This window comes from Leptonychotes weddellii, chromosome 5 (assembly GCF_054177405.1).
Source record: "Leptonychotes weddellii isolate Sample4059 chromosome 5, ASM5417740v2, whole genome shotgun sequence".
NCBI classification, from domain to species: domain Eukaryota; kingdom Metazoa; phylum Chordata; class Mammalia; order Carnivora; family Phocidae; genus Leptonychotes; species Leptonychotes weddellii.
Genome location: NC_138373.1, coordinates 105,717,216 through 105,787,766, shown reverse-complemented (window position 1 = coordinate 105,787,766; position 70,551 = coordinate 105,717,216). Strand labels below are relative to the sequence as shown.

The 70,551-nt window shown below is 45.2% G+C and overlaps 3 protein-coding genes across 5 annotated transcripts in view; 1 reads left to right on the top strand and 2 right to left on the bottom strand.

The window, feature by feature from the left end:
* The window catches only part of PDE1B (phosphodiesterase 1B), a 26,572-nt gene extending 16,426 nt beyond the window's left edge, over positions 1 to 10,146 (bottom strand). Inside the window, exons 1-2 of the mRNA XM_006728717.3 lie at positions 10,000 to 10,146; positions 9,789 to 9,911 (exon numbers count right to left, since the gene is read on the bottom strand). Of these exons, the coding sequence (XP_006728780.1) occupies positions 9,789 to 9,898 (110 nt within the window). The 5' untranslated portion in view covers positions 9,899 to 9,911; positions 10,000 to 10,146. The remainder of the gene's footprint in view (positions 1 to 9,788; positions 9,912 to 9,999) is intronic.
* Positions 10,147 to 16,653: 6,507 nt separating this feature from the next.
* On the bottom strand, positions 16,654 to 57,763 carry NCKAP1L (NCK associated protein 1 like). Of its 3 annotated transcripts, XM_006728716.3 has the most exons (31): positions 57,599 to 57,762; positions 56,433 to 56,543; positions 55,409 to 55,501; positions 48,345 to 48,401; positions 47,630 to 47,772; positions 46,603 to 46,693; positions 46,375 to 46,512; positions 45,511 to 45,559; positions 45,256 to 45,412; positions 42,329 to 42,385; positions 41,752 to 41,848; positions 41,103 to 41,212; positions 40,809 to 40,941; positions 40,322 to 40,403; positions 40,090 to 40,148; positions 39,530 to 39,675; positions 38,263 to 38,395; positions 37,854 to 37,973; positions 35,645 to 35,790; positions 35,215 to 35,346; positions 33,667 to 33,885; positions 31,812 to 31,942; positions 29,040 to 29,137; positions 28,816 to 28,909; positions 28,578 to 28,660; positions 28,208 to 28,288; positions 24,921 to 25,014; positions 23,705 to 23,821; positions 23,227 to 23,336; positions 20,717 to 20,806; positions 16,654 to 17,021 (listed from the first exon to the last, which is right to left on the bottom strand). In XM_006728716.3, exons 1-31 carry the CDS (start codon positions 57,698 to 57,700, stop codon positions 16,890 to 16,892), a joined length of 3,405 nt encoding a protein of 1,134 aa, XP_006728779.2. In that variant the 5' UTR covers positions 57,701 to 57,762; the 3' UTR covers positions 16,654 to 16,889. The 3 variants fall into 3 exon arrangements, 2 of the variants coding, with proteins under 2 accessions (XP_006728779.2, XP_081677896.1); XM_081821770.1 differs by lacking the exon at positions 20,717 to 20,806 and having other exon boundaries at positions 57,599 to 57,763; XR_014145716.1 differs by lacking the exons at positions 16,654 to 17,021; positions 24,921 to 25,014 and having other exon boundaries at positions 20,715 to 20,806; positions 57,599 to 57,763.
* Positions 57,764 to 62,968: 5,205 nt separating this feature from the next.
* LOC102738240 (gametocyte-specific factor 1-like) lies at positions 62,969 to 63,959 on the top strand. Its single transcript, XM_081819154.1, has 2 exons — positions 62,969 to 63,315; positions 63,580 to 63,959. Exons 1-2 carry the CDS (start codon positions 63,175 to 63,177, stop codon positions 63,730 to 63,732), a joined length of 294 nt encoding a protein of 97 aa, XP_081675280.1. The 5' UTR covers positions 62,969 to 63,174; the 3' UTR covers positions 63,733 to 63,959.
* Positions 63,960 to 70,551: the final 6,592 nt, after the last annotated feature.

The window sequence follows — 70,551 nt, the reverse complement described above, 5'->3', positions numbered from 1 at the left end:
AGTCCTGGTAGCCATGAAGCCGGGCTGCTGCAGATTTTGAAAGAAAGGAAACCCTCCCTCTCTGTGTCCATCTCATTCTCTCTGTGCTCCCAACACACACACACACACACACACACACACACACACACACATATGCTGGTTGGTGTTTTTAGAGAAGAAGCATTACAGCCCGAATCTGAGACCCAGAACTGACACCCAGGGGATGAGGGACAAGTCATTGCCTGTTTTGTGACCATGCCTGCTTGGAGGGACAAGGATAGGGTAGGAGTGGAGGAAGGTGGTAGCCGGCTGCATACAGCCTGAAACACCAACAAACACCAAGCCAGGGCAGCTCTCCTCCCTCCCCTGACTCCAGGCCCTCACTCCAGGCCCTGCCACCTCAAGCAGGCACTTACCTCAACCCTCCTACCAAAAGGTGGAGATTTCTTAGACTAGAAAAGCTTTGGAGAGGATATTTTGTCTATCCCTCTGCCCTCTTGCCCAATAGAACCAAAAGCTGGTTGGACAAATGACTGCTTACCACCTCACCACACATACATACCTGCTGCATTGTCCCAGCATGCATTCCATACATGCTCATCCCAGTCTATTATTATTATTAGCTGTTCCTATTAAGAAAGGATATTAGCCAACCACCAGCCCTTCCTGGGGAAAACAATTTCACACATATCCCCTCACCCATGCATATACACACACACAACATCTCTATCCAAGCTAGGGAGACTGCCCTGGGTGGGAGGCAGGGCATAGCTATGATGACCCCAGCAGAGTCCAGCATGGATTTTCCTTTAGTCTTTAAATTTAGTTTAAAAATAGCAAGGAGCACAACCATAATCCTCCCTCCCTGGCCCATTCCCAGCATTCCCCACCTGCCCTGAAGAATAGGAGTTGGGATAGGGGATGAACAAAGGATAGAAAACCCTGCCTCTGGTCAGAGAAGAGAGGGGGTGGGGACGGCGGAGTAGGTGGGAGTGGGGGGTGGAGGTGTGGGGTGTTGAGGAAGGGATTAGCCAGCTGATCTCAAGGCTCCAAAATCTCAGAAATTGAAAGAACCAAAGAAGTCACCTAAATCCAATGGAAAGAAGACATGAATTAAAATCAGGAGACTTTTGCCTAGACTTTATCACTATATGTGACCTTGGGCAGGACACTCTGAGGCCATTTCCTTGTCTATAAAATGGGTAAGCAATATGTGCTTCACAGAATTCACACAAGGATCAAATGAGATCACATGGGAGCACCTTGGGGACTATAAAGTGATGCATGAATGCAACAGATTATTCCTTCGCCCAACCCTTTATTTAGTTTGCTCAGCAAATGTTTGTTAAGAGTCCTCCATGAACAAAGTCTCCTACGCCCACCCTTGGACCCAGGCCCTCTGGTGCGGAAAAGCCCTAGCCACCCTGCCGCCGCCACTCCAGATGTCCAGGGCTTCACCCCGGCTCCTTATTCCACAGGGGCCATGAGGCCGTGGAAGAAGAAACTGGGGAATGTGCACAGCATGGAGCTCCAGAAACCAAGAACAACCAGCTCTCCACCTTACCCAAGCCCTGCGCTCCCCTCACTCCCCTGGCTTCCCATTGCTACACAAGCAGCCTTGATTCTGGCAGCTGGCTGGGCTCGGTGGCGGGGGTGGCTCTGGAGATAAAAATAGCCCCCCTGGTGGCAGAGCTGGGGTGCCATCCTAGGAGGCGGCAGGCCTCGGGTTGACATGGCAGCAGTTGTAAGAGATCTCTAGGCACTGGACCGAGGAGCTGGGTGGAGGGAGGGTGGTGGAGGATGGGGGTAGTGTGGGAAGAACAGAAACCAAGAGAGCAGCGGGAGGGGAAGGGGCAGGAGGTACTCGGGGGTAGGGAGGGAGAGAAGGGAGATTTGAACGATGCTGAAGGCTGAAGAAGGTCTGGGAAGCACAGCAGCAGGGGTGGAGGACTTGGCTCCCACCCATGCTGTGTCTGAAAGCGGCGCCCCCTCTGCCTCCTGTCCAGAAGCTGTTTCTAACAGGTGTTCCTAGCAACCGCCCAGCACAGCTCACATCGGATGAGGCAGAGGGTAACCTAAACAGCTTGAGCCTTAGCCCAGACTAAAAAGACCCCAGATATCCCGGTTCCTAGCCCAGCATGCAACTGAGTCACCTCTCCCTCAGCCTCGGACTTCAGCCCTGAAGAGAAGGAGGAACTGGGAGGGGTGGGCAGGAAAGTCCAAGGAAAGCTAAGGAGAGAGGAGGCTCCCAGGACCCAAGCCAGAAGAATTCTCTCTCTGGTTCGCTTGCCCACCTCTCTTCTCCCCCCACCCCCACACTGTTTAATTCTGCTCATTAACCACCTCCACATGGACCACCCCACCAGCCCTGCAAACCACATCCCAGCAGATGTTCCAGCAGATGCCCTGTGTCCAGGGGGCCTAGCAGATGTCGAAGGCGGCCTGGGATGAGAAAGGGAGTTGGAAGCTTGGCAAGGGACTGACTGCAGGTGTGATGAGTGTGGACCAGCGCGAGTGGGGTCTGGTCCCAGCCCTGCCCCCAAACCTTACCAACTACCTCTGGGCATCACTCTCCTCCTCTGTTACATTTTACGGTTCTCAGATTCAGTGCCTGGGTTGGAGGCACTAGGGAAATAGGATGCCTGGGTCTCAATTCCCTGGTTCAAGTTCATCCTTTCTGACTAGCTCACTGCTTCCCCAACTCATCCCTAACCTGATGCTAAAAGGAGGAGGGTGGCTTTCTTCTTTATCACAGGAAGGTCACATTCTAACCTCCAGGAACTTTCCAGGAAGTTCTCCCACATACCTATCTTTATTCCACCTGCTGCAAACAAGACAACAGCAAATTTTCTTGGCATTTCAAAAAGAACAGAAAGGAGGAGAACAAGCAGGACAAAGAAGTCTTTCGGGTGAATCTGGTGCGATCTGATTTATGGTATTTCGTTAAGACTGGAATTTCTAAAGCCCCTGCCTAGTAGAGATACAGTCGGGGGTTTAGGGAGCTTGGCAACACTGTTGGCATGTGTGCTCATTCAGCCCAGGCCCCAAGAAGTTTCCAAACATGGTGGGCATCAAGAACGGTGCCACATTAGATATGCAAGAGCTGACAAACAGGGGAGCGGGGAAGCCAAGGAATAGCAAGGGAAGGAGAAGCTTCTCTAGCCCCCAGGTCTTGCCTGCCAAAAAATCACAAAGCCCCCTGGAAGCCACGCTCCCTTCCCAAAACTAAATGGTGCCAACACCAGCTGGCAGCCTAATCATGCCACTGCAGCCACAGTAATTATTTGCAAATCTGACTTCTCTTTGCAGCTGCGGAATCCACTGACCCAGGAACCTGGTGGTATCCAACAGCACCACCTGAAGCACCCCGCTTCTAGCTCTTCTCCCAGCCCCACACCCCCAGGCCTCTCCCTGGGTCTCCCCTGCCCTTTCCCCAAGCCTGCTTCTCTACCACAACCCCATCACAGCTCCCTCAGTGGACTCCTGCCAGGTCTGGGAGGCTGAAGTAGAATCCTAACCTGATGTTTGCTTCCCCCGACCCACATGGATGCAGCAGGAGCTGAGAGGAGAGGAGCAGCTGCAGGATGGGCGGGGGAGGGGCAAGGGCATTAGGGACCTCCCCGCACTGAATGGGCAACTCGCTCTCCTCCTTTTCCCTTCTCAGGAGCCCTCCTTCCCCCTCAGTTCCCAACTTTGCCCCACTCAATAGCCCCAGGATGCTCTCCCAATTCCCGAGGACCATTAAGTCTTCCTCCCTTAGGGCACAATCTCATTATCTAACAACTTCCAGACTCTAGGGGCGGGGGGCCTCACCTGCACCCCACTTGCTGCCCTGGTTTTGTCCCTTTTTCTCTGCTGTTGTCCTGAAGAGAGTTGGAAAATAGCCACTCAATTTCCGTACCTGAGAAAATCAGCCCCCTGAGAGCCAAAGGCAATTACCTGGCTTCCTCCCCAGGGGAGCTGGGAGGATGAGGTCACTGAGAAGGCAAAAGAAAGGCCTTGCAGAATACAGCAGTTGAGGCTGGACTCCTCAGGCTGTCCGGAAGGGTGCCTGCAGCCGACTCACCCTGCACCACCAACCCCCCGCCCCCAACACCAGGGGACGGAGGAGGGAGGCCCCAGGGATTTCCTGGCTCCCGGCCAAGGTGAGAAAGGGGTAGGGGCATTGAAGGCCAGAGAAGCCTAGTGGAAAGGAATAGGGAGAGGAAGTGGGACAAGAGAGAAGAGCAAAATGCAGCCCAGCAGAGAGAGATGGGAACAAAGGAGGAAAGGGACAGAGGGAAAGGATGTGAGAGGAATCAAAGAAGAGGAAAGCAGAGGGAGCAGAGAAGTTGGAAACAAACCCTCGATGACTTCTTTAAAGACTCCAAAGAGAGGGAAAGATGTGTTTCAAGGTTCCCTGCTCCTCCACCCCAGTCAGAAGAGGGTGGCCAAAAAAAGAGGGGAAGATAGGGAACAACCACTCATTTCTTTGCCTTCAAGAGCTCCCTAGACAGCGGGCAGGTGGAAAGGGGTCCGGACAAGTCCAGGCCCCTCTCCTCCTGGGTCTCTCACCTGGCCTTCCAGGACCAGTGCGTCCCCAACCTACCTCACCCTCTTCCTGGCAAAAGTAACAAACGCAACCTTCCACTGTAGAATTTCCTCTCTCGGTCTTTCTAACTGGCCTCCTGGGGCTTCTGGGCAAGCAAAGTGATATTTGGGTTCTAAGGGACGTTAGAGATTCTCTAAAATAAGATGTGGCATACCTGATCACATCACCCCCAAGGCCCAGAAATGCAGGATAAACGCCAGAGGAGAGTTTCTCCAGTGCTCACAGAACTCACCAACGGCAGTCCCTGGGGCTCGCCACACCCACCAGCGTCTTAGAGCTACAATTGCTCTATCCACTGGGAAAAGAGATGATAGGAGTAAGTCCTTCTCTTTTCTTTTGACCTCAGTGGCCTACATCCTTTGTAAGACAGCCCCACTCAGCCTGCTAGTCTCTAAGCTCAGACACCTGTCTCACCCCCTCCAGGCAACCATTCATCAACAAGACTATTCTGAATCACATCCCAGACGCCAGGACTTAAACCTATTATAATTCACATTCCCGCCTCTTGAATCTTTATTGTTCTCCCCATCCAAGCCAATGGTCCCCCATTCATTCCCATTCCCCCCACCTCTTCACACAGCAAGCTCTCCAATGCTGAAAGAACTCCAGACTGTATCATTTCAAAACCACTTTCAGATGCATGATATCCAATGAGGAACTGAGATTCAGGGAGACTACATGACTGTCAAGATCACGCAGCTGGTAATTGGCAGCACGGGAACGTGACCTCAAACTCGAGTCTCCCACCATCCCCTCTGCTCTTCCCCTCTCACCACCCTGCCACTCTCATCCCCTCCAGCCACCTCTTCTGACCAGAGGCCTGTGAAATTCTTCCTTTGGTCTAAATTGATGTCCCCTCTCTCTGCAGCTCCCTTTTTTACCCTCTATCATCCAGAGATGCCCCATTCAAGGCACAGCTGATGAAAGAAATGTAAAGACGGAAGGGAATGATGGGAGAGGGGGGATATAAAACCCAGGGAGGAGACATTCCCTTTGCCACGGTTGGAAATGAAAGAGGAAGGGCTGCTCCGTGGAGGGAGGCACAAAAAGTCATCCTTGCCAAGCAAGGCCTGAGAGAAATGGTGCTCCTTTTTCTCCAGAGATCCAGGGAACCACAGTTTATCTTGCCATCTTCACAGCAGCTCCACAAACATATGCAGGAAAAGGGGGAACCGCTGCACAGCTTTCAAAACCAGTGAGAGCAGAAGATCACTCCGTGGGGCATATACAAAATGAGGACAAAAGGTGGGATAAATCAGCCAGTGAGGCACCCAGTCCAGTCCCTCAGCTTCTTCCTCCTGCCCATTTGATCTCCCCAGGATTATTTAAAAAAACGTTGGTGTGTCACAAACACATAGGCAAGATCACATATTATCCCATTACCTAGACACACACACACACACACACACACACTCACATACATCATCTCATTCATACACAGAGCAATCTCAGGTATTCGGGTAAGTGCAAACCTTCCCAACATATTTATTATCACACATGCCATTTATAAACCTGAAAACAAAGAGACATCATCACAGAGCTCTGACTCCACGAGCTGTCCCCCACCCGCACGCCAACCTTTACCCAGACACATATGTATACATGTCAGGCATTCACGATTTCATCCGGATACGTCTCATTCACACGTCCAAATAACGTTTCCATATCCTCTCTGTAACTCCTTCAGTTCTGGGCTCTGTCCTGAGGTCTTCAAATCCCGCACCTTTTAAACATCTCCCTCTCAAAAAACAACACCACCTCCTTTTCTTCCACCTCCATTTCCTGCTACCCCCCCCGCCCCCGCCCACGTACAGGAGCACACACACCACAGAATCAGAGACAGAACTGGGCTCCGTGACATATACGCGGATACTCATTAATTCATTTGTTCATTCCTTTATTTAACAGCATTTCTTGAGTGCCTATTAACTTCCAGGTACCACACTAGACTCCGATGAAACAAAGATGAGCAAAAAGAACGCCCAGCGGGGTCCTTGCTCCAGCTCAGCTGTAATGACCTTGAACCGCAGCTTAGGACAAAGAGCCTAGACCTTGGGAGTCCTGAGTCCCATGTGAAGAAAGAAGAAGAGAAAGGGATTGTGTTTATACTATCCCAAAGGAAAAGGGAGGTTCTGTCTGTAAAGTTCCAGGAGAAACTGGGGCAGAGGGAAGAAAGTGATGCTTGTACTATCCTGGGAGAAAGAGAAAGAATTCATACCTATGCTTTTCTTGGGTGTGTAGGCCCCCCCCACCAAAGGAAAAGATTAGGCAGAAACCAAAGTGGTACAGTTTTACCACTTGGATGGGTGTAGCGAAATGAGAAACAGGATGCCTTACCCACTCTCTACTCCACTTGATGGATTTGAACCAGATTATCAAATCCAGAGGAGCAGGGACTGTGTCTACTTTGTCCACCACCATACCCCAGCCTCCAGCACATCACCTGACCCTCACGAGGCACTCAGTTAATAGTTGTTGAATGAATGAATGAGCTAAGGATGGCAAACGAATCTCCTCCGTTCACAGATTTTCTTGACTCACAAAAGACACAGAACACCCCTTGCCCCTGAGCCTCCCCTACACTCCTCAAGGCCCTCTGGTCTCAGAGAAGGGTAGACAATCCAGTCAAATCTTTCATCTTAGGGTCAGAAATGCTCATTCTGCTCAACCCATCATCTCCAGATTCCCTATTCCAGCCTCTCTCATGCCTCCACTTCTGAGTCTGCTTAGTTAGGAAAATTTTCCTGCTAGGTAGAGGTGAAATCCCATAGCCAGAGACTCTTCAGCTTATATGCTCCAGATTCTGAATTAATCTTTGGCAGAGTCCTACTGTGGGAAACAGGATTCCTGGATGCCCCTCCCAAGAAGAAATTGCCCTGCAAAATTATATTAGTATGGGCTTTTTAACCGGAGGCAAAAACACCAGACCCCGGCTCCCTGAAGACAATCTAGATGTCCTAGATTAGAAATTAAAAGGATAGTTGGGGGGCGGGGGGGATAGAATATGTTGTGTGGGGGAATCAAGCCCTTTATATATATGTCTTCATTTTTATTCAGTACACAGCCATGAGATAATTGTGCCCATCCCCCTATTCCCATACTAGAGCCTCCCCAATATTCAACAGGGCCAAATCCAGTAAGTCATCCACTGGGGATCTACCTTTATATCAACATCTTTCTCTGCTTTGAGAAAGTGAGGTTGAGAATCTATTCCTGGTGATTAATAATATGGAAATGGGCCTTTTCTGGTTAAGTTATTACATGCAGCTAGCACTCTTAAGGACCAGACTGCTGAAGTAAGTGAAGACTGGAATAATTTAATCAATAAGATTAGTGATCCTTGTCCACCCTGATCTCCTGTAAGGACATCTCAGCTAATGCACTATGTAGGGTCAGCTGCCTCTACTCCCTTCTTTCCCTGGGTTTCAATGCCTCCTCTGGGGGTCCTCTTCTCTCACCACTGAGCACTTCTCATACTAAAGGAAGAAATAGCAATTTGCTTCCAGGAAAGACTTTTGGTTAGAAAGGTATGGGAGACAGTGAAACAGGTACCTGGAATGGAGGAAGGAAGGTATATGATGGGGAGAAGCCATCCTGGGACACCTTGAATTCTCTCATTTATATACCCTGAGCCCCCTTCTTTGCCTTTCCACCACTTCCTTACCTGCCACCCCCCCTTAGCTTAGTTACCATTAACAGAGCATCGTTTTCTATCAAGAATCACTCAGTGCTCCTCCCAACAAAAATCAATTCAATCCGGTTTTCCATTTCTTCATCCCAGAACTCATTCCAAGGCTGCGCTTCAGAGAGCCCGGCAAATTGCAATGGCTAGAGGCAGCAAAGGACAGGAACTGAGAAGCACATTTGGATGCCAAGCCTGGTTGCCCACTGGGCCTCAGTTCTCCCTAAGGCCTCGCTAAGCAGCTAGAGTATAAATCAGACCCACCCACCCCATATCAAGGCATCATCTTACTACCACAGGTGAAGTATTTTAAAAACAAAACAATCATTAGCATCTATCCATCTCCTACCACCATCTCTCCCTCCACCAGAACCCAGAAATGGAAAGCTTCAGCGCTCACTATTGAAGATAATGGGGAGGAACTGGGTTTGGGAGCTATGGTTCCTGCATTGCCTCACTGAACATCTACAGCCTCTTTTCCTGGGACCACTGGGGGTCATATCAGGGAGAGGGGCACCTTCCCTCATTCTCTGATTAAGAGTCAACAGACTGCAGAGGTTACCGGATGGCAGCTGACTGGGAGAAAAATGTGCTGCATGGTTTGTCTTTGACCCACTCCTCTCCTTCTCTGAGGAACAGAAAGAAAAGTTGCTTCCTTCCCCTGGGACTGGAGTATGGGACACCTGAGTCCCTCGTTTCCCTATTTATCCAGCACCGCCGCCCCCCCCCCCCATACCCTCCTCCTACTACAAGAAAAGATGCCTCAATGTACTTGGAGATCCTTGGGAGATCCTACAGCAACAAAAAGGTTTTGACAGTTGCCTTGCCCCTGTCAATCAACCTTTCTTCACCACCACCACCACCACCCCAGCTCCCAGGGAGGGGCTCCACCCCAACTCTTCCAGATCCCAGCCAGGACCCCCAACATTACTGTGCACAGTGGGTTTCCTGGCCCCAAGAGTGATGAGCAGCTCAGGTATGGGGCGCCCCCCATCCCTACCCCCTGAAAGATGCAGGAGGCAGAAACCACCAATCCCGACAGAGATACATATGACCCACAGGTTGGCACAAGTATCCCCATGCACTAGATCTGCAGCTGTGTGCAATCACTCTACATACACCTGTGTGTCCCACGGACACTCATGCACACACATGTGATGTGTGTCTCACATCTGCACAACCCTGCACACGGATACGTGTGAGTCAGCCTGGCACCTCCTGAATGCTGCCCGTCTGCAGCCCTGCCACACCGCACATAATGTGCCGCCTCTCCGCGCTGCGTGTGTCACCCGGGGGGTCCACAGGCACAGGCACATCGTTAGCTTTGCAACTCCTAAACCCGCTCCAACCAGCCGGCTTGCTCCGCACATGCCTTGCACATGTGGCCTGGCCCTGCGTGTCAGGGCAGCTTATTTCCTCGCACCTGCCAACATGAGTGCGGGAGAGAATCCACGAGCCCGGCTCCGACTACCCACCACCCCCCCCCCCCCGAGACTCCCTGAGATCCCTTCCCCCCACTCCCGGCCGGGGACTCACAGAGACCGAAGCTTAATCCACATCTTCTTGCTGGGGGCTGACTTCAGCTCCAGCGGTGACGGGCAATCCGACTCCAGCATCTCGGGAGGGCTGCGGGGGGACAGCTCCATGCTCAGCCTCTGTCTGTGGAACGGAGGGAGGAGACGGCACCGCGGCTCAGCCTCAGCCCGGAGCCGGGAGCCGCTCCCCGCCCACCCCAGCCCCTTCCCACCTGCGGCGGGCGCGGACCAGCCAGGCCGGGGTCTCCGGGCTCGGCCCAAGCTGGCAGAGCTGCAGGTCCTGCGGCTCCTGCTCTCGCGCTGTCCAGCCGAGCTCTGGCTCCCAGTCCGAGCTCTCCGCGCCGCCGCCGCCGCCGCCGCCGCCGCGCTGCCGGGGCCGCCTCCTCTGCTCTCTCCTCCTCCCCCGGCCGGCCCCCCTCCCTGCGCTCCCTCCTTTCTCGGCCTGCCGGCGCGTCTCTCACTCCTCGCGGCCCCTCCTGCCCCTCCCAGCCGAGCGCCGGGGGAGCCGGGCGCACACGCAGACAGCGGCGCCGAGGGCGAGCGCACGCACCCGGGCGCCCGGGCCGAGCTGCGGCGTGTGCCCCGCGCGGGGGCTGCGAGTGCGCGTTTACAGACTGCCTGCCGCGCAGGCGGCCGGGTGCGTCCCCTGGTCTGTGTTTCGAGTTTCTGTGTATGTGCGTGTGGCTTCGTGTATCCCCGAGTGCCTGGCCGCCTGTGCGCCCCATGTTGTGAGGGAGGGGTAGGGGATGAGTCCCCCTCTCCGCCTGGGGGACCTGGGCACTGGCTGAGGGAAGCCATCGGCCGTCGGAACCCCGCCCCAGACCGGACCCTCCCACCTTGCGCTCCTGCCTTTGGGGGGAAAAGTTCAAGGTCCGCTCTGAGTTGCCGTGGGATCCCATTCCTCTCCTCAGTTCCCTTAACTTGATGGTCCTGATATGTCTCCATCGCTGTGGCCTTCCCCCCGTGCCTCTATCCATCCCCCTGGCCAGTGGGAGTCTCTTCCAAGCTTAAAGCTTTCCAGACGGAATCCACTAGAGCCGGCGGGACCGCATCATCTCCGTACAGAACTCCGTAAGAACCAGGAAACCAGCCCCTCCTGTAGCGGGTCCTTTTTATTTCCTCTTATTCTGTCTTCAGTAAAAGAAATCTAATGGCTAAGGGCCCAGCACAATACAGCCTAGCTGCTTAAAACATTTGTAGAATGAGGGGCGCCTGGGTGGCTCAGTCGGTTGGGCACCTGCCTTCGGCTCAGGTCATGGTCCCACGGTCCTGGGATGGAGCCCGCAGTCCTGGGATCCAGCCCAGCCTTGTCAGGCTCCCTGCTGGGCAGGGAGTCTGCTTCTCCCTCTCCCCCTCCCCTTGCTTGTGTGTTCTCTCTCTCAAATAAATAAAATCTTTAAAAAAAAAAAAAATTTTTTTTTTGTAGAATTAATGAACTGAAATTTGAATTCAAGACTTTGTAACAGGGCAAGCCTCTCCCACCCGGCTGAATCCTACCTAGGATTCTGGCAGGAACCACCTTAGGATCCCTTAGAATTGTTCTCCTCCTTAATAACCACCTACCTTAGAGTTGTGGGGAAATCCCATGTAAACAGAAAGTGGAGATGTATTCACTAACTGCTGGATCCCAAAGAGGCCACTAATCCAGAATCCCAGAACGTGAGTTTTCATTTCAAGAACTCTGGAGGTTGGAGGGAGGGATGGTCAGGAGAAGGTATTTTACTCCATTCTAAATATCGGGGTGAGGCTACTCCCCTTCCCAGGCAATGGAGGAGAAAAGAGCAGAAGTGAAGTGGCAGGGCAAAGACTTCCAGCATAAAAGAATTGCCCTTTAGGTAATTAGGTTAGGTCAGGCCTTCAGACCTGGCAGGGCAGAGAGGTATCAGCAGAACCAGCTCCCAGCAAGTACCCGGGCAGAAGGAGATGGCAGGGTCAGAGATGGAGAAAAAGCGGAAAGAGTGTGGGACTTCCCTGTCTCTGTCCATCTAGCTTCTGCGTCCATCCCCCTTTCCCCTCCGTGCCTGAGGAAGAGCCCCAGCCAAGACAAAGCTGCAGCTGAGACCCCAGTCAGACTCCTACACAATCCACTTCTCAAACTTGAGAGCAATCACCTTCCTTAACAACTGAAAAAGAATGGGCTGGAAACGACAAAAGAATTGCAAATTAGGATCAGAGCTAAGGAGCTGCCCAAATTAGGCAGGTATTTAAACAAAAAGAGGTGGAAAAGAGGCGGGAGATGTACTTCCAGAGGGATCTCGACAGGTCTCATCAACACAGTGGCATATCCCACCCTGATCTCCCAGGCCCCCAACTCCTAACCCATTTTAAGAAAGGAAAATTCACCGAAACAAAACAAAACAAAAAGTTATTCACCAAAGATACTTTCGAGTCCATCTAGTCTGACCCCCTCCATTTAACGAGTGGGAAAACTAAGCCCAGAAAAATGACGTGGTCCCCACAGAGAGTAAGCAACAAAGCCAGAGCCAAGCCTCCTAACCTTTTTCTTGTGCTTTTCCATCCTGTGGCTCTCTTTCTCCTTCTTTAGTCACCAGTCCTGGTGTTTAACCTCAACCTCATCCTTCTTGCGGCAATTTAATCCCATGTCTGCCTTACCCTACCTCTACACGGATAAAAACCAGATATGTCTGCTCCATCCATAGGCTCAAAAGACCACGATTTTTCCCTCCCTGTCCCCTTGCCCTAACCCCCCTCTTTTCCAGGCTGCTTCTGCCAGCCTCCTTCCTCTCCTTTTTGCCTTCCAAACTGCCCCTGCCCCTTGGAGACCCTGCCTCCTCACTCCCCTAACCCCACAATTCCTCCCAACAAGCTTTGAGTTTGATAGAGACCAAAAATGATGCTTTGGCAGCAGTGACGGATGGATATGATGTGCCTCCTACGGGAATGCTATTTAAAGGGGCGGCCTCACAATCCTCGCCTTCCAAAGTGACAAGAGAAAAAGCCTGCTCCTCAATCTCTCCAGAGCTGCAAACCCAGCTCAAGTTAACTTCTGACTTCCTCAACCTGCAACCTGGCCTGCGCTCCTATTCAGGTGGGAGGGAAAGCACTTGACAACTCACTGAGGTGTGGGGGCTGAGGGGGGATTCATCTTTGTCTCTTTTGATGACAGGTACTTAGGAAGAGCAGGAGGTCCTGTGGGGGGGAGAGCTGGAAGAACACTCTTCCCCCAACCTCGTGAGTGCATTTCAGCCACGTGCCAGCTTCTTCTCAGAGTCAAACTTTGTTGGAGAAGAACTGAGAGAGGCACAAGGACCTACGGTAGGGAAGTCTTAGCCCTAGCTGGTATCTCCTTCCCTCCTGGGCCTCGGGCTCAGATCGAAGCCGTTCTAGGCCTCCCAGGCAAAAGGGCCACCAGGTAAGATCCCCTCGGCCAGGCCCCAGCCCCGCCTGCCCACCGAACTGAACACCCCTGTAGGGAAGCAGTGTTCAGACAGCCGGAAGGAAAGGGAGCTCCTCTGCAAGCATCTCACCCCAGGCCTGGTGGGAGGGATAATTCCATGTCATTGTGCAAACAAGTTAATGGAGATTTTAATGAAAACACTGCACTAATGAAAAAGCTGAGGCTGGAACCTACTCTCTGCCTGCGAGACAAAACAATTGGAGTCAGAATTTCTCCCTGATAGTCATTCCTCACTTCCTTTTAAGGCCTGAATAAAACAAGCTGGGGATCAGCGGTTGTGTCCCCAGCTGTCAGGGGTCAGAGATCCTCCTGGTCAAGGAAGCATACTGCTGAAAATGTTGATGGGTCCCGTCACCGCACCTGTCCCTTCTCCTCTAGACATTCTCCTTTTGTTTCAGGTGGTAATGAAGTGGGAGAACGAGGTTCTCGTCTCACAGAGTTGAAGAATGAATCTTGCCCTGACCAAGGACAGTGAGTAAAGTGATAGAGTTTTATTGAGTGAGGATACAGAGAGAGCTCTCAGGAGTGAGAGGGGTCCCGACAGGGTTGCCACTGAGGGCTTTTAGGGTTGGTCTTTCATTGAAGGCTAACCAGGGAACTTAAATCCTTTGAACGTTTCTACTGATAGCACCATTGAGTAAGGACTAGTGATACCTTCAATGGCTTGCTTCCTTCTTAGGGTCTGGTAATTCTTTGTTGGTCACAAGTAGCTGTTATAACAAGACCCCCACCTCTGACACCTAGGACGGGATGGTCTGGTGTTGTTCCTTTATCTCTGGTTTCCTTACACCTCCACATTTTGGGGATTTTTGTAAGCCTGATCCCATAGCCCCCTACCTATCTCTCGCTACCTAGCCCCACCTGTCCCTCACTCAGTAAGGCCACCATGTCCTCACCTTCTCCTATTTACTCATTCTAGAGTCTCTGGATTCTAACGAACAAGGCTTCCCAGATGAAGAGGCAGTCTGGTCAGGTAGAAAATGTCTAGGATTGATAGCAGACTTGGGTCCCAGTTCTACATGTACTGCTAAACATGTGACCTTCATTAAATCATTGAGCATCTCTGAATCTGTTTACTGGCCTAAAATACGGAAGTCTTCCCTGGCTACCTTGCAGAATTGTCATAAGGAATGCGAGAGCACTTTGAAAAAGTATACATAATAGAGAAATGTGTGATTACATGTTTGTAAAAAGATATTATGTCCAATGACAACATTTTAGAAAAGGAGAACAGATTTCTATTGCCAAGGGGAAGGGGATGAGGTTGTAAAAAAGCAACATGAGGGATCCTTGTGGATCTTGACCATGGTGGTGGCGGATGTACAAACCTACACGTGAAAAAGCTGTAGAGGGGCGCCGGTGTGGCTCAGTTGGTTAAGCGTCTGCCTTCGGCTCAGTTTATGATCTCAGGGTCCTGGGATGGAGTCCCATGATCGAGCCCCGCACTCAGCAGGGAGTCTCTTCTCCCTCTCCCTCTCCCCCTCTGCCCACTCGTGCTCTCTCTCTCACTCATTTTCTCTCAAATAAATAAAATCTTAAAAAAAAGAAAAAAGAAAAAGCTGTATAGAACTAAATACATACACACAGAGGAATGAGTGTAAGTAAAACTGGGAAAATCTGGATTAGATCATGAATTGTATCAAAGTCAATATCCTGGTTATGATAGTATACTATAGTTATGCAAGGTGTTACCTATGGGAGAAACTGGTAAAGGTACTTAAGATCTCTCTGTGTGTTTGTTTGTTTGTTTGTTTTTAGTTGAAGTATGGTTGACACACAATGTCTCTGTGTTATTTCTTACAAGTGCATGTGGGTTAACCATCTCAATAAAAAAAAAAAAATTTTAAGTAAGCTTTCTACCCGATGTGGGGCTTGAACTCACAACCTTGAGATCAAGAGTCACATGCTCTACTGACTGAGCAAGGCAGGCACCCCTCTCTCGATAAAAATTTTAATTAAAAAAAAGAAGTATCATGCCTACCCCCTATTCCCCTGGAGCAACTTATCTTACCATCCTCTGGGGGGCTCCTCTCAAGTAGGTCTACATGTGCATGGAACAGAGGTCTCCATCTCCTCAAGAACAAGATCCCAGCAGAGAGATGAGGGTCTAGGAGTAGTTGTTCAGATGCTTCTGAGCTTTCCCTTCCTCATCAACTTTGCCCTCAGTCTCAAAAGGCCTGACCCTGAATCACTCCTTTAGAACATAATGTCTTTTCCATAGCAAGGAAGGACAACCAGCTGATGCATGAAGCTTGACGCTCTGTTGCTTCTATCCTAAAGAGCAGACAATTGTTGCTAAGAAAAACTTGCGTAACGATTATGAGTACCAAGTTTAGAAAGTATTGACTGAGCCTGGGTCTTGAGAAATAAAGATCAAACATGCATACAAAGTCCCAAAACAGCTATCAAATAGCTTTAATGAACCCCGGATGGTTTTGTTGAAAACCAACAATTGCTTCCTTTTTATCATGGAAATATGGACATGACCCTAATTAATCAACTAGTTAATTATATTTGCCCACTTCCACCCTTCTCAACCTGTGACACAGGATCTGTTGCTCCAGTCCTCCCTGGCCATGGGTGAGGTGCACAGAAATGATGGATGGGGCCACTGTTTCCTGCCATGGAGTTAACTAAATCTAGTTTAGTGCTATCTTGAACGCCCCAGGCATTGTGACACTTGAAATTCTAATTAGTGCAGAAAAGGGCTACGTTGAAACAGCTTGTACTCCCTCAAGTGTACCCACTCTCAGCGCCCTATAATCTAATGAGGTCTATGAAATTTAAGATCTAGGAGAGAAATCCCTGCCTGGAGCAACAGCTGTACCCAGGATGACAAGGGGATTTGGGTTAAATTAGTGGCTCCAGATAGGAGGGAGAGTACCCCCAAATGATCTGGGAGGGAGACCCACATGACTCTGATCCAATTAGTTGTCACATGACCTAGAATTAGCTAGACTGACCCTCTGCTCTGGGTTGTAGTGATGTCAAAGAAAAAGCAGGAGGGGTTACAGCTAAACAGATGGAAGAACTTACTGGTTCCCCACAAGGTGTGCTAGAGCAGGTGAGGGGGGCTGGGGCCCGTGAAAATCTCTCAAGAGCACTCCCTCATTGCCCACGTAGGCAGGAGAGCTGGGGGTAGAGGAAGAGACCCATGACTCTTGAGAGAGCCCCCACAAAGGAAAAAGGGAGTTCCTTTGCTACTACTTTGCAGTAGGAGCAAGCCGAATGTTTGCTGAACACATTTGGAAAAGGAAGAGAGGAGATAATCGTCCTAATGAATGTGCAGGAGACAATAGCAGCTCCAGTGGGAGGATTATAAGCTCATTATGGTTTAATATGATGATTGATCATCTCTGCCCGCCAGCATTATCCTAGAATAGTGATGAAGGTCGAGAGACCCATGCCAGTCAGAGCTCAAGCGCTAGTCACCACAAGAGAGAAAACGTACTTGTATGTCACTCGTGTTTTTCATTGTAAAAATTCACACACGTGGCCCCAATTCCCTCACTTTTCCCAAAAACTGTCCCCCAACCCCACCCCCAGCCAGCCTGCCCCATTTCTGTATGATTTCTCAGCCCCGGACTGTTCCTCCGTATGTCTGTTCATCAACTCTGGCTCCTGAGCACATCCCTTGAGAAAACGGCTATAGCTTCATGGGCTTAGGTAGGTCCAAAGGGCCCTTCAGTGGGTACTGGCTGCCACTCGGTTCAGGTGGAAGGCCCGGGATACCTCCCGGTAGGCATTTCGAAGCAGGACATAAGGGAAACAGGACTCCAACATGTCCAGGGTCAGGAAGGAGGACTCCTCCACCACCTGGAAGGGAACAGGTCAAGAGATGAGAACCTCAGGCAGAGTGTAACTCTGTGATACCCTGCTCCTTCACTCAGTTCCCTGGGCCCTCTGAGGCCCTTAGGGTTATGAGTGAACAACGTTCCAGATCATAACCTCCCTCCTTCCCACACTTGGTTTAGCTTTAGGAAAGCAAAGTGACCTCTTCGGCTTCATTATAATGGCCCCTGGGCCCCTTATCAGGGTTATATGAAGGACTCAGAAGCAGAAGGCAGGAAAGAATCACTTCTCTGGTGGCAGAAAGACTCCCATTCTCCCCCATTCTGGATGCTAAACCAAATGTGGGTGGGCAGCACAGAAGCAGGTAAGGTTGGATAAAAGTGCTAATGACAAAGCTTTATGGAGAAGGAGACAATCACCACAGCAGGCCAAGAAAGAAAGGCCTGGAATCCACATGGGTCCTCTTGTGCTGGGTCTCAGTATCCTCCCTCCCTCAGTACAGTGCTTGGGGAGCAGTAAGGCTGTTGCATAAAGGAGCAGGCATGATTAATTAGTTTAATTAGAAGCCCGTGTGCTGTGGTAATCCCAGCAGCCCCCAGAAGCCAAGCAGAAAGATAGCTCAAGATGCCTGGATAAGACTGAGGGTAGCGGTGGAGGGCAAGAGACGGAGCGGGGGGCATATTAGCGAAGAGCCCCATAACCTAGTGTTGGGCTGGAGGGTCCCCATCCCTGAGGAAGGAACAGGGTGTGTTTCCTTCAGTGCCCTCCTCATCCATGCAGTTGTGGGACTAAAAAACACACCCCGGAGAGAAGTGTCCCATATCCTCTGGCAATTCACAGAGATGGGCCCTCCCCAATATGTCTGGTGTTTCAAATCCTGAAAATTCACTCAGGAAAGAGAATTTACCATATCAACTCTTAACATGGTTCTCTCTCTGAAGTCCTTTCAAGTTTTAAAATGTGGAAGATCCCACTATTCTCAAATACGGGCACACACAACACACACGACAGCCTCAGAGCAACAGACACTGCAGGCTGAAGGAAAAGAAGTCTCCCAGTTACGGTAGCTCGGATCTTAGGCTGGATAACAGAAGGAATTTCTTGCCAGGCAAGACTTCCAAAACTTAAGCCAGGAGAGAGATAAGGTCTCTTTTCTAGGATATGACCCTCAGGTACAGGGAAATGAGTGATGGCTTCAAGAAGGATCCACTGGCCCAAGACTTCCTGTTGTTTGCTTCATGAAGCACAGAAGACCACAAGGCTCCTAACTGGAGGAAATTCATGGCCGCGGAAACAGCCTTACAGCGAAGGCCGAGAAACTTGGGTTCTCATCCCACATCCGCCCATATATTTTGGGGGAGACCTTGAATGTCGTCTTTCCTTCCCTCTTCTTAGTTCCTTCACCTATCAATTGTAAGGACCGGACTAACGGCCAGGATCTGGTCTGATCCTGACATCTAGGATTCCATGATTCTCTGAGAGTCATCTCCCCCCGCCCGCCCCCCCCCCCCCGAAACCCATGCCAGGATGCAGCTGGCAGTCCTGGGCGTGGGCACTGCCCAGGCTTGACAGCCAAGACAGAGAGACCCCAGGGAGAGAAGTGCCTGGCCAGGAGCTGGGGCTACATGAGTAGCCTCTTAACTCAGAATACAGTTCCTTCCCCTGTGTTTCTGTGTGGAAACATTTGCATTTAAATTGCTTTGCAGCCGCTGGTCCCTGGGTCTCTCCCTCTAACAAAAAGCACCTGCCTGGTCCTAGCTGTGTCCCAGCTACTCTGCAGCCTCACTGTGATGCCACCAGGGGCAGACACCCTCCCACACTTGAGGGGGGAGGAGAGCGGCAAAGCAGAAGGAGGCAGGCCTGAGGGGCAACACAGAATCACCTCTACCAACCTTACAGAGGCGAAAACCACCCAAGGAAATGAAGGAGCACGACTAAATCATCCAGAAACTAAAATGAGCAGCAGAGAGAAGGACTAACATTTGTTGAGCATCTATTAGGTACTAGGAACTTTCACATATATTTTCTTTTTTTTTTTTTTTAAAGATTTTATTTATTTATTCATAAGAGACAGAGAGAGAGAGAGAGGCAGGCTCCCCGCTGAGCAGGGAGCCCGATGCGGGGCTCGATCCCAGGACCCTGGGATCATGACCTGAGCCGAAGGCAGATGCTTAACCATCTGAGCCACCCAGGCACCCTCACATATATTTTCTTATGAATCCTAACCACTCTGTCACAAGGATTATTGCCCACTTTTAAGGATAAAGAATCAGAGTCTCAGAAGGTTAATTAACTTGCCCAAGGTCACGCTGCTCCAAAGACTGTGCCACATCTAGCATACTCCTGGCGTTTGCCCTCATCTGCCTCCTCTGCCCTCTCACCCCACACCACATACCCCCACCCACGCACACCGTCACGTCCATTCTCTTGTCGCCATCATAATCCTTAATCAGCCCAATCGAGGCCTTTCTCTAGCTGTGTCTAGCTGAGTCACAGATCCCACTCCACGCCTGTGTATTTACGGGAGACCCAGAGGGAGTCCCAGGCATGCCTGCGCCTAACATCCGTGGGCCTGGCTGAGAGTGCAAATGGAAGCCTACATAGCATGTGACTAAATAAATCAAACAAACTGGCTTGTTCTGTCTTTTTGACCTTCACAATCTCCCTTTATAATTTCATGAAAGGCCAGGTTTGAATTCAGAATTCTTAGACTCCTCAGACTTCTGCATCAGAACAGGCTGGAGCGGACCAGCCCAGTTTGCGGGATTTTGCAGACACCCATGGAATTCCCATCTGCACATCTAAACTCCAGCCAGCGATCCCTTGGCACTAGAGGTATACACACCAGCAGCACAGTCTGCCTCAGTTGGACGGACCTGGGGAAGAAGCTCAGCACAAGCTCTGCATAAGCGCTACAGTGGAGAATTCTGAGGTCCCAGAAATCTTTAGTGTGGACTCCCGGGTGGAGCGCCGGCTCCAGATGGGCGTATCCTCTCCCCGCAGGCCAGAGGAAGGCCTCTATGCGACCATATCTCAGTGCGGCATTACCCCGGATAATCAGACTTTTAGAGCGAAAGAGTGAGTAAGCGTGTTGAAGAGGAAAACAGGGTCATGAGGAAAAGATTTTTTTAAGTTAACTGAGTCAGAGTTCCCAGAACTTTCCGCCCAAGCAGCGAAAAGCCCACAGCTTGGGAAGAAAGAGATAGCAGGAGCTGCCTGATTCATGGTCCACCTGGCTCTCTGTCTTACAGCTCTTCATTGAAAATTCCTTTCCTCCTCTGAGCCCCCATCTCCCCTCCCCCAGTTCAGCTCTGTGTTATTCAGCACCCTCTCCACAGTACTTCTTAAGGACAAGACATGCAGCAGTAGGAAGTGGTCAAGTAAAATCAAACATGAACTGGACAGGCAGTCATGGATGAGGGACACAGCTGCCCCACCAGGTCAGACCTGAGAATATTGCAGGTGAAAGGGCCCAGTCAGCCAGGGGCCAGAAAGGCTCTGTACTGCAGAGAAGGAATTGAAGACTCTACCTTGGGATTACAGGACAAGTCTGCAATGTTAACTAGAATGTGAGGCCTAGACCCAGAGGGTCAGGCAGAATTCAGTTTTGAGTTCATGCTTTTGAGTGATGAAAATGGCAGGGACCCAGAAGCCCTCAAGAAGGGTCCCTCTGGCCTTTGCTCTCTCTGTTCCCAGACCAACTTAAACCAGATACGTACCAAGCGCATGAGCAGAGAAATGGATTCCCGATTTCTGGTTTTAAGCTTGTCAGTCTCCTGGCCCAGCTGCAAGAGGCTGACAGAGGCCACCTGTAGGGGAAGAGTTTGTAAGAAAGCAGATTTTTATGGAGGTCAGAGTAGGACAGCCTCAGGCTACAGGAAGTTAAGAAAAGATCAAGGAGGAGAGTTAAGAAGTGCTGGGATGTTCCTGGGGACTCCGGGTGGAAAAGTAGCAAATCCCCTAGGCTTCAGAGCCGCACCTTGCCTGTAAAACAGGCAGTGCAGGCAACCGTAGGTTGCCAGGGGTGCTGGGGGAGAGATTCCAGGGGCTGAGGACAGAACCTAGAACAAAGGCAGGAGATTAATCTCTTTTCCTAGGCAGCCTTCAGACAGCACTGTCACCAGGCTGTTTACAGCTGACTCCCTACCGGAAGAGAGACAGGGCTGAGCCTCTGATTCAGATGCAGTGCTCTTCGTATTCTCCTCCTGTCAACTCCCAAGTGGCTGTCCTCTCTATTCACCTCCAGGCTCCCAACAGATCAAAGAGGGAGGAAGAGACATGATTAACTGTATCGCAGGCCCAGGTTACTCTCATTTTGCAAACAAACGGGGCAAATGGGAAAAGGGGGAGGGGGCCCCTTTTCACCCCATCTTAGAGATCTGCTGTGAATATTCTTTATATCTAAGATGCTCAGAACCCATTCAGATTGGCTGGCTGGCCCCGTTTAAATGGAGACCCTCTAACTAAGCTTCCAGGACAATGGCATGATTCCCGAGAGAATATGATCGACTGTGTTTGCTCCTAAAAGGAGACAAATGAGGCCCTCGTTCTTAAGTCAGGCCCATGCATTGCAAAGGAATAAGCTCCCCATTGCTGAGAATGCTCAAGCCAGCAGTGGGTAGTGGACCATGTATCAAAAGGACGGAATTCCTCCACGGAGGACTAGAATGGAAAACTCCAGGGCCTCTTTCAACAATGGAAAGAGATTACTTATTCTGCGTTTTTCCAGAAGCAAAACTAAGATCAATGGTGATAGCTACAGGGAGTCAAACTTTGGCTAAAAATGTTTTTTTTAAATAATTTTTTCTCAAATAAATTGGATGTAACCTACTGTATAATCGGCTGTCTGGTTAAAAGCTCCAGTCCTAGAGGGGCTCCTGGGTGGCTCAGTTGGTTGGGCGGCTGCCTTCAGCTCAGGTCATGATCCTGGAGTCCCAGGATCGAGTTCCGCATCGGGCTCCCTGCTCAGCAGGGAGTCTGCTTCTCCTTCTGACCCTCACCCCTCTCATTCTCTCTGTCATTCTCTCTTTCTCAAAAATAAATAAAATTAAAAAAAAAAAAAAAGCTCCAGTCCTAGAAATGGAGACAGTGGTTCTCAAAGTGAGATCCCAGGATGAACAGCATCAACATCATCTGGGAACTTGGAAATGCAAATTTTCCAGCCCCACCTCAAATCTACTGAATCAGAAATTCTCCAGGTGATTCTGATTTATGCTAAAGTTTGAGAATGTGAAAAAAGTTTGATTTTTTTTTGTCAAGGTGAGAGTTGGAAAGGGCCTTAAAGGTTCTAAAACTTGGCGTCTCCAACTTGATTGCGCAGCAGATATCCTGGAGACCTTGTTAAAAACAGAGGCCTGGGGCACCTGGGCGGCTCAGTCGGTTAAGCGTCTGACTCTTGATCAGCTGCTCAGGTCTCGATGTCGGGGTCATGAGTTCGGGTCATGAGTTTATTAATAAAAATAAACACTAATTGGGGCGCCTGGGTGGCTCAGTTGTTAAGCGTCTGCCTTCGGCTCAGGTCATGATCCCGGAGTCCTGGGATCGAGCCCCGCATCAGGCTCCCTGCTCCGCGGGAAGCCTGCTTCTCCCTCTCCCACTCCCCCGGCTTGTGTTCCCTCTCTCACTGTGTCTCTCTCTGTCAAATAAATAAAAATCTTTAAAAAAAATTAAAAAATTAAAAAAAAAACACTAATTTATTTAAAAATTAATTAATTAATTTTTTAAAAAACAGAGGCCTGGACTCACCCTGGGCTATTCTAATTCAGTATGTCTGGCATAAGGATCAGGAATCTGTATTTCAACAAGCTCCCTCGGATATTCTAAGGCATCCCAATCAAGGTAGTGAATCATAGATTCAGTTTAACCTCCCTATTTAACAAATGGGCAAAATGAGGCCCCAAAAGTTTGGCTCTTCAGAGGTCACACAACTTCTTAGTGGCAGATCCAGAACTAGAACTCAGATTCTCTGACTCAGTCCAGTGCTCTTTGCAAGTAGTCCGGCAGAGGCTGAAACACCAGCTCTTACGGAATTTATAAGAAAAAACTTCTGCCTTTCACAGAGTGCCACTCACTCACTGAAGAATTAGGTGGGAGGTTAGACTCCAAGACCCGCTCCATAACAGCTGTCTATGGATTTAAGCCACACCAATTCCCACCAGACTTTGCAATCTTCCATTCCATCCCAAAAGACTTTGGAATCTTCCATTCCTTATGGCCTAGGGCCACTCACCACCAGAAACTCCTTAAGGTGAGTTTCAATGTTCTTGTTGTAGAGTGTGAAGAGGGCAGCAGACACCTGGATGATGGCTTTGGTCAAGCAATGGATATTGTTGTTGTAACCTAGGTTACGATTGACAGAAGGGGGGAGAAACAAAAGGGAATACAGTGAGCCACTCCAGGCTGATCCCAGCTGGTGGTCTCTCAGTTTTTCAGGCGAGGCCACCCCTGTTTGACACCAAAAGGACTAGGAGGCATGTGGGGAATGATATTCCTAAAAAATATGAGGAGATATTTAGGATATTAAGAGAAGGCTATTCTTAAAAATTCCCACTGGAATTGCATTTTACGGATAGTTCATTCACAAGTGTTTTTTGAAACTGAACTTTACACCTGAGTCAGAAGTCTGGATCTCCAGGTAAATGTCTCCGTCTCATCTCCCTACCCCAGGGGACTGACCCCTCAAACTACTCAAAGTAGTCCTTACTTACCATCCTTCTCAATACTATAGCAGGAAGAGGGGTCAGTGGCAAGGAGTGGGAGGGAAACCGCAAGAAAGATCAAGAGCAGGCAGGCCACCTTATATTCTTCCTCAGGGGATGAAGTATCTGGTAAGACAGAAAAAAGAAAAGAGGAGAAGTAAGTTCAGCAAACAGGAGTTATCTTCTACAGAGGCCCTACTTCACAGAATTACTGTCAGGATCACATAAGAAAACATCTATGAAAACACTTTTCTAAAGCACTATAGGCAAGTCATTACTGCTGAAGGGGACAGGACTAGCCCCACTTATCATGAGGGGCCCGATCCTGGAGGCCTCCTCTGGTGACTGAAGCAAAGCTCTCAGCGAAGGGTTCTGCCGACATGCGGTCCGAGGACACTGTCAGCTGTCTGATGGGGAGGACAGGCAGGAAGGAGAGCAGAGTCTCACCAAACCAAGAGAGAAGAAGGGCTGGTCTGGCAGTTTTGAAAGGGCTTAATACCAGCTCCTTGTTTCATCCCATTCTGAGAGTGTGTAAGAAATGGGAAATGTCAGAGACAATGGGAGACCAGGGAAAGAAGTGAATACTGTCAAGGTGATTCTGTGGGAGGGGAGAGCACCAGATCACTCTGGGGAACTTAGATGCCATACCACATAACTCAGCATGAAATCTTATGTGATGGCGGATGGCTCTCTCATTGTTTCATTTGCATTAACCTGATTTCCCCTACTAGATTGTAAGTTCCTTTCAGTCCTTGCTGAGCATCAAAGAGACCCTCATTTAATATTTTTTAGCAGACTGACAGGTCAACTGGTTGGAACCTGGCTAGGAGTCTAAATTGCCTCTCTAAGTATTTTCTGGGGGCTAGGGACTACACTTTAAGTCTTTCTTTTTTTTTTTTTAAAGATTTTATTTATTTATTTGACAGAGAGACACAGTGAGAGAGGGAACACAAGCAGAGAGAGTGGGAGAGGGAGAAGCAGGCTTCCCACCAAGCAGGGAGCCTGATGTGGGGCTCGATCCCAGGACCCTGGGACCATGACCTGAGCCGAAGGCAGATGCTTAATGACTGAGCCACCCAGGCGCCCCAACACTTTAAGTCTTTCTTTAGCTCCCAGCTTATATCCTCAGAATTCACAATTCCAAATAAAGGCTTCTTTGACATTGACATCTGCCCACCTAAAAATAGAGCCCGAGCCCTCCCTTGCCCACTTTCCCCAATTTTACCAGCTTTCAGATTGGCAATGGCAGCCACCAGGGCTGGGTCAATGTCACAGCCCACTCCTGCAGAAGAGGCCAGCTCAAAGACACTCAGGGTCACCTAGTAAAGAAGAAAACAACATCCTGAACAGGATTCCCAGGAGAGAAGTGTTGGACAGAAGCTACAGGGAGTTGGGATTCCTGGATCACAGATCTTAGATTTTCAGTATACTATCATCTTGTCTAGGCATTCCTTTCACGGCTCTCCCTAACCTACAGGGGAAAAGCACAAATACTTTTGTTCAGCATGCAGATACTCCATTGTACGCGTTGACTTTCTCAATCTTCTTCCCAAGGTGCTTCCTACAGTTGATGCGGCCAGGGTCATTGATGCACTATCTCCAAACTACACCTCGCTTCCTGACTTCCATACTTCGGTTCATGTGCTTCCCTCTTCTACAGCATCCTTTCCTGCTCTCTACTTACAGCTAAGTGACACCCACCCTTCGAGGCTTAGCTCAAATCTCATAGTGTCTGTGAAGCCCTCCTTGAATACTTCAACCCAAACCCATCTCTCCCTCCTTAAAGTGGCACCACTGACTTAGCATGGATCACACACCTGCCTGGTATGAGCAGTTATCTTTTTTTTTTTAAAGATTTTATTTATTTATTTGACAGAGACACAGCGAGAGAGGGAACACAAGCAGTGGGGGAGTGGGAGAGGGAGAAGCAGGCCTCCCGCTGAGCAGGGAGCCCGATGAGGGCTCGATCCCAGGACCCTGGGATCATGACCTGAGCCGAAGGCAGACGCTTAACCGACTGAGCCACCCAGGCGCCCCTGAGCAGTTATCTTTTAAGACAGGAGGTGAGACCTATGGCTTGTCTCACCATCTAGAAAGCAATCCTTTAAAACCTCATGGCCTCTGAGGAGAGAAAAAGGCCTTGGAGTGAGAAGATCTGGGTTCAAATCCCAGGACCACCACTTTCTAAATGTGTGACCTCAGCTAAAAGTTACTTCACCTCTTTGAGCGTCAGTTTTCTCATCTGTAAAACTGGGATAATAATACCTCACAGAGTTGTTGTGGAGATTAAATTAGACCACATGTATAAAACATCTACCCTACATACTCAAGCGTCACTAATAGACCAATAAACCTTATTCCTTTCCTCCTCTTCCTTTATCTCAAAGCCAGGAAATTTACACTTCTTTTGCTCCTCTTTAGTTTTTGTTTTGGTTTTTTTTTTTAAGATTTTATTTATGTATTTGAGAGAGAGATAGCAGGAGAGAGCATGAGCCAGAGGGGCAGAGGCAGAGGGAGAAGTAGACTCCCTGCTGAGCCCAGGACCCTGGGATCATGACCTGAGCTGAAGGCAGACACTTAACCAACTGAGCCACCCAGGCACCCCACTCCTCTTTAGTTTAACACAATGCAAAGCAGATGGAAGGTATTCAATTAATATTTTATTGATTGATACTTGAATCCCTTGTTGTACTTAAAATTGGGTTCCCAGGAAATAGCCCCACACCCCCACTCCCATGCCAAGTATTTAGACCTTGTTTGAGATTTTTTAAATTACTCTAAAATGTTCTGAGAGACGGGGCACCTGGGTGGTGCAGTCAGTTGAGTGTCTGACTCTTCGTTTTGGCTCAGGTTGTGATCTCAGGGTCATGAGATTGAGCCCTGCGTTGGGCTAAGAGCTCAGCGCAGAGTCTGCTTGGCATTTTCTCTCCCTCTGTCCCTCCCCCTTCTCTAAAATAAATAAATAAATCTTTTTTTACAAAGTGTTCTTAGAGAACAAGAATAATTGTTTCAAGAGTAGACAACGGAGTGGGGTATCTTATGCAAAGAACCCTACAGACATACCAATCTACTTAGAGAAGGCAAACTTTTCCCACGTTCTGCTCTGCCCTTTATTTAAATTCCCTATAGCTAAATGACTGTGCTCATGGCAACCATGGCTGGGGAAATCACGGACCTGGTCCACAACCTGTAGCGTTCTGGAGAAAGAAAGGGATGACTGAGGCATAACATAACCTCTGATGGACAGGCCACCTTCCCCCCTTCTCTGCTCCAACCTGCTTATTTTCACAAGCAGGCAGAGCCTAAAACTCAGTGCTGCCCAGGCGATACAGGTAGACAAGCTCTCGACAATCTAGAGCATTCATCCCCAACATCAGCAACTGCCGGAAACCCAGGTTCACCACAAAAGAATGGTCAGAAGCCGGCAGCCAACCCCATGCAACACCAAACCCACACAGCTCCCATGACTGCTTCACCCTTAAGTTCGGGCAGAGAGAGCAGGAGATTTCACAACTCTTTTGATCTCAGGGTAAGGAAGTTTTTCTCAATATCTGATTTTAATTCTTCCTGCTAACCAGTTCCCTCTTAATCACAGACCTCTCTCCGTGAGAGGAATCGGTTGTAAGAGAAGCGGCCTGCTCTGTGCATTTGAACGCCCTTGTTTCCAGCCTTTGGCTATAAATCCTATGTAACAGACTTGTCTGTTTCAGCTTATTCAAAAGACAAAAGATGCTGCAGAGGTGTGGGAGGCACAGAGAAATGGTTGTTTTACTCAGGGCACCTGCAGTACCTTACATCTCTGTAGTAAATGGGGACCTGAGCCAGGTGACACAGACATAGAGGAACCAAAAGTTTTCAGAACTAGGAGAAAGGAAAGGCCAGAAAAAGGCAACTCTGAGGGCAGGCAGGGTGGGTGGGGATGGAAGCCATAAATCTTTTTACAAAGAAGTACCTAAGCTCCTGACTGAAGAGGGGATTGTTTGCACGTGGGTCAGTATCTAATTTGCACACTTTAGGTGGATACTTTCCTAGATCTTAGCTTTTTTTTTTTAAAGATTTTATTTATTTATTTGACAGAGAGAGAGACAGCGAGAGAGGGAACACAAGCAGGGAGAGTGGGAGAGGCAGAAGCAGGCTTCCCGCCAAGCTGGGGCTCAATCCCAGGGCCCTGGGATCATGACCCGAGCGGAAGGCAGACGCCCAATGGCTGAGCCACCCAGGCGCCCCGACCTTAGCTTTTTCCAGTAACGTTTCCCCAACTCTCATAGGTCGGCCAGGCTTCCATGTCTCTCCATCCCCTCGTGTCTCCCCAGCTCTGCCCTCTCTCTCCAAGAATACTGTCTGACCAGTGCTCCTCTCTCCACAGAATCTCCCCCAGTGCTTTCCTATTCAAATGCCGGCTCGTCTCCCTACAGTATTCCTCAGAGCACCCCCTCCCTTATAAGATCCTGGCTACATCCTTTTCAACAAGAAAAATCTCCCAAGTGGATCCTACTTCGCACTGTTCTATACCTTGATGTCTGTGTCTGGAGTGACAAACTCCTTCAGGCACTCAATGGGACCCATAAGAAATGGGCAGTGAGAGGAGAACACCTGGAAGAGAGAGAAGATAAGTGAGTCCCCAGGACAGCGCCAGTACCTTCAGAGATAGATGGAAACAAACAAAAAAAGGCCTCAACTTAGATAAGGACCCAGCCAGCCTCCCACACTATCCCTCTCATCGTGCCCCTCGGTGTCCTCCACTCGTCTATCCCCAGAGATTTTCCCAAATTAAGTTCCTCCTTTCTCCTCAATGCTCACCACACGCTTCCACGACTTCTCATACAAACCCCACCTTCAGAGGAGTCTGCGATTCTGGGGCAGCCCCTTCCCCCCAACTCACCTCCCGAAGTCCCTCTTGGGCCATGGCCCTAAAAGTGAGGATAACTCCAATGATGGTCATGCGCTTCAGCACATTATCAGCCCCTAAGGAGAATGAAGACCGTTACGGAAGTAGAACTTAGGAGAATACTGATGGTTTTGCTTCCGCAGACCCAGCCTATCCCCCAGATCTCCCCCCAAACCCCTGTCATCTGCAAGGCCGTTCCCACAGTTCCTTCTCCCATTAGGGAGGTGCTCACCTATCAGCTGGGGCAGCAGAGAAGCCATCAAATCTGCCTTGCTAAAGTTGGATCTGATCTGAACAAGTACATCCATGTTCTCCACCACCAGCTTCTGCAGCCAGGACACAGAGACATTAAGCAGGAAAAGACAAAACTGTGGTAGCTCTTCCCCCCCGGGGGGTCTCCTACTTCTACCCCTCCCCCAGGCCTGGCTTCCACCCCAGGCCTGGCTTCCACAGTACCTTCAGCTCCACAATCTGAGAGGTCACGTGCCACATCAGGTTCTCACTCAGGAACTTCATGCCATAAGGGCCCAAGAGTTCAGCCAAGGCCCGCATCTCTGCAAGAGAGTTAGAGGTCCCAGGGGGCTTAGGGGCCACTGGGGCATTTCCACCACAGGTAGAGGGTACTTTGAACATTTACAATGTCTTTCATCCAGGAAAGGAAGTGGGAAGTTGGGGAGCAAAAGTGGCCTGAAGTCCTACATTCAGGTGACAGGTCTGGCCTGCCTATGAGACAAATCACCGTCTCCCCTCCGGTACGCACGCAAAGATTTCCCACAAATGATATTTACTTTACGTTCTTCTAGGAATCTATACTTTTCCAAGTCCCTTCATGTGGTACCTGGGTTGCTCTTGCTGGGCTAGCTATATTAACTTTATTAGATGTAAGACCTTAAACAAGTCACTGATTCTTTCTGAGCCTCGATTTACTTCTCTGTAAAATGAAGAAATTAGTATCTGCACTGAATACTTCACAGAGTTGATATGAGAGTAAATAAGATACCATTATAAAAACCTTAGAAACTTATAAAGATATTTATGATTAAAGGATTATTGTTATGATAATTATTGACAGCCCTCTGAAGTATATGGCACATCATTCTGGTTTAACAGACATGGGAGAATTAAGTGTTTGTCCAAGGTCATTTAACCAAGTCAAGGGCTGGTACCTGAAACCTAGCACGATGTCCTACTGCCCCTTACTGTAAGTACCACAACTGGTTCCTTGTCTAAGGTTTGGGGTTTTCTATGCTCCCCCTTCCACTTCCCTCACTGTCCAAATTTTCCTCTCCTTGAGCTACGTTTTCTTTTTCATAATCAACACACAACCCCAGAATCCCAGTTGTTTTTTCCTCTGAATCCTTCTTCCTCTGGCCTGCCCAGATGCCTTATGGGTTCCTACCCATCCTGCTTCTGGCCCTTTGTGAAGTAAATGAAACCTGCCTGGGGAAATCCCCTGTTAGAAACACTAGAGACAAATCCAAAAAGGAAGGAGCTCCAGCGATGATCTTTGGCCATGGGCCATCCCAGCAGAGAAAACCATAAATGACCAAAAGTAACCACAAGAGACCAGTAGCAGAAAAGTGAGTTTAACATAGTCAATAAGAGTTCAGAGGGGAAAGAAATCGAGAAGCACCCTCTAGTCCTTGAAGGCAGGACCAGTTGATCTAGGGCTCCACCAAGGACAGAGGAAGTGGAATTGGTCAGAGCCCTGTTTGGACAAAATACGACACATTTTTGGTCTCTCCTATTTACAGTAGGAAGAACTGAGCTGAGAATTAGAAAAAAGACTTCCCACCTGGTTGACTCGCTAATGCTAAAATCGCTGACAGGAAGAAGAGCGGAACTGCCTGCTCTAGAGAGAAGACACACTGATCCACCAGTTTGGATCCGCCAATCCTCCTTACTCTAGTCTTCTCGACTCCAGGCTAGTAACCCTGGGGCATCCTCCTCTTTCCATCTATCTATTTTTACAGTAGCATTGCCCCATCACCATGGTAACTCAGGGAAATTGGGGTGGGGGTGGTAGAAGGGGGAACCAGCCTTACCTCCTGCTGCTCATCAGTTGTCAGCAAGACCTAAAGCTGATTTTAGATGCTGCCTACAGTTTGTGGGTGGAGTTGATGAGAGGCTGAAACCTCCAACAGGCAAAGAGTAGGGTCAGCTTACTGATGGAGTCCGAATGAGGGTAAGAAGGAGATGGAGCTGGACAACAGAACTGTGTACTCTTTCATAACACCTCCCCCCACACCAAGGAAAGGGAAGAATGGAGAAGGCAGGGTCATGGAAACATCCCCCACCTGCCCCAGACACCATGCAGGATCCATGATTTATAGGGAGGTGAGAGGAAGGAGGAAGCAGTACGATAGTTCATCAATCAGTCAGTAACACAAATCCATTAAAAAGGATCTGTATGGCTGCCAGCCCTCTTTAAAAAAGAGAATGACTCCCAGCTCATTTACTCCACAATCCTTACCTGCTGGCCTTGAGACACCAAAGCGCTTGTACACAATGGGAAGCAGCACTACATATGATTAAGCACCCAGGTTCTAGAATTTGACTGCCTTGAGTTAAAATCCCAGTTCTAGCATTTATGAATGGGTAACCTTAGGCAAGCTCCTTAACCTCTCTGTGTCTCTGCGTCCTCATCTGTAAAATGGGGGTAATGAGAGTACCTATCTCAAAGCCATTGTGAGGATTAAAGGAATTAATACACGTGAACCATTCAGAACTTAGCCCACAATGAATGTCATCTATTATTTTATCATCATTGTTATATATTAGCAATCCAAGCTCTGGCTAAGTAAGGCCCTAAAATTTATCCCTAAGAAAGAAGATGCTATGACATCAGACCACTATTTAATAATTCCAAATATCAGAATGTCCTCCTTACATTTATCTTTTACCCTTCATTATATGTCCCACTCTTCATTCTGTATGGAAATGGAAAATATTCACCACCCTTCTAAGAATAAACCCTTTCAGTGACTTGAGTGCCCTTGCCTAGCTCCTACCTCCCTTCATTTTCCCTCTCCACCTGCCACCCCCAGGCCACTCCTCAATTCTGGGCCTCGCTTAGGATCCCTTTATTGTTCCTAACATGTAATCTCACAGATATGCTGAGGAGCATACAGAATGAGCCTCTGGGAAGGTAGGAGAATTTAGATGAGTTCTGTAGTACTGAGGGGAAAGGCTCAGCTCCTTGACAAGGAGACCAGGCCCTGGACTCACCAGAGATGTCAGAGAACTCCTCTGCACTGAAGTTCTGCTCCCCCTCTCTGGGAAGGCTGATGAAGGCCTGCATGGCTGGGGAGAGGATGATGGTCCCACTGCTCGCCTGTCTAAGCAGACTTTCTAGGTACCTACAGGATTGACCAAGAAAACACACAAGATTAGCATTCAGTCCTTTCTCCATAGCTCCCTACCACTACCACTGGGCTCGGGAAGAGAAACTCTGCCAAAGGCTGGGGTGGGGAGAAGAGACTCAAAGAAGACAGTAAAACACTCTAATTAACACCCCAAGCTATTGGCTCAAAAACAACTGGCAGTAATGTAATTCCGCTTCTCCTCCAATCTGCAGGTTATTTCACTGGGCTGTCAAATGTAACAGTGTGCACTCCCCTCCCTCAGCCCCTGCTCTTTTTCCAACTATTCTCTCCCCCCCTCACCCTTGGCCTTTCTCTGTCAGGTAAGACAAGCCCAAACGGACAAGAAAAAAAATTCCTACTAATTGGGGTCCTTTGAAACATACTTAGCCTCAACCTCCCCAGTGAGAATGTTGGACTGAGAACCTAGGATTCTGGAAGCGGATCCTAAGTCAAACCTCCTGGACAGACAGAAGCCTTGTGAACACTGGTCATCTGGTCTCCAGATATTACCCCCTGACGTCCCGGGAAGCTTTGGCCTCTAACCACTATCAGCAAAGGAGGGCTTGGCCAACCCGTCCCACTCACCCAGCCACTAGCTCTGGGCCTAGGTCCTACAGAAGTCACGAGCTAACCACGGGTGGGCCAAACCCAGCCACCAAAGGTAAGTTTATTTTTTTCTTTTAATTTGAATTTGTTGTCAAAATTTTCAAACTGGGAGATTTTACATTAAAAATAAGGTTTTAGTGGGGCAGTGATCAGGTGGAGGTCAGAGGTGGCTGCCCCCATCAGAGGAGCATGCCCTCTTTAACGGCTCAGTCTTCACCTAACCCACAACATCCATTTACCTTTTCTGACAGGCCCTGTTGACATTTTTACTTGCAAACTTTGTCTCGGTCTTTCCCCAACTCGGGGTTCTTGGCAGCCTGGCGCCTGCTGAGCTGATATTAGAATAAGAGCGCCACCCAGTGGCTTGGGGAGGTAGGAATCCAGCTCCTTTCCATCCTCAAAATCTCTAAGGAAACATTGCTAATTCCTACTTCCTCTGGTCTTGGAGAGGAGGCCTCCTTCCTATTAAAAACAATCTGCTAGACTTGACATGGTCATGTCAGAGGTGAGGTGATAGTATTCTGGAGATATGGTGTTAGACAGAATAGTCTTCAGGGAGAAAAGCTGGACAAAAAGAGACATAAAAGAACTTCAGAAAGAGGAAGAGAGAGCATTTGAAATTAAAACAGTGAGAATCCAGAAAAGGAAGATTAGGAACTGGAGATTAAGAGGAAAAAGGTCAGGGGCACCTGGGTGGCTCAGTTGGTTAAGCGTCCAACTCTTGATTTCGGCTCAGGTCATGATCTCAGGTCGCGGGATCAAACACTGTATTGGGCTCCGCGCTCAGTGGGGAGTCTGTTTGGGACTCCCCCTCTCCCTCTGCCCCTCCCTCCACTTGCATGAAAGCATGCCCGCAGGCTCTCTCTCTCTTTCTCTCTCTCTGAAATAAATAAATAAATCTTAAAAAAAAAAGGAGGAAAAAGGTTGCTACAGAGTAGATGAATGGATGTTACATGGAAGGTCCCCCGTGGACAGAAGGGGATCTGGGTTTGCCCCCACTTACTGCTCTAGTCCTCAAGCAGAAACAAGCCTCTGGGGGTCTATGACCCTGGGAGCTAAAATGCCTGGACCCGAGTTGTTTAAGGTGGTGGAAGAGGATAAGCAACACTGACCAATTTGTGTAGAGAGTGGTGATCGTCTGTTCTCCACACGAATCCAGTGGCTGTGTCTGCTGGAGGAGGGCATTGCGGATGACTCTAGAAACATCTGCACCCACAAACTGGGCCAGTGACTGTATGAAACTGATATACGCTTTGACTCCTGCCAACAGCTCAGAAGGCCTTGCAATCTCCTGGGTTGTGGCGTTGTAGCCAGCCAGCCACACAATGGCTCTGGGTGACAAAAATCATAATCACAGTCAATAATATTAAACACGGTAACAGCACACTTATACTGTGTTCCAGGCGCTGTGCTATGATTTAACTACATGCAATTATCTCCTTTAAATCTCATAGCAACCCAATAAGGTAGGTACATTTATCGTTCCTGCCCTGCTCAAACCCTGCCAAGGCCCCCCATCTCACTCAGAATAAAAGTCAAAGTGCTTACGATGACATAGAAACACCTACACAGTCTGCCACTCCCCCAACCTCTCTAATCTCACATACGACCCATCTGCCCCTGGCTCCTTCTGCTCCAGCCCTACTGGCCTCCCCTGTATCCCCTGAACATTCCAGGCAGGCTCCCACCTCAGAGCCTTTGCACTGGCTAGTTCCTCTACCTAGAATGCTTTCCCCAGATAGTCACACACTTGGCTTCCTCAATTCCTTCAGGAGTTTACTCAAATGTCACTTTCTCAAGCAGGCCTTCCCTGGCAACTTGAGTGAATATACTACATATTCCAAAACAAAACATAGAAGACTAGGGGATTATTCAAAATAATTCTTCCCCTCATTTCCCCTAATTGCTGACTGTAGTGGTCAATTCCAATATCAGGAATGTTCCTCCTACTTCAGGGGGCAATGGAAAGAGAGGCACAGTGGAAGGAAGGGAATCCATTTTATCGAAACCTCTTTATGGCAGGAACTTTGAACTCACTGTTTATTACCTTTCCTTCTGTACCAATTCTCAATTACAAGTAATTCTCATTATAAGGTAAATATCATTATCCTTATTTGCAGGGTCAGAAACTAAGGCTCAAACAAGTCAGAACCCCTGCTCCGGGGTCTTAGCCGAGGGCCAGGATGTCAACACAGGTCTGCTGACTGCAAAAGTCCCGCTCACTCTACTAAGCCAGTGGTGATCGATTCTGGTAGTTTCCCAAAACTACCTATAGAAGTGTCGGACCCCGGGCGCCTGGGTGGCTCAGTTGGTTAAGCGACTGCCTTCGGCTCAGGTCATGATCCCAGGGTCCTGGGATCGAGTCCCACATCGGGCTCCCTGCTCTGCGGGGAGCCTGCTTCTCCCTCTCCCACTCCCCTCGCTTGTGTTCCCTCTCTCGCTGTGTCTCTCTGTCAAATAAATAAATAAAATCTTTAAAAAAAAAAAAAAAAAGAAGTGTCGGACCCTTCTTGTTAGTGGATTTTAGTAAAGATACTTGAGACCTATGCCAGATCGACTGTATCAGAATGACCGCCAAGATGAATCAGGTGAATCTAACAGAACCCAACTTTGAGAACGATCATACTAGCCCAACGCAGAAGACAATGAAAGAGTGGTACCTGTTGAGTCTGGCCTCCAGATGGCTGCTGAGATACTCAGAAGGGAAGATGGTGTGTTCAAACACAGAGAAGCTGTGTACGTGATTCATTGTCAGTGCCAATTCTGTCAAGTTTAAGTGTAGCTTGTCCATGCTGGGAAATTGAGAAAGTGAAATGAGCCTTGATTACGGGTCTGGCACTACCTACTAGTATCTGGGAAGGATTTGTCAGGCCCACGACCCTTAGACCCTCTCCTCTTCTAGGACTCCTAGACCAGTACCTACTGATGCTGCCTTCAAAGGCAAAGGAGAAAATTCACATGTAAGTGCTTTTCCCTCTCTGTCATTCCCCACCACCACCTCCACATTCTCTTGCTGTATCACCTTCCCTCTTCCGTGTTCTCCCTTCTTTGAGGAGTGCCCACCTGGCCCTCAAGGGCCCAGGTCCTCACTTGGTGACAATGCTGCGATTCTTCCGGTGACTCTCAGCTCCTGGCTTGTCCCTCTCGGGCTCTCCTTTTCTGGGGGTCTGCTTCTGCTTCATGGTTTTCTTATTCTTGGCCTTGCTGATGGTAGTGGCACAGTGCTTAGGTAGAAGCTGTAGGAACAAACACAAGCGAGTAGAGAAATGAGATTCCTTCCTAGATAGAACTGACAAGAATCCCCATCTAGCAGGCCCTCCATTGATGTCTCTTCTTTCATTTTTCTACCTTTCTCTCTCTTTCCTTCCAACATCTCTTTCTCTAATGGCGGCCCGTTTGAACTGCACCCACTTCTTTCAGTTTTCACTAAATACCCCTCAAGGTGAGGGCTCAAAGTCTCAAAATGGCAGTGTCTTTTATGGATCAGATCATCGAGTCCCCACCCACAGCCTGAGAGAGAGTCTGTCCTGATGGAAAAATTCAAGTAAAAGGATAGGATCTAAGAGCTCCACTCAACTGCACTTTCTTGGATCTTCCAACCTGAGGGGACAGTTGTTTTTTGCTTGTATGGAAAAACCATCTACAATTCATCATGTTCTGTCCCATGGAATCAGCTACCCATACTAGCACAACCCGCCAGAGGCTCAGAGCTCACAACATGACCAGCACTGTCTTTCCACTTTTTTTTTTTTTACAAGATAGTGTATTTCTTGCTAGTTAGTTTAAACACCAATTCTGCATCCCTTCTCTTCACCGAGATACCCAGTCATCTGCACAGAAAATGGAAGATAGAATTATATATTCCAGTATCTCCTTCAAGGTAATCATCTTAGAATTCTCTCCATTTAACCCAATGCTGCTGAGCATGTGCAAAGCATGTCTGGAAACTCTCCATTCAGAATTACTCTCCGAACAGCATAAGAGCCGTGAGAAAACTGGTTTTGTTACTTCACAGTCACACTAAAAGATGTGACACTAAAGATATGTCAGCCCTGAAATGGTGCCAAAATGTCTGTGGTTGATTCTGAAAGTAGTAAAAGACGTAACTCCATTAGTAATGGCAACATCACCAATTATTTTTTGGAAATGATAACTTTGGAGGGGGCGATACTCACTTGGTTGCAAAAGTTCTGGTGTGTGTGAAAACAATTACTCATGTCATGTTTTCGTCATCCTTGATAGAGCACTGAGCAAATCTCTTTAACTGTGTCCCTTGCATGAGGTAGGTATTCAAATTGAGTGATGAGTATACTCATAATCGTACTTGTTTGCCTATATTCTTTGCATTCATTTTTTAAATTTCTTTCTAACATGTATTTGTATTCCTTTTTCCCTTAAATCAGGACATTCCCCAAGGGCAGGGATTGTGTAACTTCCTTCTGGGGCCCATCCCAAAACCCAGCACAGAGCTTAGTGCCCAGTAAGTACCAAATAATATAGCAGCTAACATCTGTTGAGAGTCGTGTACTAAATATTTAACATACTCAACTTCATTTCATCTCTATGATACCTCTACAAAGGAACATATGAGAAGATGGAAGGTTATGTAAGTAATAATATTAACTGTCCATATGCATACACAACACACACACACATCCTGGCTCATCCTTCTCCCAAAGATGCTACAAAGCCTGACTCAAACCCAGGAAGGGTGGGTAGTCTAGGAAACCTAAAAGGCTCCAGGGCAACAGCAGAAGCAGCTCCTAATTTTCAAATTTTCTGAGATTTACATTGAGCTCATCGTGACCAGGTGCTGTGAGTCAGTCAAGGGAAGGGAGAGAGGGGAAAACAAGCAGATAAGGACAAGAAAGCAGCCCTGAGGATAAACACAGAGGAGAGGTCTGGAAATGGTTACAGAGCCCCAGATCAGGGTGCAGATGGACAGAAAGGTGAGACAAGACGGGTGATGTTGGGGGGCCACCATCCTAACTATGTGTACACAGGGCAGAGAGAGGAGGGGAAAGAAATCAGAAAGTTAACTCATCTCTCAAAACTCTTCAAATGACAGCACTGATTTTACTGGTGTGCAGCTGTTCAAATAAGAGTATTTTTAGATACATCTATCTAGTCCTGAGGGAGCAAAGACTGAAGGGTTACACCAAGAAAAGAAACCTGCCATAAACTCAAGTACACAAAAGCCCTAGCCCTACTTGGGAGAAAAGTTTAGAGAACTTGGCATTTGAGAGAAAGACAAGGTAAACAGAGGGAAACTGAATCAGAGACAGAAGTCTGAGCCTACCTGCTCGCTCAGGTTTCGTTGTTCAGCACAGATCTCCAGGACACAGTTGCTGGTCTGCTTGGCCAACTCTTCCAGGAAGGAGTTGCAGTGATGAAGGCTGTGATTCTTCAGGTGGGGGTACTTTGGGAAAGAGGAAGCAAGGAAGAAATTGTCATCACCAAGACAGCCACTACTTCTTCCTCATAACCTGCTCTGATCCCCTGGCCTGAGCCACCACTCCTTCTACAGAAGAAGAAACTCAGACCCAGAGAGAGGACACATTCTACATCAAGCTGAGACATTTAGGGACACGTGTCACATACCTATGTACCCTTTTTACGACCAAAACCAGTGCTTGGAATTGTGTTTTGGGGAATAAGGATGAGATGTGATTAGAGGGATGGCAGGGCTTGGCATCCAGGGTACGCACCTCCTCTGGGCACATCTCATGAGTGCAGTGGACAAAATGAGCACAAATCAGGGGGAAAGCGATGGCATAGCGCAACATGGAAGGTTCCTCCAGGGTCATAGCAAACATCTTCTCGAAGGTGCGGAGATGGAAGCTGCAGAAAAAGGGGAAGGAGACTTAGAACCAAGGTTCTAAGGTTGAGGTGCTGGTCCCTTTGAGGTGGAAAGAATATCCATTCTTTCAACAAATATTTATTGATTTTCACCCCTCCCTCCTTCATTTCCATACACTTGTTTGTTTGTTTTTTTGTTTTTTGAGTAAGCTCTATGCCCCACATGGGACTTGAACTCATAAACCCGAGATCAAGAGTCATATGCTCTACCAACTGAGCCAGCCAAGTGCACCACATTTCCCTACTCTTAAGGTAGACAGGAAACCAAGAAACTTAACCCTTTTAGACTTTTATACTGGACCCCATGGCAGTTTAGTGCTAATCTTCTTCCCTTCCCTTGTACAAAATCTGCTATTCTTCCCTCAGAACCTCTATGTGATTTGGGCCATTCTTTCTAATTTAGAAGTCCTTGAGTAATACTAATCCACATCCCTCCCAAATTTTGCCCACTCAGGCTCCAGAAAACTTTCTCAGGTTAATTCCATGATGCTAATCTTTCCTCAACCCTATAGCCTCTCAACATCATGCACTCTTTATACACTTTCTTATGTTTGCAATTAATATGTTGATGTCCTTTTCACATGTGAGTGTTGTATCTCCCCACCAATACTGAATGCAGAGAGCAGAGTCAACATCTTGTGTTGTTTGTTTGATCTACCAAAGGATAGAGTTATGTACAACAGTGGTCACTTGATAAATGCTGAATGATACCTAAGGAAGACAAACTAAGTTTCATTCTCCAAAGGCCCTAGTCTCCAGCTCTCTCAATTATTTTCAGGTCTCTCTACTAAAATTCCACATTTCCCATGTCTCTTTTAAATCACAATGTCCCAAGAATAAAAAGAAGCTAAAGAAGGTTCCAAAGATAACAGTGTGGGAAAAGCCATAGTGGTGAATTATCCCAGATAATTATCCTAAAGAAAGCCAAAACAAAAGGAAACCATCCTCAAATTCCTATCAGTTGGTAGAAGCTGGAATGAATGGGTTGGAGCACCTGCGTCTAAGGAGGTCTCAAAGAAAAAAGGCTTTCCCATCTGTAGGAAGGAATTGCTGTTCTCCACAGAGGCCAGGAAAGAGATCAGGTCAAATGATAAAGTGCTCTGAATGAGGACATACCAGAAAGTAGACAAGTCAGAAGTTTCCACCAGTATATTCTCTACTGAGTCCAACATTCGGGAGTGAAAGACAATGAGATTCATCACCTTGGCTAAGTCAGGGTTCTCGTGCAGGTGCAAGGGAGCCTTAGCCACACTGGTATATGCCTATGGTTGGAGTCAGAAAAGTGGTGGAGAAGAACAAGATAAATGAGAAGGACTGCCTGCCTTGGAGCTACAGTTTGGCTAAGGTTTGTCCTGCTAATCGGCAATTTTCTTTTCTTTTTTTTTAAGATTTTATTTATTTATTTGAGATAGAGAGAGGAAGAGAGAGGGAGTGAGAGCATAAGCAAGGGGAGCGGCAGGCAGAGGGAGAGGGAGAAGCAGGCTCCCCACTGAGCAGAGAGCCCGACCTGAGCCAAAGGCAGATGCTTAACCCACTGAGCCACCCAGGTGCCCCTCAATCAGCAGCTTTCAATGTTGAATCACTCTATACAGGAGAGATTAGGAAATAAAAGGAGAAGGGATTGTTGCAGAGGAAGAACCCTCAGAATGGGAAACCATTAACAGGAACAGACCTACCTGTAGACGGAACCAGTCCAGCCTCAAACCAGAGAATTCAAATTTCTCTCCACTCTCAACTGTAAGAAGTTTAAAAGAAAATAAGAAAACAGCACCCTATATCCAACTCCACAGAAGGGTAGATCCCTTTCAAAGTCATCTTGTCCTATTCCCTGGCTCGAGATCAATATTTCTAGAACAAAAGATGTTCACCCTTATATAGACCTTTCCTCCTCCATGTCCCTCCAATTACCTTGTTTGAGATTCAGGGAGGAGAGAGTACTGACGAATGAGGACATTATAATGGACTCCTCCTCAGGACACACAGACAGGTTCTAAAAGAGAAGTTGGAGTTGCCATCAAGTGGGTAGAGCTTCCACCAGGATAGAAACAAGGACCACAAGGCTCACTCAGTACATGAAGGTACAAGAACTGCTAAGTGCCAAAAACAGAAGGAGCTAAGCAAGAGATGGAGGGAACTCCCTGGCTTCCCTGCCATGCTAACACCCAATTTCTCTTTATTTTTCTCTTCTATTTTTATGTAGCTTCATGTAGGAGGAAAAGAAAAAGACTACGGAGATTATTAGTCTTTTTTTTCCCCCCTTTTAACAAATGTAGAGAGGAAAATCGGGCTTTTTGACATATAATCTACGGAGCATGAAATTCAGCCAGGGTGGTCCCCAAGCGGAAATGACTGGGGATTGCCCTGACATTTCCAAAGTAGAGGCAATTGAACTTACTTGAATGATGTCACTGAGTACAAGAGCATCAAATCTAGCCAAGTATTGAAGGTGGTATTGCTGCAATACTTTGATGTGTCTTCGGACCAGAGCCCTAATCTCCTCCAACAAGAAAAGCAGTTCTGCAATGCTCCTGCAAAGTCGAGGATGAGAACAGGGAGATTGTGAGACTCGAAGTATCAACTGAGACAAAGGCAGTGCAGACACTGAGACCTCCTGAGGTCATTGGATGTCTCCCTGTCCCTTCCCCCAGTCCATCAAAGGTCAAGATTCTTAACCATGTCGAGTACTAACGAGTCAGCATAGTCCTCAGGGGTCTTCGTCTTGGTGACGTTTTCTGTGTGGCGAACCAGCCAGGTGACCTCATCACGAATGAAGGACAGGGCCATGAAAACATAAAGGGCCTAAGAAGAGGACAGGGACTATGAGAATCTTCAACCTGAAAAACAGATTTCAAAGCACAGAGAACTATCATGATAATACGCATATGGATACAATTGTGTAGCCCCATCAGCAATAGTGTCCAAAAATAAACCCAGAGGCCCACAAAAAACCATATGAAACAGAATCAGACATGTACATATGTTGACATTAGCTCATAGCCGATACTTTTTCAGCCCTATTGAATCTTAGAAATATTTACTAGGCATTTCTGTGGTTTGGGGAAAAAAAAAAGCAAGCTCTGTCTTCAATTAGTTCACACTCAAATAGAGGATAAGACAAGTACACAAATAGCTATGATATACTGATGGTGCCCAAAAAAGAGAACCAAAAAGTTTCAGGGTACTCCGAGAAGATTCAAGGGAATCAGCATATACATATACAAACAGATCACGGAAGACTCAGAAATGCAAAAACCCATGAATGCCAAGTCACTCCCCCCACATAGAGCCTTTTATCATTGGTCATCATGCCCCTGCCAACATTTCTTCTTTCCTCTTGCCTTGGGACCCAGTAGTCCTGGCTCGTCAGTTAACACGCTCTCCAGCTCCTTCACGGCCATCCGCAGAAATTGGCGCCGCTGACAGTGAAACTGGCCACTAAGGAAAGAAAGTGGAAACTAGAGGGCGCCTGGGTGGCTCAGTCGTTAAGCGTCTGCCTTCGGCTCAGGTCATGATCCCAGGGTCCTGGGATCGAGCCCCGCATCGGGCTCCCTGCTCGGCGGGAAGCCTGCTTCTCTCTCTCCCACACCCCCTGCTTGTGTTCTTGCTCTCGCTATCTCTCTGTCAAATAAATAAATAAAATCTTTAAAAAAAAAAAAAAAAGAAAGTGGAAACTAGAGAATAATGCCTCTCCCATCCTTAAAAATCCTCCTAAGGCATTTAGCAAGGGGTGTCAGGTAGGAAGAACGTTCAATGCTACAGTTAGACTCGGTAAGAAAACATACGAAAATGTGGGGCAGCAGCAAGCTCTTGGGTTGAAGCAATAAAGCTGTACAGAGACCCGGGGTGGCTTAGGTGAGAACAAAGGAGGGATTCCTATTCCAACCCCCCTTTGGAGAGCCCATTCCCCACCTTTACCTGTTCGCAATTACATGTTCCTTGCTTTCCTTTATGTCTGCCACTCTCTTGCCATACCTGGGGATTGACACGAGCACAGCAGCGTTGGCCAAACCGCCGATTAGAGGCCTTGTCCCACCTTCCCAGTCCTGAGAGATTCCAAACTACAGCCTATGTATGGGAAGCATGGGCAGCCCTCACTAGCAGGATCTTTGCAAGCCCGACTTTCCCCCCTGGCCTATTAATCAGAGGCTCACAGAACTTAGAGATTATCCAGTTCTCTTCACTGTTTTGCAGATGAAGAAAATAATCTGTAGGGAAGAGAAATGACTAGCCAGGGGTTACATAGGGTTTTAGTGGCAAAGCTGGGACTGGACTTCTCGTCCTGTCCCAAGGCTGTTGCCTTGATACCGTCAGGCCGAAGTACTCTTCCAGGTTTGAGGGAAATAAAAGAGGCAGAGCATTACTCCAGCTCTACCTTGAATCCCACCCATCTCCTCTTAGAATTTGCCTTTATCAGTTATCTCTTTGTCACTTTAATCTCTCCCTCTCGGCTGGTTTATCCTCTTCTTCCAACACATGAGTTCAAAGCCTCCCTTATCCCCGAAAGACCTTCACTTGACCCTGACATTCTACTAAACTTTCCCATTCTCCCACACTACCAAACTCCTCCAAAGAGACACCTAAACGCTTTTTACTTCCTCACCTTTCACTGACCCCTGAATCCCACAAGGTCTTTGACACTAAAATACTACTCTTTCTAAAGTCAATGTGAACGGCTGAATCACCAGATGGCCTTTTCATTGCTCTGTCTATAATATTTGACTCTCCTGACCATATCTCTTTTTTTTCTACTAGTGATCCATGCTCAAAACTCCCACATTACCTTAGGCTCTGTGTGCTCCCTGTGTTCCTTATATCTGTCTCCTCTTGTCCAGCATCACTCTTGCCACTGCATTAGTCAAACTTCATAACCTGTCTTTTCCCTCCTCCAAACCCTTATTGAACTTGGCACAGAGTCAAAGAAATTTAGGGTTGGAAAGTATCCTAATTAAATCAGGATTCAACTTCATGGCATTCCTGGGAGATAATTATTTCAACCTCTACATCATATGATGGAAAGTGACAGGATTAAGAGTCAAAAAATCTGGAATTATTTCCTAATTCCATATTAACTGAGTGACATTGAGACTGAGCTCCATCTTCTCATCTGTAACAAAATATATTAATACTTATACCTGAGTATAAGTAACATAAAGATCAAATTAGATCATTTATGCCAAACAACTCCCTACACTATAAATTTTACATGTTAGTTGTTGTTCTTAGTGATAGGGAACTGAACCTCTTCAAACATGCCTTCCATTCCTTAAAAGCAATAATCATTAGAAAGTTTTATAGTATGGGGGCGCCTGGGTGGCTCAGATGGTTAAGCGTCTGCCTTCGGCTCAGGTCATGATCCTGGAGTCCCGGGATCGAGTCCCGCATCGGGCTCCCTGCTCGGCGGGGAGTCTGCTTCTCCCTCTGACCCTCCTCCCTCTCATGCTCTCTGTCTCTCATTCTCTCTCTCTCAAATAAATAAATAAAATCTTTAAAAAAAAAGAAAGTTTTATAGTATGTAGAAATGGATATAGATATAGACCCAAATCCACCCCTGTAACTTGTAATTATTAATCTTAGATTTACTCTCTCTTAACTCTGACAATGACTTTTTTTATGATAATACCCAGTTGTTGAGAGTATGAGGAATAAGTATTCTCATAGACTGTAGATAGTAATATATCTGTTTGGAAGGCAATTTGGTAGGAGCTATTAGAATTTGAAATATGCAGGGGCGCCTGGGTGGCTAAGTCGGTTAAGCATCTGCCTTCAGCTCAGGTCATGATCTCAGGGTCCTGGGATGGAGCCCTGTGTTGGGCTCCCTGCTCAGCGGGAAGTCTGCTTGTCCCTCTGTCCCTCCCCCCACTTGTGCCCTTGTTCTCTCTCTCTCAAATAAATAAATGGAATCTTTTAAAAAAATTAAAATGAAATAAAATAAAATTTGAAATATGCATACCCTTTACCCCAGCAATTCTACTTCTGAGAATCTACCTTATAGAAATGTTCACAAAGATATATGTCTAAGAATGTTCATTATAGCATTGTCTGTAATGATATTTTTTAAAAAGGAAACAGTCTCAACTATGCCTCAAATAAAAAACAAAGAAAGAAAAGTGGAAACAGTTCAAATGTCCATCATAGGGGATTAGGTAAATAAATTACGTTTCAACCACATAACAGAATACTATTCAACTGTTAAAAAGAATAAGTCTCTATAGACTGATATGCACAGATACCCAAAATAGAGTAAGTGAAAAAAAGCAAACTGCAGAACATAATGTAGAGTGTGGATCCACTGCTCTTTAAAAATTGCTTATATAAGGTTGAAAATACATGCACATCTTTACATGTTTATATATACACATAAGCATCTGGAGGATATACACCAAACTATTCTGGGAGATGAGACTGTAGTCAACTTCCACTTTGTATTTTGTACATGTTTGGATTTTAGTTTACAACTATAAAAAATAATGAAGGTATTTGACCCCTTCCTCAATCCAACACCTCCTTCTCTTTATAGTTCTCTATTCTTCCCTTCAAAAACGTCTTAAAAGAGTTACTTATTAAATTTGTTATCTCCCATTTGCTTCTAAACCCACCACAACCCAGCTTTCAACCTCAGCACTCAAATGAAGTGGTCCACAGGAAGGACCCTGAGACCATCTTTATAGCCAAATCCAATGAACATTTTTCAGTCCTCACTTTCTTTGACCTGTCAATGTCATCTAACGTAGATAACTGATCCTTTCTCCTAAGAATGCTTTCTTCCCTTGATTTCTGTCTTCCCTCTCCTCAAGACCCCTAAAAAACTCTCACAATAAGATCAACTGGCTCTTGTGTCTCACCCTTTCCAACTGCTAAATAAGTCCTCGGTGACCTTGTGCACCTGGAGCACGTCCTCCCGGATGAGGGTGATGTACAGGGAGCCCTGCAGACACAGCTTCCACAGCTTCTGGCACTGGCTGTTGGAGTTGAGGCAGCCATTACAAAGAAGAAACCCAACTGCAGGTGGGTGAAACAGTGCAGAGGAAGACTGTTAGAATTTTCTATCCATGTAAACTGCTGCTTCATCGATTCCCACCTCATCCCACAAAACTTACTGATAATCCAGCGCTCCATCACTTCCACAGACAGGTACTCACAGGCCATCTGTGAGAAGGGAGGCAGAGATGGTCAAGCCGTTATTGAACTTGGTCTCCCCCTAAAGACTAAGGCCATCAAGACAAGGGCAGTCAAGCTAGAATTTGAGTGCCAAAACCAACTTTTATTTTGCCAGACTGGATCAGGGCACTGTGATAAGCCAGTGGCTAGGGAACCTGCCAATAATAGAGGTGAGGCAACCAGAAGTGGGCTGAGGAAAAACAAATGCAGTTGAGAAAAGGAAGAGGAGGTTGGGCTGGAAGTCAGGACAAATAAAAGGTTTAATATAACTTCTCTTCAACAGTTCAGAAAAGCTCAAAATACTCAAAACACTCTCATGATTTCTCCCTCCTTTGGATTCTTTTACCACCTAAAGTGGAAATCACTCATTTGGCATTTCTCATTCATCTTGTACCATCCCTTATATTTTTATGACTATATGGCATATATTCCCTTACAAGACTCTAAGTTCTTTAAGCATGGTTGTTGGGCCCATAGTAATTGAACAAAAATATGTGTTAATTGACACCTATGTTCAAGTTCCTGCTAGGCTGAAAGTGTCTAATGACTCACTTTCATCTACCCATTCATTCTATGATTAGTTATTACATTCTTTCTATGGGCAAGCACACACTAATCCTGGTCCAAACAAAAGCTCCAACCCAACCATGATTTTTAGCTACAAGAGGTGATCAACTTAGATGCACATCCTAGAAGAGGCTTAAAGCACTCTTAGAGATGCTTTTTCCTGAAAGAAGCACCCTCTACAGAGATGGCCTTGGCAAAGAGAATGCCATCACTGACAAGAGGAGAAGGGAACGTACTGTGTCTGAATTAGCAGGGTTGATCATGGCTGGGGGGCTGCTGATGAGACTCAGCAGCTGGGCACTGCGCCACTGCTCAGCCCCCTGGTTCCTCCTGATGAAAAGGAAATGCAAAGAGAGGAGGGCTTCACTCACAGCCTGTGGGGAGAAACAAATGAATCCTTAGTGTCAATGATGAGGATGATAAACTTCCGCTGGAGGAATTCCCCACTCGCTCAAGGAACTTGCCTTTGTGTGAGGCCCAAACTCCTCTGTCAGCTTCTTCAGAGGGAGGTCATACTCTAAGACCATCTGCCCCAGACGGGCAAAACTGGGGTCACTGGAAGAAAGCATAGGCAAGAATAGTTACAGGTCTCCCTTAACCATGATGTAACCTCCTGTGTTTGCATGTAGGATAAAGAATGTGCATAGGCTGGCATTCCCCTCCACCTCCAAAGATATCTATACTGAACTGTGAATTACATATATGGATAACCCATTCCAGGCCCAAGTGCATTAAGCTATTAGATAGAACTACATAATTTGGGGCAGGTCCATGAAAGTTTCTTCCTTGTAAGCACCCAAAATGGTGTTGAACACATGATAGGTACTCTATGAATTCATGTTGATTCATTCGAGTGATATGCCTAGACCCAAATTTGTATACAACCCAAAAAGATATATATACATTTAAAGCTAATGGGTAAGGCATGTGCCTAGGTATTCATGTAGACACATGGGAATACACACCATACGTAGAACAATGTGTCACAGCCTCCTCTGATCCCTCTGGTCTTCATTTTTTCAGCCCTTAAATACTTTTATTATTTGTACTAATGGAGGGGCACAGAATTTCAGATAATCCAAAATCCATTTATATTTGGCTTCAAATGTATTATCGTACATTACTTACCTCTAATGGCTTTACCTTGCTAATATTATTCTTACCAATACTTTAAAAAACAACTTTCATTTCCTTTTACAATAACCTGAAAAGCACCGTGGAAGCCAGCCCAGGATTAAAAACTGATCAGACACAATGCAAACTGGATAATCCACTAGCAGATATTCAAGAGTTAACTATATGTAAAAGTGCAGTATACTTGTTGATGTGTATGCCATTGTAAGTATTTAAAGTGTTTTTATTTTGCCTGGGTCATCATGTAGATTACAGGTTCTCAAGTGAGAAAACATGGCTTCTATTTCCTTTGCATCCACCTTGTACCTCATACCACCATGTATGAGATTCTTCATTTCCTATACCCCCTTCACTCACCCATGCCCATGCAGCATCTCATGGGCACAGTTGTACATGCCGATGAGGATTCGGCGGTCCTCAATCCGTGACAGAAGTAAAATAACTGAGGTGTAAGTCACAATCAAGTCCAGGTAACTCCGAGTGAAGTCAAAGTTGAGATTCTACAAGGAAAATACATAGGAACCCAAGAATAGTAAGGTCATTTAATCCCCATTTCACCAACCATTACAGATAGTGCCAAATAGACTTTGAAAGGGTCTCTTTAGAAGGAAGACTGGCAGGATGGAAAATTCAGAAGGAGAACATTGCAACAACAGTCAGGGGTTAAAAGTGAGCTCAAGATACAAAAAGGCCAGGAGATATGGTAGCATCTGGAGGTTAGAAGAGGTGCAATAAGAAAAAAAAAAAAAAAAGAAGAAGAGGTGCAATAAGAACATTTTTGTGTAATTTTTATATTAAATCATACTTCTGATTTACTTAACACATATATACTTTAACTTTAGCACTTGATACAAAAGAATTACAGTCCTAGAATGAATAATACAGTATATTATATTGTATTATATTGTATTATATTATATTATATATTATATTATATTATATTATATTATATTATATTATATTATAATCCTGAAGGAATAGCCATTCCTCCAGTCCCTTCCCAACCCACACTGTCCCAACCAAGACCTTTTCTATGGCTCTGAGGATAGAAAAGAATTACAAAGAATCTTACAATATCAAAATGGCACTGGCAGGCATCAATGGTGTTGAGAAGTTCATATACATGATCCTGGGGGTAGAATTGGAAATGAGAATGAATAAAGGATAAAGAGAAGATGACATGTACTACCAGAATTTTAAGGGAAAGTTTCTCTCCCTTATCGGTCCTAGACAGCCACCAAATAACATCAGGGAAACATTGCTGAATAGAGGGAGTTCCTTCTCAGAAAGCCAGCAGTGGACCCCTATCAAGCTTACCCTACCATATGCTCATGTTTCCAAAGGCACAAATCACTACTATATTATGCACACTCTCTGATTTTATCATCCCAGTTCCCCTCCCTCCACAAAAAAAGATTATAAAATGAAGATCATCTGATAGGCTCTTTCTTTTTTTTTTATTTTATTTAAATTCAATAATTAACATATAATGCATTATTAGTTTCAGAAGTAGAGTTCAGTGATTCATCAGTTGTATATAACATCCCATGCTCATTACATCACATGCCTTCCTTGAAGCTCATCACCCAGTTACCCCATCCCCCACCCCCCTCCCCTCCAGCAGCCCTCAGCTTGTTTCCTATGGTTAAGAGTCTCTTATGGTTTGTCTCCCTCACTGATTTCATCTTGTTTTATTTTTCCCTCCCTTCCTCTATGCTCCTCTGTTTTGTTTCTTAAATTCCACATATGAGTGAAATCCTATGATAATTGTCTTTCTCTGATTGACTTATTTCGCTTAGCATAATAACTTCTAGTTCCATCTACATCATTGCAAATGGCAAGATTTCTTTTTTCTTTTTTTGATTGCTGAGTAATAGTCCACTGTGTATATATCCCACATCTTCTTTCTCCATTCATCTGTTGATGGACATCTGGGCTCTTTCCATAGTTTGGCTATTGTGGACATTGTTGCTATAAACATTGGGGTGTAGGTGCCCCTTCGGACCACTACATTTGTATCTTTGGGGTAAATACCCAATAGTACAATTGCTGGGTCACAGGGTAGCTCTATTTTTAACTTTTTGAGGAACCTCCACACTGTTTTCCAGAGTGGCTGTACCAGCTTGCATTCCCACCAGCAGTGTAAGAGGGTTCCCCTTTCTCCGCATCCTCTTATAGGCTCTTTCTAAGATACCAGAAATCAGGCCCATTTTTATTGATGAATCCCAAAGTTTGTTCTTGGATTCCATCTCCTGCTCTCATAAATTAATCATTAACAAGTGGGAATACTACCCAATTTTCTATGTGTTTCTATTTACTGACCACCTACTATGTGCTAAATATTTACAGGTCATTTGTATATACTTCCTTTAACCCTCATTCCAGTGTGATAGGGATTTTTTTCTTTTCATACATAATTTTACCTAAATAAATATGCGGTTTTATTGTGGATACCTCCCTGCCCCTGACATTAGCACCCACCCTTCATCCTGTGCCAACCCCCGGGTAAACCAGTTTAACAACCCAGTATGGCCTTTCTTAATTTTCTCCCTATTTATACAATCCTATTCAGATAGAGAGGGGAAAAAAGAAAGAGCTAGAGAGACAGGTTTTTGATCATCATTTGTGTTAGAAAATTGAGATAATATTGTACTCTTCTTGCCATATTGCTTTTCTCATTCAACCTTACCTGCTGAAAGTCCTCCAAGTCATCTGGTAGAACACTAAAGCACTTCTTTTTAATGGCCACATAATAGCCCATGATATGGCCAATTCATTCAGCCTTTTTCTCACTAATAGACATCTGCTTTGTTCCCAATTCCTGGCCTATCCTTTGTTCCCTATTCCTGCCATATTGGTACTTTCATTTTTACAAAAGCAGAACTGCTAGATCAAAAAGTATATATATTTTTATTTTAAAAATACGTTGCCAAAGACTTGAGCAGATCTTTACAATAACAAATACACAAATGGCCAATAAGCAAATGAAAAGATGTTCAACAAGATTAGTCGTCAGGGAAATGCAAATTAAAACAAGATACCATCATATACCCATGAGAATGGCTAAAAGTTAAGTCTGATAATAGTAAGTGCTGATAAAAATGGGGAACAACTGGAATACTAATATATTGCTGACAAGAAGAGAAAATGGAACAATGACTTTGGGAAAAAGTTTGGCAGTTTCCTATAAAATTAAACACACACATACCATTTGATTTAGCAATTCAACTTCTAAATTATTTACCCAAGTGAAATGAAAAATACATTCCCACAATGATTTGTACTCAAATGTGTATAGCATCTTGTGCATAATGGCCAAAAATATGCATAATGGACACAACCCAAATGTCCATTAACAGGTAAATGGAGAAATTGTATCCATACAATGGAATAGTACTCAACAAAAATAGGAAATGAGGGTGCCTGGGTGGTTCAGTTGGTTAAGTGACTGCCTTTGGCTCGGGTCATGATCCCTGAGTCCCAGGATCGATTCCCCCATCAGGCTCCCTGCTCAGCGGGGAGTCTGCTTCTCTCTCTGACCCTACCCCTCTTGTGGTCTCTCTCTCTCTCTCTCTCAAAGAAATAAATAAAATCTTTTTAAAAACATAGGAATTGAATTGTAGTTACATGAAACAGCATAGATAAATCTCAAAAACATTATACTGAGTGAAAGAAGCCAGACATAAAGGAATGCATACTGTATAAATTCTAATTATATGAACCTCTAGAAAAGAGAAGAAAATTCTAATCTAGAAAGCACATTAATGGTTGCCTACGGGAAGTGGGAAGCCTGCTTCTCCCTCTCCCACTCCCCCTGCTTGTGTTCCCTCTCTCACTGTGTCTCTCTCTGTCAAATAAATAAATAAAATCTTTAAAAAAAAAAAAATGGTTGCCTAGGACCAGAGGTTGGGGAGGCAGGGATTGACTGGGAAAAAAAAGGCTCAGAGAACATTTGGAGGTGATGGAAATTTTCTTTCTTTTTTTTTTTTTTTAAGATTTTATTTATTTATTCATGAGAGACAGAGAGAGAGAGGCAGATGGAGAAGCAGGCTCCCTGCTCAGCAGGGAGCCCGATGCGGAGCTCGATCCCAGGACCCCAGGATCATGACCTGAGCTGAAGGCAGACGCTTAACTGCCTGAGCCACCCAGGCACCCAAAGGTAATTTTCTATACTGTCACTGTGGTGGTTATTACATAGGTGTATATATTTGTCAAATTTTTTAAAATGGGGAAAAAGTGTTTCCATATTATCTTCCCCAAAAGGCCTTATCTAAATTAACTCATGGAGAAACCAAAGCTAGGAGCTGTTAAGATACTTGAACATGATCAAAAACTAGTAAGGGATAGTACCAGAATGAGAACATGGAGCCCATGATTTTCCCCTCTGTACTACATGACTTCTGAACCTGTCTAGCTCTATGTGACTTCAGTTACTGGGAGGGCCTTTCTACAACTCCTTCTTGCAACCCAGTTCCCACAGGTTTTAGCTCAGGTTTGCTTTCAGCCACTCACACAATGTCACTACATAAGTCTTATCCTCTTAAAGGTAAGAATCAGAAGAGAATGGAATTAACATTTGTTGGCCTCTAAGCTTACTATATGCTCAACATTAAGCTAGATGTTTTCCATGCATTATCTCATTTAATTCTCACAAATACCTCACATAGGAAATCTTATTTCCCCATTTTACAGATAAAGAAACTGGGATTCTTGTCTAAAGTCATACATCTGGTAGTGTTAAAGCTGAGATTTGAAACCAGGTCTGTCTGATTCAGAGCCTATCTACCTTACAATGCACAACACCTCAGTGTCTCTATTATCCCTCTTGCCCTAAATGAGCCATACCATACACCCTGGGCTCCAAACTTTACCAATGCAGCACCCAGCAGTGTCTTAAAATCCCCTTTGGACTCCAACCTTTCCTAGTGAGAGGCTGCTTTATATGCATCCAGCATTCTTTTAACCACCCCCACCAGTGCCTACCTTCTTCCTCACCACTACTCTCAACTCCAAGATTAATAACTTCTGACCTGACCCTCTTTCAGATTTTACAGTTTTCCATGGCCCCACTTCTCTCTTCATTGTGTGTTGAGTGGCTTGGATTAGCCCCCTTGGGTAGACACAGGGCGCCCAAAGCAGGGTTTCATATTCTTGCATCACTGAAGAAATACTGATACCATCACAAACTTGGATTGCTCAGATGGCTCACATTTGTGTTATTTCTTAAATTCATAAATAATACATGCTAATTGCAGAAAAATTAGAAAATACAAACAGGCATAATTTTAATTAGTTTTTAAAACCTCTCAAAATCCCACCCATCAGAAGTTCAAATTTTATTTATATGCACGTTTATCCAAGTAAATATATGCTATATTAGGGACATCTAATGTCTTACTGTATTATAATTTGCTTTTACATTAAAGAACATGTGAAGACCATTTTTCCTTTTTTTTTTTTTTTAAAGATTTTATTTATTTATTTGACAGAGAGACAGCTAGAGAGGGAACAGGAGCAGCGGGAGTGGGAGAAGGAGAAGCAGGCTTCCCACGGAGCAGAGAGCCCGATGCGGGGCTCGATCCCAGGACCCTGGGACCCTGACCTGAGCCGAAGGCAGACGGTTAATGACTGAGCCACCCAGGCGCCCCTGAAGAACATTTTTCTATGCCGATTAACATAAATATATATTAACATCTTTCACAGCTGTATATTCATTTATAGGCATATACTCTGAACTTTTAACCAAATCTTTATATATTGGATACATCAATTATCAACTTGTTGCTATTTTTTTTAAGATTTATTTATTTATTCAAGAGAGAGAGAATGTGTGTGGGCGCGCGTGCGTGCACGTGCACGGGTGGGGGGAGGGGCAGAGGGGGCGAATCCCCAAGCCAACTCCCTGCTGAGGATGGAACCAAAGCAGGGCTCAATCCCAGGACCCATGAAATCATGACCTGAGCCAAAATCAAGAGTCGGACGCCCAACCGACGACACCACTCAGGTACCCCTCAACTTGTCACTATCTTAATGCAACAGAATACACTCTTTTCTTTTAAGAGTACATTCTCTTTTTTTTTTTTTAAGATTTTATTCATTTATTTGACAGAGAGCTAGAGAGAGCACAAGTACGCAGAGAGGCAGGCAGAGGGAGAAGGAGAAGCAGGCTCCCCGCTAAGCAGGGAGCCCGACAAGGGGCTCGATCCCAGGACCCCAGGATCATGAACTGAGCCGAAGGCAGACGCTTAACCGACTGAGTCACCCAGGCACCCCAAGAGTACATTCTTTTACATATCTTTGCACTTCTGATTATTTCCTTAAGAATAATTTCTACGGGGGCGCCTGGGTGGCTCAGTTGTTAAGCGTCTGCCTTCGGCTCAGGTCATAATCCCGGGGTCCTGGGATCCAGCCCCGCATCAGGCTCCCTGCTCCGTGGGAAGCCTGCTACTCCCTCTCCCACTCCCTCTGCTTGTGTTCCCTCTCTCGCTGTGTCTCTCTCTGTCAAATAAATAAATAAAGTCTTTTTTAAAAAGAAGAATAATTTCTAGGGAAAAAAGAATAATTTCTAGAAGTAAAATTGATACATTAAAAAGTATGTGTTTTTAAGACTTTTGAAACACATTATCAATTTGCCCTTCAAAAACATTATACCAAATAATTCTTACAGTTGGTTTACATTTACAAAAATAGTTCCTGCTCATTATTTAAAACTCAAATAAAGGGGCGCCTGAGTGTCTCAGTCCTTAAGCGTCTGCCATCGGCTCAGGTCATGATCCCAGCGTCCTGGGATCGAGCCTCACGTCGGGCTCCCTGCTCCGTGGGAAGCCTGCTTCTTCCTCTCCCACTCCCTCTGCTTGTGTTCCCTCTTTCACTGTGTCTCTCTCTCTGTCAAATAAATAAATAAAATCTTTAAAAAAAAAAAAAAACTCAAATAAAAATACCATCTATATAGTATTGCTACCAAATATTACAACCAGACAAATAACAAATCAGACAAAACCAAATTGAAGAATATTCTGAAAAATAACTAGTTTGGACTCTTCAAAAAGGTCAGTGTCATGGAAGACCAAAAAAAAGGCTGGGAACTATTCTAAAGACTACAGAGACATGACAATGTATTCAATGTATTATCCATGAGAATGTGAACATGGGCTATACATTAAAACTAATAATATTGTAACAATATTACATTTTCTGAGTGAGATAATTGCTTTAGGGTTATGTAAGAAAATATTCTTGTTCTTAGATATATGCTAAAGTATTTAGGAAGGGAAATGTCATAATATCTGCAACTAACTCAAATGGTTCAGAAAAAAAATAAAGATAAGCAAACATGGCAAAATACTAATGATTAGGAACTCCAGGAGAAGAGTAGAAGAATATTCATTGTAATACTCCTGAAATTTTTCAGTAGATTTGTAATAAAATATTGGGGAATCATACTTAAAATATGTGAATACTTAACAATATTTAAAATGTATAGTTTAGGGGCGCCTGGCTGGCTCAGTCGTTGAGCGTCTGCCTTTGGCTCAGGTTGTGATCCCAGGGTCCTGGGATAGAGCCCCACATCAGGCTCCCTGCTCCGTGGGAAGCCTGCTTCTTCCTCTCCCACTCCCCCTGCTTGTGTTCCCTCTCCCGTTGTCTCTCTCTCTCTCTCTGTCAAATAAATAAATAAAAATCTTTTTTAAAAAAGTATAGTTTAATAAATTAAAGCTGATCATAATTCACCCCAAAGGTAGTTATTTCTAACAGTTTCATGTATAATGTTCCAAATCTTTCCTATGTACATACTATGTGTATAAGCCTACGTATCCTTTTAAATGAAATATAATTATATCAGACACTATTGTGTAACTTGCAACATAAATGAACATCTACTAGGGGCATCTGGGTGGCTCAGTTGGTTAAGCATTCGACTCTTGATTTCAGCTCAAGTCATAATCTCAGGGTCGTGAGATGGAGTCCCACATTGGGCTCCTGCTTGAGATTCTCTCTCTCCCTCTTCCTCTGCCCCTCCCCCCACTCGTGTGCTAAATACATAAATAGAATCTTTTTTAAAAAATGAACATCTACTAAAGAAGGAATAACCTCTGAAGAATAATGCCTACATTGGGGACCTGGGCTGGGAGAGCTCACCCGAAATTCCATGACATCCACAAATGACTGGTAGTAGTTGGTGAGAAATCTAATTATCTCAGATTTTTCCCGATGTACTGGTCCTAAATGTTGCTGAGAGAAACACAAAACAAAAATTTTAAAACACAAAATAAGAAGACAATTGATCAAAGTAACCCAAGAAGAATAGGAGTTATACCTAAAACATTCTTTTTTTTTTTTAAGATTTTATTTATTTATTTGACAGAGAGAGAGCGCAAGCAGGGGAAATGGCAGAGGGAGAGGGAGAAGCAGGCTCCCCGCTGAGCAGGGAGCCTGATGCGGGGCTCAATCCCAGGACCTGGGATCAAGACCTGAGTGAAAAGCAGACACTCAACCGACTGAGCCACCCAAGCACCCCTACCTAAAACGTCTTGAAGAGGCTTGAAATACACTGGCAAAGTTGGAAAATATCCAATACTTTGAAGGTCTTAAACAGAGGAGATTGTCTAGAAAGAATGATGCATGTGATCCTGACTAGATACAGAATGCTAAATGAGAGGAAATTTCAAGGTCCCTTTCAATCAAGGAAGCTTACCATTTATATTAAAGTCAAAAGAGGCAGAGTGAGAAGATGCTACAGGTACAATGGTAAGAAATCTAGGGCTAACATTTAATAGGGGAGAAGTAAGGGATAGTTCATGAGATGCATAACTAAGATAATTAGCAAGGAAACACTAAGTTGGAAACAGGAACAGCAGAAAATATATTCACCCTGCTGGGTTGATCAAACTGTCTTCCTCTACAAGGACAAGGTGTTATCGTGAATCTTGCAATGGAGAAAGAGGCAATGCTTTATTCTAACCTACCCTGAGAGAATCCCATCTTATCTCAGAATTCTCAAGACTACAAGAACCTGAAGCTCTGTGATTGAGCCCAGGAAAACTAAAAGAAGGCTACTCCATCCCTTGCCAACTTCAAAGAAAGGCAGTCAAAAGAGGACAGTTTAAGCCACCCAAGTGTAAAGTTATTTCAGAGAAAGGGGCAGAGGGCACCATGTTCTCACCGTGCTGTTTCGGACATCTATGTTGGGAAATTTCTTGTTGATGTACTTGAGAGAAGATTCCATGGACTTTTCCAGAAAGAAAGGTGGTTTGGATTTGGGGTCTGAACAAGTCTGCACCAATAAAACACACTGTATTTTAACCCTTTCTCCCATCCCTCCAAACATACTTCTTCCTGCTGCATTCATTTACACATGGTCTCTCTTATGGAAAGGGAATCTGGGAATTAATTACAAAAGCATAACAGCAGATGAGAAACAAGCTTCAGGGCATGAAGCCAACTATCAGTAGAGCTGAACAACCTGGGTATCTTGTCTTACCAAGAGGAGTTCAGTGTCTGCTCAGCCCCAGTACAAAGAGGAAGCTCTCTCCCCACCCCTCAGCTGAAGCCGGAAGGAGTGAGAAAAGCAGCTGCTTGGGGGTTAGACTTCATGGGTGAGTGTGTCACAATGTCCATATGTAAGTATCTCATCCCAAAGGGTGTTTGTGGGGGACATGGGGTCAGAGAAACCATGTTTTATTACATTTTGTTTTATTACAAAATGCGCAAAAGTTCCCTCTCCCTATTTTCTCTTTCAGAAACTCCCCACACTTGCCCATCTTTATCTCTTCACTTCCCTAGGCCCAGCCCCTCACCCCCTAGCCTGATCTTGTCCCCAGCATCTCTCAATTCCACAATTCCTATCCTAAGCACACACACACAACTACAGCATGAACTCTCAGACACTGAGTACCTCAGAAGGCATCTACCCATATTTTATTGAAATATCATATCTACTTTTTCCTTGGAGGGAAGTACTTCCATGGAAAAGTTTTTGCCATAGACCCCACTTCGTATATATTCAGAGTATGGGGGATCAGCAATAAACAATGAGACCCAGAATTCTAGACCCCAGACCTTTATTCAAGTGACTCAGAACAAAATTATTTCCTAACCCCGTATACCCAGCAGAAAGCAGACACTCTCACTGGAGCAAGATTCATACCTAGAAAAAGCCTCCCCTTCTGCCTCCCGGCACTGGCTGGCCTATGTAATCCGAGTGACTGAAGGCCAGTTAAAACCAGCGGGGAAAGAAGAGGGAGTCTAACCCCTGGAACTGCCGGCCTCAGGGTCCCCTGTCCTACTCTTGCTGGAATAAGTGGTACAAGTCCAGTTGTTCATGCTTACCTTCTTGATGTTATACATGCGGATGAGAACCCCCTGACCTCGATCATTCAGGATAGTGAGCTTCTCGGCTAATTTATGCTGGTAGGCAGAGGTCAAAGACATGATGGCCACCGAGAGAGAGGAGTATCCGGACAGCAATGTCTAATCTCCCCAAACACTTTCAGCTTGGGTGGTGACACCCCCTGGGCGGAGGGACCCAGCCTGGTTGGTGCGCTGGTCTTCCTGTTGCCTCTACAATTGGCTCATGGGTGAAAGCAGTCATTACAGCTCACAGACCTTCAGAATTTTCTTGTGCTTCCTCTTGCACACTCAGCAGGAGACATTTCCTCTTTTTAGCGGTGCAGCACTTTTGGTAAGACTGCAAAGCGGGTGGAGGCAGGGGAGAGGGACAGGCTCTCAAGTCTCTTCCACAGTCTGGTACCAACTTTTTTGGCCTTAACCCTTCACTAGTGTCCTATAAAAAGCTCAACACTAGACAAAAAAGGATCGACCCTCCCCACTCCCATACACCTTTATACTACTTCCGCTTTTATATAACCCCATCAAGAATGCCTGTTATTCTCAGCTGAACCTTAGGTCTATCCATCTTTTAGGGCCCAGATTAAATCCCAACTCTTCCTCATTACCCCATCTAGTGTCAAATATTATACAGAACACCATATTCTTCACTATATTTTTAGGTATATATCTTATTTCCCCCTACTACATCATAAGCCCCTAATGACAGGAATTGTATCTAATTTTTTTTATATCTTTCATAATACTCTAGTACAGTGATTCTTAAAGTGTAGTCATATCAGCATCACCTTGAAACTTGTTAGACATGCAAATTCTCAGGACCCACCCCAGACCAACTGACTCCAAAACTCTGAGGTAGGGCCCAGCACTCTGTTTCAAAAAGCCTTCCAGGTAATTCCAGTGCATTCTCAAGTTTGAGAACCACAGCTCTAGTACAATAGTTCTTTTTTTTTTAAGATTTTTTTTTTTTTTTGAGAGAGAGAGCATGAACAGGAGGGGGGGGGCAGAGGGAGAGGGAGAAGCAGACTCCCCGTTGAGCAGGGAGCCGGATGTGGGGCTCAATCCCAGGACCCTGAGATCATGACCTGAGCCTGAGCTGAAGGCAGACACTTAACTGACTGAACCACCCAGGCACCCCTCTAGTCCACCTTCTTAAAGGTGCTTAAGAAATTGAGATCAGGGCGCCTGGGTGGCTCAGTTGGTTAAGCGACTGCCTTCGGCTCAGGTCATGATCCTGGAGTCCCGGGATCGAGTCCCGCATCGGGCTCCCTGCTCGGCAGGGAGCCTGCTTCTCCCTCTGACCCTCCCCCCTCTCATGTGCTCTCTCTCTCTCATTCTCTCTGTCTCAAATAAATAAATAAAATCTTTAGAAAAAAAAAAAAAAAAAAAGAAATTGAGATCAATCCCTAACCCCTGAGATTCAGGATTAGGAAGTCTGCAGTGGGGCCTAGAAAAATGCATTTGTAAGTACCCTGGAAGGTTTTGAGACAAATGTTCCGTCAGATACATGTTGAGAAACACTAATCTCTTGGACCCAGTAACCACTCAGTAAATATGCTGATTTATTTGTTGAATTATTAAGACTAACTTGGGAAGGGGCACCTGGGTGGCTCAGCCATTAAGCGTCTGCCTTCGGCTCAGGTCATGATCCCAGGGTCCTGGGATCGAGCCCCGCATCGGGCTCCCTGCTCGGCAGGGGGCCTGCTTCTCCCTCTCCCACTCCCCCTGTTTGTGTTCCCTCTTCGCTATATCTCTCTCTGTCAAATAAATAAATAAAATCTTAAAAAAAAAAAAAGACTAACTTGGGAAATAGGCCCCATGAAGAACCAAATTAACTGAGATTAACAAGAGGAAATTAATAGTAGACTTTATTTTTTTTAAGATTTTATTTATTTATTTGACAGAGAGAGAGACAGCGAAAGAGGGAATACAAGAAGGGGGAGTGGGAGAGGGAGAAGCAGGTTTCCCGCTGAGCAGGGAGCCCAATGTGGGGCTCAACCCCAGGACCCCGGGACCACGACTTGAGCCTAAGGCAGACACTTAACGACTGAGCCAACCAGGCACCCTAATAGTAGACTTTAAATCTTAGAAGACTGAATGAATTTTAGCACTAAAATATTCTTGCCATTCTAACCGGGCCTTAGCTCCCTAACTCAAGAAAACAGACTCACTTTCAAGTTTCTTTCAAGGCAAGAAGCAGAAGGTCCTCAAAAAAATTCTACATTGATTTGTCTTCATATCTACTTCCTATCCAATACCTTTTCTCCGCTTTTCAATCATTCTCATTTTCCATATCCAGGGCTCTTACATTATCCCAGTAAACCCTGGGGTGGAGGGATGGAGGGAGCTGATTAGCATTATTATATACAGAAACTTAAATAAGCTTAAATACATAAACTTAATATGTTTGTTCCCAAGAGAATATATTTTTTAAAGAAGCAAGAAGACGGCAGTGCTTAACACATGAAATTTCAAACATCTCTAATGGAAACTTTACACTTTCGGAAAATAGAATCTGCCTTTCAGTTTATTTACTGGATAGAGTCCCTAGAAGGTTAGAGGTCTGGCATAAGGTACTATTGGCCCCAAAGATTTGAATCACCTGCTGTTATCAAAGAAACCCAGGTTCTACTACAGGCATCTGCAGGATTTCTACTGGTCTTTCACACTGATGGGGGAGATTAAGAGCAGGTAGTGAGGCACCAACTCGTAGGAAGCTGAGCCCTAGTAGCCACAGCCTTCTTAACAGGTTAGTATAGTTCTACTGGATATTTTTCACTCGCATTTCTTATCCTCCTGAAAATTTTGTGGAAGACTCTCCCTACAAAGCTGATCTAGTTTGTTCCTGTTCCCTAATATATACTCCCCAACCTAGCAGGGACAAACCTAGTAGTCTACTGCGCATGTGCCATGTTCATTTCTGCCTTTCTCACTTAAGCATGTATGCTTTCCCTCTTGCTGACCCAAATCCTAGTCAATCTTCTGGATCTGGCTCAAAGAGTCCTAAGTCGAGCCCTTGCTGAACTCCAACAGTATTTGGTCTCTACCACGTATTTCACATCTAAATTAGGTCCCACCTTGATATGCCTATTTCACATTATCCTGCCACCTCAGCTGAACTGTGAGATTGCTGGAGCCTGGAAACACTTGTTTCCTTGTACTTGGTATATGAGAAAAGCCTACATTTTGGCATCAGACAGAATTTGGGGCTTGAATATTGTTGAGTCCAGTGGACTAAGCCTTATGACTTAGAGGCAAAGAGCCCAGGTCTGGAGCCAGAAACCTTGAGTCCACATCCCAACTCTATCATTTAGCAGCTCTGATCCAGTTTCCCTGCCTGCAAAGTGGAGAGGATATTGAGAATCTTTCCTATCGCATGCAGATATTGCGTGTATTAAATAAGTTAAGACATGTGACGTGATGACCTAGTTACTTACTATGTACCACGTACTTTAAGGGCTTTACATGTATTACCTCAAATAATATTAATCATGTCACCCAAACATGTACTAGCTTTGTAACTTTAGGGTATCTATCACCACTGAGTTGGTTTCCTAATCTATAAAACAGTGGTAATCTCTCATATACCTGTAGAAGTGGTTAGATGATATGGTGTTTGTAAACATTCAGCTCAAGGCCCGGTATGCTGGATTAAGAATGCCAAAAAGAAAGTAAAATTTGGGGTTTTTTAGTATGTAGTAAGCTTATGTCACTTTTGTGAAATTCTACTTGGCATCCCATAAAGAAAAAGGTCAGGTTTAAAGATGGGACTCATCATTCCAACTAGTAGTCTTTAGAGAAACTTCACTGGAAAGATCATGCAGCAGTTCTTCCTGGAAACTGAAAGAACCCTCCTGAGGATGGCTTAATTACCTCAGAGCAGGGTCTCGTAACCCTGGCTACAAATCAGAATCCCCTGGGGAACTCCTTTAAAGCCACAGTTAGCCGGACCCCATTTGTGAAGATTCTGATCCAATAGTTCTGGAAGATCTGTCACTTTAAAACTACTCAGTGATTCTCCTGCACAACCAAGATTGAAATCCACCTCTTTGAGACTTAACTATGACATCAGAAACTTCCAAACCTCTGAGAAACCATAGACCATATGGTGGGAGAAGAGGAATTGAGTAGCTTGAACAGAAAGTTGATTCACATCACTTGACAAAGGTACTTCGCTTTCCCTCTCCCCAAACCTCAGCTATTTGCCTTGTTTTGACCTACAGAAGGATTGTTTGCCTCTTCAGATTCAGACATTTCCCTTCAGATTCCTGAGAGACACTGCTTCAAGAATAAGGTAGGTTTCAAGAGCCTTTAGACTCGGTTTAACTGTCAAGGTAGCATCGAGGCTGGAATCCTCTTGCCAAGTCTAACATGTATTAAACCAAATGGCCTCCATTATAATCTTGGCCTCCCAACATGGGATATTCAGCTAGCAATAATTAGGCATCAGTATTAAAGCTCTTCTTCTATTATCTTTAAGAATCTAAAGATAACCACACAATATTGGATTATACTGCAACCTTTATTTTCCAGAAAGCCAATTCACTTTATAATAAGTGTTTGTGGCTCTAATATTATCACTAATATGCAGTGTAAGCTTTAAAGAGCCACCCTGTCTTGTGTTCCTGAAAGGTACCTGAGTCTAAATCCCTGGACTTAATCATCTAAATGCCCTCAGGAAAATCTGACATTTAACAGTCTAGCTCTGTGCCCTTTGTCTATGCCCCTAGGCATGATGCAAAGCAGAATTGAAATGGGCTATTCTAGGCACTTTTCTATCCTTACTGCTTATGCCAGTCTGCCTTGATCTTTTTCCCTCCTATCAGACTATGCTGTCCCTGCTTTGCAGAAATCTCAGTTATAGCTGTTGCCTGGAAACTTGGGAATCCTTGAAGTGAATATCTGCTAGGATAGCTAAAGACAGCTAGCCATAAGGGAAAGTAGGCCTCCTATTGGCAGTAAAATGTGGCAAATTTGAGACGGTATATTCTTAGTTCACTTCTAGGAGTCTTCATATGTTAATACCTACAACTTTAGAGATTTCAGACTGGCATTCTCACATAATTATAAAGTAGCCTGAACTTGAACATGGTACTGTTCATTCTTCTGATACCCTCTCCCCAAAAGTGGCTGTGCTGATCTGACAAGTAGCATCCTTCTCTAACAAAGAGCTTAATTTAGATAGATTTGGCAAAGAAATGGGAGGGAGCAATGCTGAACAGTAAAGGAACCAGCTGCCCTAGCCTTGCTTTCTCAACACTCAAGCTGATGGTGTTAAACTTCATCATACCCCAGTACTGTGAGCTTTCCAAGGAGCCCTGCCTGTTTAATACTCTATTTGAGGACAAAGAATTCTATTCAAAACAACCTATACGACTAAAATATATGTACAAATGTTAATTTTTGGTTTTCCAAGGCATATAAGCAGTGAAGTTCTATTACCTAACTGACTAGGCTATTGCTTTAGTCATCACAAACTTTCATAGGAAGATACCCATATCTCTCACTATTCTTTTGAGAACAGAAAGTAGGCCTATGTCAAAACTACCTGATCTTAAATGTCAATATTTTCTTTGCCAACCCATGGTTCCTACTATTTAGGCCTCATGGAGCCAGAAGACTTAGAAATATGTCCTTATGACCCAAACCACAGGATGCCAGCCAGCAGGTTACAGTACCATCTGGCATCATGTAGAAAGGTAAGTTTTCCTGATTAAAAAAAAAAGTTAAGTCACTGGAGGGAGAAAAATAAACTCAGAATATAAAAAGTTAAAGGTTTTTTGTTGTTGTTGTTGTTGTTGTTGTTTTGTTTTGTTTTTTTAAGAACAAGCTTCTGACCATACATAGCACTTAGCAGTTCTTAATGTTGGAAATGGTTTGTCTTAAGCATTTCCAGAAAGGAATGGAGGGTGGAATACAGGCATTGTATAATGGCCATTTAACGAGAGCTTTTTCTCTTTTAGAAAAATCCGAAGATAGCTAAAAAGATGGCTAACTGCAAATATAATGCTTGCCATGTGGTCCCAATCAAAAGGCTCAAGGAACATGAGGCTAACTGTGTCAATAGAACTGCTATAGATGATGGTAAGTTTTTTTTAATTTGGGGGGGCAGATAAGTGACATCAAGGGCTATTGCCCCCTACCCTCCATATTTCATAACTATGGAAGTCTTAGCCAAATGAGAGGAATGAAAAACAAAAGGAAGTTTCTACTCTGCTTCTATAACTTCTGGTCTGCTTTATTTCAGAGCCATTTAACCTTCCAAAGTTTCTCTCTCCAAGTTTGGAACCAAATGAAAAACTTTCTAATACTGCCAATCAGATCCTTGACCCTGATGTCTGGAACATAGGTGAGCAAGGGTGAATCAGTGAACAGTCATAAATGAAGGCTTGGACCCCAAGTCCTTCGTAGCTAATTAAGTACTGTAGTCCTGGATAAATTAAGTCTTAATACTCCTCCCACAAAATCCTTCAAAACAATCAAACAAATCTGAGAATTTCATCTGTCTCTGAAGAGGCAACCCAGCAAAAAGGAGTCTAATTAAAACCTAAAATCACTTATAACAGTTTAAAGAATCTTATCTTACCAATATCTGGTCACTTTCCACGGAACAAAAGTATTTGGTATAAACTGAAACTTGTATTCTGAAAGGTTTGGGTTTATCCTATCTTAAGTGATATCCTTTCTCTAAAATGTAGCACGTTAGGGCACCCGGGTGGCTCAGTTGGTTAAGTGACTGCCTTTAGCTCAGGTCATGATCCCGGGGTCCTGGGATCGAGCCCCACATCAGGCTCCCTGCTCAGTAGGGAGCCTGCTTCTCCCTCTCCCTCTGCCACTCCCCCTGCTTGTGTTCTCTCTCTCTCTCTCTATCTCTGTCAAATACATAAAAATCTTAAAAAAAAAATGTTTGTTTTAAAAAAATAAAATAAAATGTAGCACGTTATAAAAGAGAATATAATAGAGTAATGCAAGTTCCGTTAACAGATAAAGTTGAAATTGTATTGATATCATGGTTTAATACAACAGATGTTTCCTTGTATAAAAGCCCAGTGCAAGTATTCAGTGGGGATCGTGCCTTGAGAACACAGGCTCTTTTCATCTTGTGACTGTCACCTTCCACACTTGGCTTCCCAAACTGCCACAAAAAGAGAATGGAGGTACAGGTGCCCCTTAAGCATCTTGGCCCCGAAGAAAATACTTCCAGTCACATTCCATTGGCAAAAACTAGTCATATGACCATACCTAACGTCAAGTTGGTAAGAATGCAGTCCCTGGCAAAGCAGCCAATTCCCAGCAACAACTATGGAAGGGAGATTCAAATCTCTGCCGCCAATGGCTTTCTCTGCAACAATATAAAAATGCTCAGGCCTTGTATCACGTCTCCATCCTCTCTTTCTTTCTAGATAACACCCATCATTCTCCTTCATTTGTTCTTAAGACATTTGCTCCAAAAATGCTGGTCTGTGAAAGGTAAGATAAATCATCTTATAGAAGTTATTGGAATAGAGAGCAAAATACCTTTAAGTTTGACTTTTTTTTTTTTTTTAGATTGTATTTATTTATTTGACAGAGAGAGAGACAGCGAGAGAGGGAATACAAGCAGGGGGAGTGGGAGAGGGAGAAGCAGGCTTCCCGCCGAGCAGGGAGCCCAATGTGGGGCTCGATCCCAGGACCCTGGGATCATGACCTGAGCTGAAGGCAGACGCTTAATGAACTGAGCCACCCAAGTGCCCCTTAAGTTTGACTTTTAAAGTGAGCTGGCCACTAGGTCATAGGCATGGCAAATGCGTAAACTTCAATTATGAATTTTGAAAGATCTGTACTCATGGGCTCTGAGTACTTCCATTCCCTCCCTAAGTCTCACTTAGGACTTTAATCCATTAAGGACTTGATTACACAAGGTTCTCAATTCTATGTAAGATTTTCAAGGAATAAAAAACCAATTCCTAAAATTTGGAAGGGAAAATAATTAGTACACTATACATGAAATACACTAACAAGGATCCTCAACCTAACAAACTTGAAGGGCACATCTAAGGGTTAGAGAAGCCATCAATGGAGTTACCACCATATACACAGGGGGACAGGAATACATATATACTATATAATACAGAAGCTTGCACAAAATCAATAATTCCTACTCTGACCTTTAATAATATCAACCTTTTTTGATAAAGTAATTTAAATCTCCTAGAGCTGGTTATCTAGACCAAATCTCCAGTTCTGTTCTTCAACTAACTTTCCTTTTTTGATCGTCATCTACAGTGATTCAAGAGACATAAAAAAAGAGACTATGGATGGCAAACATCCTAACAACTATAAGTCCTGGAGAAAAGGTAGAGTAACTTTTTTAAACATAGTTTTTTAACATAGTTTTAACTAATACCACTAATGTATTCTAAATCTTCAAAGATTCTTAGACAAACTTTTATTCTTTAAAAAATAAACCTATTGGGGCGCCTGCATGGCTCAGTCGGTTAAGCGTCTGCCTTCAGCTCAGGTCATGATCCCAGGGTCCTGGGATCGAGCCCCGCATCGGGCTCCCTGCTCAGCGGAGAACCTGCTTCTCCCTCTCCCACTCTCTCTACTTGTGTTCCTTCTCTTGCTGTGTCTCTCTCTGTCAAATAAATAAATAATCTTTAAAAATATATAAATAAATAAATAATTAAACCTATTTTCTATTCTAAGTTCTTCTTCCCCCACAATAGAAAGCAGGGAAAGTCCCAGTGGCTTTAAGTCAGACTGTGGAGAAAAAGCTATCTAGAACTCTATTTGAAATGCAACTAATGCACATCAAGCTTAGGTCTTCCATAAAAACACTTTCAAAATGACATTACCTTAATGTTCTTTTTCTACCCATAGGTCAGAAAAACTGATGGAGAAGCTGTGGATTAAAGAGCCAGCAGAAAGAAAATTTATTGTCTTTTTTTAAACTTCAGGGAAATCTTAACTGTTTTAGGTAACAACTCCAGTCATTGTTGGCATCTTAACATGTTTTTATTTATTTAAATAAAGAATATTTGGGCGCCTGGGTGGCTCAGTTGGTTAAGCGACTGCCTTCGGCTCAGGTCATGATCCTGGAGTCCCGGGATCGAGTCCCGCATCGGGGTCCCTGCTCGGCAGGGAGTCTGCTTCTCCCTCTGACCCTCCCCGCTCTCATGTGCTCTCTCTCATTCTCTCTCTCTCAAATAAATAAATAAATAAAATCTTTTAAAAAAATAAATAAATAAATAAAGAATATTTTTCCTATGACAAGCTTCATTGGATGTTTTTATTCTTCCTTGTTTTCATATCCTCATTTGTCAAATGAAAGACCAGAGGGCTTATGTGCCTATTTCCCTTATTAGTAGAGGAAATACAGCTACCATGTGTGCTATGCTAATTCCTTAATCAGGTTCTTTATCCTCCAATTATTTTTCTCCTCCTCCAAGTCATGTACTATATGACAATCAGATCAACCTTCTTCAATCAGTTTTGTACACATCTTCCATGATTAAAAGATACAGTTTTGGGGGCACCTGGCTGGCACAGTCAGTAGAGCATGTGACTCTTGATCTCGGGGTCGTGAGTTCAAGCCCCACATTGGGTGTGGAGCTTACTTTAAAAAATGGAACAGAACAAAAGCTACAGTTTTTATGACAAGCTGAGTTTGGAGCATGTCTCCAAATTTCCCCTCTTAACTCTTAGAAGTCTGTTTACTCCCATCTTAAATACACCTTATTCTTTTTACTCTGTTCATTTTAAAATGTCATCCCTTGCCCTTAAACCATTGAAAGCCCTTTCTAGTTTTGTTTTGTTTTGTTTTGTTTAAGTCTAATTCTTAATCCTCACCACATTTAAACCTTCCAGGCGTCCAGCCTCAATCATACCACAAACCTTCCCAAGAGAAGTCAGAATCACATGCTACTTTATATTTGCTATACCATATACCGCTAGCCTGGTGCTATGCACGTAGTAGATATTCACATACTTGGTACTTAAACTGAACCAAGACCCAATTTATAACAGGCCAAAATTTGTTCCTCTTAAGCTGTAATTTTTTTTTTCAGCTAGTTAATTTTAAAATAATGACCTTGGTTTGTTGCTAGTTTACCAATTGGTTCAGGTATATTTAGACTTAAAATTAAGGGTAGAAGTTATAATCAAATGGATATCTTTTGCCCTTAGAAGTCTTATCCCGGGGCGCCTGGGTGGCTCAGTCGTTAAGCGTCTGCCTTGGGCTCAGGTCGTGATCCCAGGGTCCTGGGATCAAGCCCCGCATCGGGCTCCCTTCTCAGTGGGAAGCCTGCTTCTCCCTCTCCCACTCCCCCTGCTTGTGTTCCTGCTCTCGCGATCTCTCTCTCTGTCAAATAAATAAATAAAATCTTAAAAAAAAAAAAAGGAAGTCTTATCCCTACCTAAGTATTTTCTAGATCCTTTTCAAATGATCTTTTTTCCCCCCTTCAATTAAAGCAGAAAACAGAAGGGAGAAAAACCAGATACTTTTAGTATCTAACACATTCTAGTATACTTTGTACAAAGGAGGGTTACTGACTTGCTCCCTTAGATTTACATAATATAAACAAGATTTTTATCTCTTGACTAAGGCCTTACACATATTTTGAATTTTTTAAATTACACTTTGGTATATTAATACCAAAGTATATGAAAATTAAAAGGTTAGGAAAAATGGCCCAAAGATAAAGATGTCTTCCTCTCTCATATTTTCAGTATATGGAATCTTCCCCTAAAAAGCCATGTAGTCTTAACTGGGGTGACTACAGGGGCGCCTGGGTGGCTCAGTTGGTTAGGCGACTGCCTTCAGCTCAGGTCATGATCCCAGGGTCCTGGGATCGAGCCCCGCATCGGGCTCCCTGCTCCGCGGGAAGCCTGCTTCTCCCTCTCCCATTCCCTCTGCTTGTGTTCCCTCTCTCGCTGTCTCTCTCTCTCTCTATTAAATAAATAAACAAAATCTTTAAAGAAAAAAAATTGGGGTGACTACATAATTTTTCCTTCAAACCAGGATACTCTTGAGATGAAAGGGGGAATGTTAATTATCCTGAGATAAACAAAAAACCAGGTTGGCCATCCTAGTCTTAGGGATAAAACATCAATAATTAGGCAGTAGTCATTCAAAATATGGATGCCAGATCTACTCATAGTTCACTTTAAGAAGTTTTGAGGGGTACCTGGGTGGTGCAGCCACTTAAACGTCCAACTCTTGATTTCGACTCAGGTCGTGGTCTTAGGGTGGTGAGATCAAGCCCAGAGTTGGGCTCCACACTCAGTGCTTAAGACTCTCCCTCCCCTCCTCTCTCTTGTTCTCAAATAATATTAAAAAAAAAAAAGGTTCTGAGCCCCTAAAAGAAGGCACAACAGTAACTAAAATACCACTTTTTTTTTTGGCCTTTGACATAACATTTGGTCAAAGCTTTAAAAAAAAAAAAAAACTTACAGAAAATACTTAGTTTTTTTAAAAAACAAAGTTTCAAAGTTATTGCCTCAAAGCCTGCCTAGATTCCCAAAGTCTTAACTATTCCTTCCATACTCCCATAACAGGTGGTTTATGTCTCCATTTAACCCCTTCATTCTGATTTACTATTAATAAACTATAAGATGCTTTAGGAGAGGCATGATCTTGACTATGTAATAGTCCTGTGCCCACCCACACACACAAAAAAAATCAAAGTTGCTGAATGTGAAGAATCTATATAGACATGGGGTAAAAAGAGAATCAGTACCCTGGCCTAAATATTTATACTGAATAAATCAACCTTTCAAAAACCTTGGTAACCAAATGCACTCATCTTCACCAAAAAGTCCTACCAAGGCAATTTAAATTATATTTTTCTGGAATAGTAATAAGACATTCTAGCTATAAAGTTTCTGCACTATGATCAAGTTTAAGATTTCCACTTTTACATTCACAGAATGAACTATGGGAGAAAAATTGCTAGGGCCCATTACTCATATCATAGATAACGTACCAAATATAACTCATTGGTTCCCCAGCTTTATCCTATTGTTGGTCCATATCACATGACCTTTTTGTACGGGCTTCCCAAGCAGCTGTGGTATAAAATGAGGAAAGAAAAAGACCTCCAATATTTTAGTCTCTTTAAGAATTATAGTGGCCAAAAAAAAAAAAAAATTATAGTGGCCATGGTCCATTATAAAGGAGCAATGTTGACAACTATAGTATAAGGCAACGGCTCTCAAACTTTAGTGGGTATTAAAATCACTTGAAGGCTGGGACGCCTAGGTGGTTTAGTCAGTTAAGTGTCTGCCTTCAGCTCAGGTCATGATCCCAGGATCCTGGGATCAAGTCACATCGGGCTCCTTGCTCAGCGGGGAACCTGCTTCTCCCTCTGCCTGCCGCTCCCTCTGCTTGTGCTCTCTCTACGACAAATAAATAAATAAAATCTTTAAAAAAATTAAAATAAAATCACTTGAAGGCCTTGTTAAAACAGATGATGGTACATTTCACCCCTGAGTTTCTGATTCAGTAGGACTGTAGCAAAGTCTAAGAATTGGCATTTTCTCAAGTTCCCAAGTGATATTCATGCTGTGGTCTGGGACCACACTTTGAGAACCACTGGCCTGAACACAGTTTTAAGTGCTAGGAGGGAAGGAGGGTGGAAGGAGGTTCAAGAAAACATAAGAACTTAATCTCAGAGGTTAGAAAACTTTACAGAAAAAAAATGACCCTTGGGTTTAAACATTTGACATTTTTTTCTTTGTTTTTTTTTATTGTTATGTTAATCCCCATACATTACATCATTAGTTTTAGATGTAGTCTTCCATGATTCATTGTTTGTGCATAACACCCAGTGCTCCATGCAGAACGTGCCCTCCTCAATACCCATCACCAGGCTAACCCATCCTCCCATCCCCCTCCCCTCTAGAACCCTCAGTTTGTTTTTCAGAGTCCATCGTCTCTCATGGTTCGTCTACCC

Excerpts from the sequence above, each read along its gene's own strand:
- LOC102738240 (XM_081819154.1), top strand. The coding sequence starts at position 63,175 with ATGTCAATATTTTCTTTGCCAACCCATGGTTCCTACTATTTAGGCCTC. Across the intron at positions 63,316-63,579 it reads ATCTGGCATCATGTAGAAAG|AAAAATCCGAAGATAGCTAA; the intron begins GTAAGTTTTCCT and ends TTTCTCTTTTAG.
- NCKAP1L (XM_006728716.3), bottom strand. The coding sequence starts at position 57,700 with ATGTCTTTGACCTCTGCCTACCAGCATAAATTAGCCGAGAAGCTCACT. Across the intron at positions 45,413-45,510 it reads GATGGAGCGCTGGATTATCA|TTGGGTTTCTTCTTTGTAAT; the intron begins GTAAGTTTTGTG and ends ACCCACCTGCAG. Across the intron at positions 25,015-28,207 it reads CTCCAGACACAGACATCAAG|GTGACCCTGAGTGTCTTTGA; the intron begins GTATAGAACAGT and ends CTTCTTTACTAG.